This window comes from Gymnoscopelus microlampas (genome assembly GCF_963454915.1).
Source record: "Gymnoscopelus microlampas genome assembly, chromosome: 7".
Taxonomy (NCBI): Eukaryota; Metazoa; Chordata; class Actinopteri; order Myctophiformes; family Myctophidae; genus Gymnoscopelus; species Gymnoscopelus microlampas.
Genome location: NC_139944.1, coordinates 51,982,903 through 52,054,991, shown reverse-complemented (window position 1 = coordinate 52,054,991; position 72,089 = coordinate 51,982,903). Strand labels below are relative to the sequence as shown.

The following is a 72,089-nucleotide window of genomic DNA, read 5'->3' as shown; positions in this document are numbered from 1 at the left end:
AAATCATTAACAACCTGTTTGTTGACATTCGTAAATGATTACTAAAACCTTACAAATCATTTGTAAAGTATTAGTAAGTAGTGAACTATTCATGAATAAGCCATTTATATACATCTGTAAAAGATTATTAAATCATTCGTAACGACCCATTCTAAAGCATTTATAAACGTTTATAAGCAGTTTGTAGACTATTAACAAATCATTAACAACCTGTTTATTGACATTCGTAAATGATTACTAAAACCTTTATAACTACGGTTACAAATCATCTATAAAGGTATTAGTAACTATTCATGAATAAGCCATGTATAATACATCTGTAAATGATTATTAAATCATTTGTAACTGATGTTACATAATATATACAAGCTATTGGTAGCTTGTTCATGTTTAACATATGCTTTGTTAAACATTCCTAAAGTATCTATAAATCCTTAGTACATGTTATTATGTGCCCTATAGTAAAGTGAAGACAGTTCATCATTTACAACTGTCTGTTAATGTGTTTGTTCATGTTTAACATGCTTTGTAAAACATTCCTAAAATATCTATAAATCCTTTGTACATGTTATTATGTGCCCTACAGTAAAGTGAAGACAGTTCATCATTTATGACTGTCTGTTAATGTGGACTTTCTCCTTACCTGTTGCAAACTACCTGGCTTTCATGAATGCAGACACCAAACAATTACTAGAATTATCATTCATGTTCAGCAAATGATGCGTAAGACATTCGTAAAGAGTATGTAAACCATTTGTGGTGTTAGGGACCAAAAAAGTCACTACAAAGTACTACCAATCAACTCTAAATTGCCTGAAACGTACTCCTAACAGGTTTTTGGGGGGACGATTTTGGCCTCCACACTTAGTGATTATTTCGGATTTAACTTTCGTTTCGGTGGTGACCAACTTTCGTTTCGGTAGTTTGATTACAAAATGTAAGTTGTGTAAAAAAGAATCTGACTATACTAAGTTGTTATTTGTTTGTTTAAGTCAGGCTATACTCTACTCAGAGTCATAAGTTTACAAAATGTACAGTGAACGTCTGTGCGGTTTGTCTTCATCACTGAAAATAACGTACATGTAAACTGATAGCATGTGCAGTTGGGGTGAAGAAACACAACCATTTCACTCCTAATAATACCTATTTGATTTGACATCCTGACTTGCTGCTGTAGCTGAGGCTTGAACCTGCTACCTGCGGCTCACTAGTCAGTCACTCTATCCATTCACCTACAGATGTTTCCTTGGAATCTGTGGTTCTGAAACGTTTTGTTGTCAACCCCCCAAATTGACATGTATTTGGGCAGTGGACCCCAATGTGAAAAGATGTAGTGTCAGGGCCCCCCATGAAAAAGATTTATATTTATGCTGTAACACATTTTTTTAAAGTTATTTGTCTTGTTTGTTGTTCAAGTCAAAGCACCAGGAAGGCTGTACTTGTCAGCCATCTGTTAGCTCAATGGGTTGAGACGCAGTATTCATGATCCAGAGGCCATGAGTTCAAATCCCATTGATGTCTTTCCTATGATTCTTTCCTTTGCAGACTGGCTTCCAGAAGATCAACTGAAAACTACCAGGAAGGCTATATTTGTCATCCAACTGTTAGCTCAATGGGTTGAGACGCAGTATACATGATCCAGAGGCCATGAGTTCAAATCCCATTGATGTCTTTCCTATGATTCTTTCCTTTGCAGACTGGCTTCCAGAAGATCAATTGAAAACTACCAGGAAGGCTGTACTTGTCAGCCATCTGTTAGCTCAATGGGTTGAGACGCAGTATACATGATCCAGAGGCCATGAGTTCAAATCCCACTGGTGTCTTTACTGTGATGCTTTCCTTTGCAGACTAACTTCTAGAAAAACAAGTTAAAACCACCAGGAAACCTGTAACTCTCAGCCAACAGCTTAGCTCAACTGGTAGAGCGTCTGTCCAATAACATGACTTGACTTGAGTGGGTTCGATTCCCACTCGAGTCAAGTGTCCCCGGTAACTTGAGGTAATGGATAAATTGACTGATATCCTTAGTGATGCTTCCCTTTGCAGACTAACTTCTAGAAAAACAAGTTAAAACCACCAGGAAACCTGTAACTCTCAGCCAACAGCTTAGCTCAGCTGGTAGAGCGTCTGTCCAATAACATGACTTGACTTGACTTGAGTGGGTTCGATTCCCACTCGAGTCAAGTGTCCCCGGTAACTTGAGGTAATGGATAAATTGACTGATATCCTTAGTGATGCTTCCCTTTGCAGACTAACTTCTAGAAAAACAAGTTAAAACCACCAGGAAACCTGTAACTCTCAGCCAACAGCTTAGCTCAATTGGTAGAGCGTCTGTCCAATAACATGACTTGACCTGACTTGAGTGGGTTCGATTCCCACTCCGAGTCATGTGTCCCCGATATCAGTCAATTTATCCGTTGCCCCAAGTTACCTGGGACACTTGACTCGAGTGGGAATCGAACCCACTCAAGTCAAGTCATGTTATTGGACAGACGCTCTACCAGTCGAGCTATGCTGTTGGCTGAGATTTACAGATTTCCTGGTGGTTTTAACTTGTTTTCTAGAAGTTAGTCTGCAAAGGGAAGCATCACTAAGGATATCAGTCAATTTATCCGTTGCCCCAAGATACCGGGGACACTTGACTCGAGTGGGAATCGAACCCACTCAAGTCAAGTCATGTTATTGGACAGACGCTCTACCAGTTGAGCTAACCTGTTGGCTGAGAGTTACAGGTTTCCTGGTGGTTTTAACTTGTTTTTCTAGAAGTTAGTCTGCAAAGGAAAGCATCACAGTAAAGACACCAGTGGGATTTGGCCTCTGGATCATGTATACTGCGTCTCAACCCATTGAGCTAACAGATGGCTGACAAGTACAGCCTTCCTGGTAGTTTTCAATTGATCTTCTGGAAGCCAGTCTGCAAAGGAAAGAATCATAGGAAAGACATCAATGGGATTTGAACTCATGGCCTCTGGATCATCAATACTGCGTCTCAACCCATTGAGCTAACAGATGGCTGACAAGTACAGCCTTTCTGGTAGTTTTCAGTTGATCTTCTGGAAGCCAGTCTGCAAAGGAAAGAATCATAGGAAAGACATCAATGGGATTTGAACTCATGGCCTCTGGATCATGACTACTGCGTCTCAACCCATTGAGCTAACAGATGGCTAACATGTACAGCCTTCCTGGTAGTTTTCAGTTGATCTTCTGGAAGCCAGTCTGCAAAGGAAAGAATCATAGGAAAGACATCAATGGGATTTGAACTCATGGCCTCTGGATCATGTATACTGCGTCTCAACCCATTGAGCTAACAGTTGGATGACAAATATAGCCTTCTTGGTAGTTTTCAGTTGATCTTCTGGAAGCCAGTCTGCAAAGGAAAGAATCATAGGAAAGACATCAATGGGATTTGAACTCATGGCCTCTGGATCATGAATACTGCGTCTCAACCCATTGAGCTAACAGATGGCTGACAAGTACAGCCTTCCTGGTGCTTTGACTTGAACAACAAACAAGACAAATAACTTTAAAAAAATGTGTTACAGCATAAATATAAATCTTTTTCATGGGGGGCCCTGACACTACATCTTTTCACATTGGGGTCCACTGCCCAAATACATGTCAATTTGGGGGGTTGACAACAAAACGTTTCAGAACCACAGATTCCAAGGAAACATCTGTAGGTGAATGGATAGAGTGACTGACTAGTGAGCCGCAGGTAGCAGGTTCAAGCCTCAGCTACAGCAGCAAGTCAGGATGTCAAATCAAATAGGTATTATTAGGAGTGAAATGGTTGTGTTTCTTCACCCCAACTGCACATGCTATCAGTTTACATGTACGTTATTTTCAGTGATGAAGACAAACCGCACAGACGTTCACTGTACATTTTGTAAACTTATGACTCTGAGTAGAGTATAGCCTGACTTAAACAAACAAATAACAACTTAGTATAGTCAGATTCTTTTTTACACAACTTACATTTTGTAATCAAACTACCGAAACGAAAGTTGGTCACCACCGAAACGAAAGTTAAATCCGAAATAATCACTAAGTGTGGAGGCCAAAATCGTCCCCCCAAAAACCTGTTAGGAGTACGTTTCAGGCAATTTAGAGTTGATTGGTAGTACTTTGTAGTGACTTTTTTGGTCCCTAACACCACAAATGGTTTACATACTCTTTACGAATGTCTTACGCATCATTTGCTTAACATGAATGATAATTCTAGTAATTGTTTGGTGTCTGCATTCATGAAAGCCAGGTAGTTTGCAACAGGTAAGGAGAAAGTCCACATTAACAGACAGTCATAAATGATGAACTGTCTTCACTTTACTGTAGGGCACATAATAACATGTACAAAGGATTTATAGATATTTTAGGAATGTTTTACAAAGCATGTTAAACATGAACAAACACATTAACAGACAGTTGTAAATGATGAACTGTCTTCACTTTACTATAGGGCACATAATAACATGTACTAAGGATTTATAGATACTTTAGGAATGTTTAACAAAGCATATCTTAAACATGAACAAGCTACCAATAGCTTGTATAATATGTAACATCAGTTACAAATGATTTAATAATCATTTACAGATGTATTATACATGGCTTATTCATGAATAGTGTTACGGAGATGTCCCTATACGGGCACCTCCTGAATAGAATTATATGGATGACGAATGAAACGGTTATGCCCTAGGGCCGTCCTTATATGGCGAGGACAAACCGCCACTATATAAGGCTGAGCCCATGACGGATAAGGGAGTCCAGACATATTTCAGTTCAGTAAGAATACTATTGGACAGGTAATTGGCCTTACAACCCAATTACCCATAGTAATAAGACTCAATACCGACATAGGTTACTAGGGCCCCCTGGCAGAGGATAGCCGAGCTCCTCGCGAAGACCCCCACTCGAGGATACCGCCCTGATCAGCCGAGCCCTGGACATTCTGCTACCAGCTCTCCAAACCCTTTGAACTAGTCACAACAAACTTAGTTCCCCCCAACAAATAGTTACTAATACCTTTATAGATGATTTGTAACCGTAGTTATAAAGGTTTTAGTAATCATTTACGAATGTCAATAAACAGGTTGTTAATGATTTGTTAATAGTCTACAAACTGCTTATAAACGTTTATAAATGCTTTAGAATGGGTCGTTACAAATGATTTAATAATCTTTTACAGATGTATGTAAATGGCTTATTCATGAATAGTTCACTACTTACTAATACTTTACAAATGATTTGTAACTGTAGTTATAAAGGTTTTAGTAATCATTTACGAATGTCAACAAACAGGTTGTTAATGATTTGTTAATAGTCTACAAACTACTTATAAACGTTTATAAATGCTTTATAACGGGTCATTATTGTAAAGTGCTACCAATTATTTCAATGTAAGGACCTAAATTAATTAAAAAACCCAACAGCTAATATGTTTGATTAGAACATATCCTAAATAACAATAATTTTTTTCAAAATTTGGAAAAAACCCTGCTGGACTTGAACCAAGAATCTTTCGGTTACCAGCCCTGTATCTTAACCATTGCACTACAGTGGTTTATGCTGAAACTGTTCTCTTGCATGTTAAGTCAAAGATTAGAGGTACAGGTACGAGAGCCGGGTACAAAATTGGAAAATATTATTGCTGGATTTGAACTAGAAACCTTCTGTTCGTTAGTCCTGTATCTTCACCATCGCACCACTGTGGTTCTTCCTTGCTTTGTTCTCTTCAGTCAAAGATTAGATAGAGGTGCAAGAGTCAGGTAAAAGTTGGAAAAATATCTTTGCTGGTTTTGAACAAGCAACCTTTCAGGCAATTTAAAGTTGATTGGTAGTGACTTTTTTTTTGGTCCCTAACATTCATCGAGCTCTGGACTTAGTAATTTTTTTTCCGTTTCGGTAGTGACACTACCGAAACGAAAAAAAAAATGTTCCCCCAAAAACCTGTTAGGAGTACGTTTCAGGCAATTTAAAGTTGATTGGTAGTGACTTTTTTTTTGGTCCCTAACATTCATCGAGCTCTGGACTTAGTAAAAATGTTTCCGTTTCGGTAGTGACACTACCGAAACGAAAAAAAAAAAAAATCCCCCAAAAACCTGTTATGAGTACGTTTCAGGCAATTTAAAGTTGATTGGTAGTGACTTTTTTTTTGGTCCCTAACATTCATCGAGCTCTGGACTTAGTAATTTTTTTTCCGTTTCGGTAGTGACACTACCGAAACGAAAAAAAAAATTGTTCCCCCAAAAACCTGTTAGGAGTACGTTTCAGGCAATTTAAAGTTGATTGGTAGTGACTTTTTTGTGATTTTTTTTTTCCGTTTCGGTAGTGACGAAAAGTGACGAGTGACGAAAACAGAAAAAAAAATGTTCCCCCAAAAACCTGTTAGGAGCACGTTTCAGGCAATTTAAAGCTGATTGGTAGTGATTTTTTTGTGAATTTTTTTTTCCGTTTCGGTAGTGACGAAAAGTGACGAGTGACGAAAACAGAAAAAAAAATGTTCCCCCAAAAGCCCGTTAGGAGCACGTTTCAGGCAATTTAAAGCTGATTGGTAGTGATTTTTTTGTGATTTTTTTTTCCCGTTTCGGTAGTGACGAAAAGTGACGAGTGACGAAAACAGAAAAAAAATTGTTCCCCCAAAAACCCGTTAGGAGCACGTTTCAGGCAATTTAAAGCTGATTGGTAGTGATTTTTTTGTGATTTTTTTTTTCCGTTTCGGTAGTGACGAAAAGTGACGAGTGACGAAAACAGAAAAAAAATTGTTCCCCCAAAAACCTGTTAGGAGCACGTTTCAGGCAATTTAAAGCTGATTGGTAGTGATTTTTTTGTGAATTTGTTTTCACGTTTCGGTAGTGACGAAAAGTGACGAGTGACGAAAACAGAAAAAAAATTGTTCCCCCAAAAACCTGTTAGGAGCACGTTTCAGGCAATTTAAAGCTGATTGGTAGTGATTTTTTTGTGATTTTTTTTTTCCTTTTCGGTAGTGACGAAAAGTGACGAGTGACGAAAACAGAAAAAAAAATGTTCCCCCAAAAACCTGTTAGGAGCACGTTTCAGGCAATTTAAAGCTGATTGGTAGTGATTTTTTTGTGAATTTTTTTTTTCCGTTTCGGTAGTGACGAAAAGTGACGAGTGACGAAAACAGAAAAAAAATTGTTCCCCCAAAAACCTGTTAGGAGCACGTTTCAGGCAATTTAAAGCTGATTGGTAGTGATTTTTCTGTGAATTTTTTTTTCCGTTTCGGTAGTGACGAAAAGTGACGAGTGACGAAAACAGAAAAAAAATGTTCCCCCAAAAACCTGTTAGGAGCACGTTTCAGGCAATTTAAAGCTGATTGGTAGTGATTTTTTTGTGATTTTTTTTCCCGTTTCGGTAGTGACGAAAAGTAACGAGTGACGAAAACAGAAAAAAAAGTGTTCCCCCAAAAACCTGTTAGGAGCACGTTTCAGGCAATTTAAAGCTGATTGGTAGTGATTTTTTTGTGATTTTTTTTTCCGTTTCGGTAGTGACGAAAAGTGACGAGTGACGAAAACAGAAAAAAAATTGTTCCCCCAAAAACCTGTTAGGAGCACGTTTCAGGCAATTTAAAGCTGATTGGTAGTGATTTTTTTGTGATTTTTTTTTTCCGTTTCGGTAGTGACAAAAAGTGACGAGTGACGAAAACAGAAACAAAATTGTTCCCCCAAAAACCTGTTAGGAGCACGTTTCAGGCAATTTAAAGCTGATTGACGAAAACAGAAACAAAATTGTTAGGAGCACGTTTCAGGCAATTTAAAGCTGATTGGTAGTGATTTTTTTGTGAATTTTTTTTTCCGTTTCGGTAGTGACAAAGTGACGAGTGACGAAAACAGAAACAAAATTGTTCCCCCAAAAACCTGTTAGGAGCACGTTTCAGGCAATTTAAAGCTGATTGGTAGTGATTTTTTTGTGATTTTTTTTTCCGTTTCGGTAGTGACGAAAAGTGACGAGTGACGAAAACAGAAAAAAAATTGTTCCCCCAAAAACCTGTTAGGAGCACGTTTCAGGCAATTTAAAGCTGATTGGTAGTGATTTTTTTGTGAATTTTTTTTTCCGTTTCGGTAGTGACGAAAAGTGACGAGTGACGAAAACAAAAAAAAAATTGTTCCCCCAAAAACCTGTTAGGAGTACGTTTCAGGCAATTTAAAGTTGATTGGTAGTGACTTTTTTTTTGGTCCCTAACATTCATCGAGCTCTGGACTTAGTAATTTTTTTTCCGTTTCGGTAGTGACACTACCGAAACGAAAAAAAAAAATGTTCCCCCAAAAACCTGTTAGCAGTACGTTTCAGGCAATTTAAAGTTGATTGGTAGTGACTTTTTTTTTGGTCCCTAACATTCATCCAGCTCTGGACTTAGTAATTTTTTTTCCGTTTCGGTAGTGACACTACCGAAATGAAAAAAAATGTTTTCCCCCAAAAACCTGTTAGGCGTACGTTTCAGGCAATTTAAAGTTGATTGGTAGTGACTTTTTTGTGAATTTTTTTTTCCGTTTCGGTAGTGACGAAAAGTGACGAGTGACGAAAACAGAAACAAAATTGTTCCCCCAAAAACCTGTTAGGAGCACGTTTCAGGCAATTTAAAGCTGATTGGTAGTGATTTTTTTGTGAATTTTTTTTCCCGTTTCGGTAGTGACGAAAAGTGACGAGTGACGAAAACAGAAAAAAAAATGTTCCCCCAAAAACCTGTTAGGAGCACGTTTCAGGCAATTTAAAGCTGATTGGTAGTGATTTTTTTGTGAATTTTTTTTTCCGTTTCGGTAGTGACGAAAAGTGACGAGTGACGAAAACAAAAAAAGAAATGTTCCCCCAAAAACCTGTTAGGAGCACGTTTCAGGCAATTTAAAGCTGATTGGTAGTGATTTTTTTGTGATTTTTTTTTTTCGTTTCGGTAGTGACGAAAACGGTAGTGACGAAATGTGACGAGTGACGAAAACAGGAAAAAAATTGTTCCCCCAAAAACCTGTTAGGAGCACGTTTCAGGCAATTTAAAGCTGATTGGTAGTGATTTTTTTGTGAATTTTTTTTCCCGTTTCGGTAGTGACGAAAAGTGACGAGTGACGAAAACAGAAAAAAAATTGTTCCCCCAAAAACCTGTTAGGCGTACGTTTCAGGCAATTTAAAGTTGATTGGTAGTGACTTTTTTGTGATTTTTTTTTTTCGTTTCGGTAGTGACGAAAAGTGACGAGTGACGAAAACAGAAAAAAAAATTGTTCCCCCAAAAACCTGTTAGGAGCACGTTTCAGGCAATTTAAAGCTGATTGGTAGTGATTTTTTTGTGAATTTTTTTTCCCGTTTCGGTAGTGACGAAAAGTGACGAGTGACGAAAACAGAAACAAAATTGTTCCCCCAAAAACCTGTTAGGAGCACGTTTCAGGCAATTTAAAGCTGATTGGTAGTGATTTTTTTGTGAATTTTTTTTCCCGTTTCGGTAGTGACGAAAAGTGACGAGTGACGAAAACAAAAAAAAAAATGTTCCCCCAAAAACCTGTTAGGAGCACGTTTCAGGCAATTTAAAGCTGATTGGTAGTGATTTTTTTGTGATTTTTTTTTTTCGTTTCGGTAGTGACGAAAACGGTATTGACGAAATGTGACGAGTGACGAAAACAGGAAAAAAATTGTTCCCCCAAAAACCTGTTAGGAGCACGTTTCAGGCAATTTAAAGCTGATTGGTAGTGATTTTTTTGTGAATTTTTTTTCCCGTTTCGGTAGTGACGAAAAGTGACGAGTGACGAAAACAGAAAAAAAATTGTTCCCCCAAAAACCTGTTAGGCGTACGTTTCAGGCAATTTAAAGTTGATTGGTAGTGACTTTTTTGTGAATTTTTTTTTTCGTTTCGGTAGTGACGAAAAGTGACGAGTGACGAAAACAGAAAAAAAATTGTTCCCCCAAAAACCTGTTAGGAGCACGTTTCAGGCAATTTAAAGCTGATTGGTAGTGATTTTTTTGTGAATTTTTTTTCCCGTTTCGGTAGTGACGAAAAGTGACGAGTGACGAAAACAGAAACAAAATTGTTCCCCCAAAAACCTGTTAGGAGCACGTTTCAGGCAATTTAAAGCTGATTGGTAGTGATTTTTTTGTGAATTTTTTTTTCCGTTTCGGTAGTGACGAAAAGTGACGAGTGACGAAAACAAAAAAAAAAATGTTCCCCCAAAAACCTGTTAGGAGCACGTTTCAGGCAATTTAAAGCTGATTGGTAGTGATTTTTTTGTGATTTTTTTTTTTCGTTTCGGTAGTGACGAAAACGGTAGTGACGAAATGTGACGAGTGACGAAAACAGGAAAAAAATTGTTCCCCCAAAAACCTGTTAGGAGCACGTTTCAGGCAATTTAAAGCTGATTGGTAGTGATTTTTTTGTGAATTTTTTCCCCGTTTCGGTAGTGACGAAAAGTGACGAGTGACGAAAACAGGAAAAAAAATGTTCCCCCAAAAACCTGTTAGGAGCACGTTTCAGGCAATTTAAAGCTGATTGGTAGTGATTTTTTTGTGATTTTTTTTTCCCGTTTCGGTGGTGACGAAAAGTGACGAGTGACGAAAACAGAAAAAAAAATGTTCCCCCAAAAACCTGTTAGGAGCACGTTTCAGGCAATTTAAAGCTGATTGGTAGTGATTTTTTTGTGAATTTTTTTTTCCGTTTCGGTAGTGACGAAAAGTGACGAGTGACGAAAACAAAAAAAAAATTGTTCCCCCAAAAACCTGTTAGGAGCACGTTTCAGGCAATTTAAAGCTGATTGGTAGTGATTTTTTTGTGATTTTTTTTTTTCGTTTCGGTAGTGACGAAAACGGTAGTGACGAAATGTGACGAGTGACGAAAACAGGAAAAAAATTGTTCCCCCAAAAACCTGTTAGGAGCACGTTTCAGGCAATTTAAAGCTGATTGGTAGTGATTTTTTTGTGAATTTTTTCCCCGTTTCGGTAGTGACGAAAAGTGACGAGTGACGAAAACAGGAAAAAAATTGTTCCCCCAAAAACCTGTTAGGAGCACGTTTCAGGCAATTTAAAGCTGATTGGTAGTGATTTTTTTGTGATTTTTTTTTCCCGTTTCGGTGGTGACGAAAAGTGACGAGTGACGAAAACAGAAAAAAAAATGTTCCCCCAAAAACCTGTTAGGAGCACGTTTCAGGCAATTTAAAGCTGATTGGTAGTGATTTTTTTGTGAATTTTTTTTTTCCGTTTCGGTAGTGACGAAAAGTGACGAATGACGAAAACAGAAAAAAAAATGTTCCCCCAAAAACCTGTTAGGAGCACGTTTCAGGCAATTTAAAGTTGATTGGTAGTGACTTTTTTTTTGGTCCCTAACATTCATCGAGCTCTGGACTTAGTAATTTTTTTTCCGTTTCGGTAGTGACACTACCGAAACGAAAAAAAATATTGTTCCCCCAAAAACCTGTTAGGAGTACGTTTCAGGCAATTTAAAGTTGATTGGTAGTGACTATTTTTTTGGTCCCTAACATTCATCGAGCTCTGGACTAGGTAATTTTTTTTCCGTTTCGGTAGTGACACTACCGAAACGAAAAAAAAAATTGTTCCCCCAAAAACCTGCAATTTAAAGCTGATTGGTAGTGATTTTTTTGTGATTTTTATTTCCCGTTTCGGTAGTGACGAAAAGTGACGAGTGACGAAAACAGAAAAAAAAATGTTCCCCCAAAAACCTGTTAGGAGCACGTTTCAGGCAATTTAAAGCTGATTGGTAGTGATTTTTTTGTGATTTTTTTTTTCCGTTTCGGTAGTGACAAAAAGTGACGAGTGACGAAAACAGAAACAAAATTGTTCCCCCAAAAACCTGTTAGGAGCACGTTTCAGAAGATTTAAAGCTGAAATTTAAACCCAAAAACCTGTTAGGAGTACGTTTCAGGCAATTTAAAGTTGATTGGTAGTGACTTTTTTTTTGGTCCCTAACATTCATCGAGCTCTGGACTTAGTAATTTTTTTTCCGTTTCGGTAGTGACACTACCGAAACGAAAAAAAATATTGTTCCCCCAAAAACCTGTTAGGAGTACGTTTCAGGCAATTTAAAGTTGATTGGTAGTGACTTTTTTTTTGGTCCCTAACATTCATCGAGCTCTGGACTTAGTAATTTTTTTTCCGTTTCGGTAGTGACACTACCGAAACGGAAAAAAAAAAAATCCCCCAAAAACCTGTTAGGAGTACGTTTCAGGCAATTTAAAGTTGATTGGTAGTGACTTTTTTTTTGGTCCCTAACATTCATCGAGCTCTGGACTTAGTACATTTTTTTTTTTTTTTTTTTTTTGTTTTGGTAGTGACACTACCGAAACGAAAAAAAAAAAAAATCCCCCAAAAACCTGTTAGGAGTTCGTTTCAGGCAATTTAAAGTTGATTGGTAGTGACTTTTTTTTTGGTCCCTAACATTCATCGAGCTCTGGACTTAGTAAAAATGTTTCCGTTTCGGTAGTGACACTACCGAAACGAAAAAAAAAAAAAATCCCCCAAAAACCTGTTATGAGTACGTTTCAGGCAATTTAAAGTTGATTGGTAGTGACTTTTTTTTTGGTCCCTAACATTCATCGAGCTCTGGACTTAGTAATTTTTTTTCCGTTTCGGTAGTGACACTACCGAAACGAAAAAAAAAATTGTTCCCCCAAAAACCTGTTAGGAGTACGTTTCAGGCAATTTAAAGTTGATTGGTAGTGACTTTTTTGTGATTTTTTTTTTCCGTTTCGGTAGTGACGAAAAGTGACGAGTGACGAAAACAGAAAAAAAAAATCCCCCAAAAACCTGTTATGAGTACGTTTCAGGCAATTTAAAGTTGATTGGTAGTGACTTTTTTTTTGGTCCCTAACATTCATCGAGCTCTGGACTTAGTAATTTTTTTTCCGTTTCGGTAGTGACACTACCGAAACGAAAAAAAAAATTGTTCCCCCAAAAACCTGTTAGGAGTACGTTTCAGGCAATTTAAAGTTGATTGGTAGTGACTTTTTTTTTGGTCCCTAACATTCATCGAGCTCTGGACTTACAGATGTGCCACTTCAAAACTTCACATGTCCTGCCATCGCCAAGACAGTAAATTTTCAGGGGATTCCCAGGGCAATAAGAGGGACAAAGAAGGGCATTTAAAATGCTGAATTATTTTGATGATCACTGCTTTTATGATGCTAATTAATTTGAGCAACTGGTCAAATCACCTTTCGCCTCATAATGAGTCTGACACCTTCTTAAACACACATTCTTTTGTTCTCATGTATATGGATGTCTGTTGAAGGGAAAAACGGGGGTGTGTAGTGACAACTTCTTTTCAGGGGCAAAACAGTGCATTTTAAGGGCAGAAAAGGGAGGAAAAAAATGCATTTTCAGGGGACTTTCAGGGAAAGAACAGTAACGCGTGAAGTTTTGAAGTGGCACATCTGTAGTAATTTTTTTTCCGTTTCGGTAGTGACACTACCGAAACGAAAAAAAAAAAGTTCCCCCAAAAACCTGTTAGGAGTACGTTTCAGGCAATTTAAAGTTGATTGGTACTGACTTTTTTTTTGGTCCCTAACATTCATCAAGCTCTGGACTTACACATTTTTTTCCCCAAAAACCTGTTAGGAGTACGTTTCAGGCAATTTAAAGTTGATTGGTAGTGACTTTTTTTTTGGTCCCTAACATTCATCGAGCTCTGGACTTAGTAATTTTTTTTCCGTTTCGGTAGTGACACTACCGAAACGAAAAAAAATATTGTTCCCCCAAAAACCTGTTAGGAGTACGTTTCAGGCAATTTAAAGTTGATTGGTAGTGACTTTTTTTTTGGTCCCTAACATTCATCGAGCTCTGGACTTAGTAATTTTTTTCCCGTTTCGGTAGTGACACTACCGAAACGAAAAAAAAAAAATTCCCCCAAAAACCTGTTAGGAGTACGTTTCAGGCAATTTAAAGTTGATTGGTAGTGACTTTTTTTTTGGTCCCTAACATTCATCGAGCTCTGGACTTAGTAATTTTTTTTCCGTTTCGGTAGTGACACTACCGAAACGAAAAAAAAAAAATCCCCCAAAAACCTGTTAGGAGTTCGTTTCAGGCAATTTAGAGTTAAATGGTAGTACTTTGTAGTGACTTTTTTTTTCGTCCCTAACATTCATCGAGCTCTGGACTTAGTAAATTTTCTTTTTACCGAAACGATTTTCTTTTTACTGAAACGAAAGTTTCGGTAAATTGTCCCCCCAAAAACCTGTTAGGAGTACGTTTCAGGCAATTTAGAGTTTATTGGTAGTAACAGGACTAACGAACAGAAGGTTTCTAGTTCAAATCCAGCAATTATATTTTCCAATTTTGTATCCGGCTCTCGTACCTGTACCTCTAATCTTTAACGTGCAATAGAACAGTATCAGCATAAACCATTGTAGTGCAATGGTTAAAATACAGGGCTTGTGACCGGAAAGTTGCTAGTTCAAATCCAGCAAGGTGTTTTTCCAACTTTTACCTGACTCTTGAACCTGTACCTCAAGTCTTTCACTTAACAAACAAGAGAACAGATTAAGCATGAACCACTGTGGTGCAATGGTTAAGATATACGCCTCGGAGTGCAAAGACTGGTGAGTTCAAACCTCACCGAAGGTCAAAGAGAAACCCCGAAAGATGGTAAAAGAGAAACTCCAAAAGATGGTAAAAGAGAAACCCCGAAAGATGGTAAAAGAGAAACCCCGAAAGATGGTAAAAGAGAAACTCCGAAAGATGGTAATAGAGAAACCCCGAAAGATGGTAAAAGAAAAACCCCGAAAGATAGTAAAAGAGAAATCTCTGAAAGATGGTGAAAGGAGGATTCCGGAAAGATGGTAAATGGAGACAAGTGACAGAGATGACATCGGAATGGAGCACCTCGATACGAACGAGATTCCCAAAGCAACATCTCAAACTGCCGGAGATGAAAGAAGGCAGAGAATTGAGTAGGAAAAAGGGGAAAAAAGCATTTCTTTAAAAAAAAAGTTTTTATTTAATTTTAAGCCCCTCCCTCTAAAACCTGAGGAAGGCGGGCTAAATCCATCCTCCTCCTCTTATGAACAAAAAAACTGGCATAGCTATAGCCAGGATTCAAACCCCTGACCTTCCGCATATAAGTCTTAGATGTCTTTTACACTATAGATGTTGTCTATGTCCTATGTATTTAAGACTGAGAAAGCTCTGAGCAAAATAATTTTCATTGTATTTATACTCTGTATCTATACATATGACAAATAAACCTGAACTTGAACTTGAACTTGAACTTGAAGTCCTGTGCTTTACCTACACGCCACCAGGCCTTTCACATTAAATATATGTTTTAGGTCATATTTGAAGCTGGCAGGTCAAACTATACAAATATTCAAATGTTTAAATATTTGCATAGTAATATTCGATGTATTAATGTGGTGTTTCGTTTTTTTCATCATATTTAATGGTTGATAATGATAATTCATTTGATTATTATTTTTAGATAATTATTGTTATTTAGGATATGTTCTAATCAAACATATTAGCTGTTGGGTTTTTTAATTAATTTAGGTCTTTACATTAAAATAATTAGTGTCTATAAGGTTGTCAGTCAGTACATCCATACGTAAACTTCTCTCTGATTATCTGGAATGAGTTTCACTGAAAAATATATATCAATCATGGCATAAAGCATATCACATTCATGAACAATTATAAGCTGAGAACAAATAGTTATCAACTACATTCAGTTTGTTTTAACTGATATTACACAGTTTGACTTTGACTGAAATTTATATTGAATTGATGCCAACCACTTCCATTCAATGTCTTTGTTACAACATAAAAACCTCATGTCATACTATGCTATGTTCAATATAACCATCAATATAGTAAAAGAAATACCTCACTACATAGTATCCCATGACAACATACTGTAATATAATACTGTCAAAAAACATGAAAAGATGGGTTTTGATTTCAAGACATCTTTATTGACACAAATGCATATGAACATCTGTCAAAAAGATTTCTATTGTGGTCCTTTTTTGTAGTGTGTGTGTGTGTGTGTGTGTGTGTGTGTGTGTGTGTGTGTGTGTGTGTGTGTGTGTGTGTGTGTGTGTGTGTGTGTGTGTGTGTGTGTGTGTGTGTGTGTGTGTGTGTGTGTGTGTGTGTGTGTGTGTCTCTGTTGGGAGGAGAGCAGATATACTTATTACAGAAAAACAAAATCAATGATAAATTAATTAATACAATTTCCAATTAACCATAAAACTAAAATAACATTAAACGCAGGCTAAGTGATATGTTTTGGGCATGTCTTAGTTTTTGTTAAAAAGGTCAAAGTACTATATTCTGATAGTAATCATTGTTACAGAGCTCCAGCTCTTTAGTAAACAGTACATTTTCAGGTAGGTGACAAAACTTGAGGAGAGAGCACTGAAAATGCATTTTCTGTTTAATAAAGAGCTGGAGAGACATGGGAGACTCCTTTTTCAGAACAAAAACTCTATAGCAATGAGTACTATCAGAATATAGAGCTATTTAACACTTATTTTAACCAAAGTAAATCACTTACCCTACCTTTAACAATATACCTGTTTTTAATCTCAAATAGTGTTGTTTTGTGGTGTCTTGTCCTTTGATAACTCAGGCAGGGTGTGGTGTTAGGGTTAAAGTCTTACCCTCTGGTAACATTCTGGCAGGGTGTGGTGTTAGGGTAGCCTGGAATTGGCTAGACTGATAACGTGGATTCACTCTAACGTTCCTCCCCGGTATCAGTCTGAACTTCGGCCCATAGGGAGCGAGTAAGAGAAATCAGAAAATGATTTTGATGCTTTTCACTGTTGTACGGACAGCAGAAACGCAGTCACTGATTGGCCCGATCATTTTCTGATTTCTCATACTCGCTCCCGAAGTCCAGACTGATGCAGGGAGGAACGTGAGAGTGAATCCACGTTATCAGTCTGGCCAATGCCAGGCTAGTGTTAGGGTGGTGTCAGGGTATATATTCTTGTGGTGCTAGGGTTAAATTCTTACCCTCTGGTAGCATTCAACCAGGGTGTGCATGGTCTATAGAAGGTGGAGTTCCCTGCATCAGGATCCTGATCCACTCCCTCAACAATGGATCCACACTGAGGTCAAACACAAAGGTCATAGGTCACAATCCGATGCACACAGCGATATTTATAATCCATTAATTTCACTGTTGCTCTTTTACAACAGTAGAATAATGATCAGATCCTACAGACATAGACATAGCAGCCAGAACGGTCACACTGGGGCCTGTGGGGAAGGTTATTGTAGTTTAGCGCCCACCTGTGGTATGTCGGGTCAACTACGGCCCTTTGTGAGTGATTCAGATTGCACCTCTTATGTACAACTGTGTTCAAAGAAGTTAACAGAGGTGGAAAGTAACTAAGTACTTCAGTACTGTACTTAAGTAAAACGTTTAGGTATTTATTTTATTCTGGTGGAAACATTCGCCGTAAAACAGCCGATCTACAAGCTCACAACGCATCACAGAGATTTGGTGTAGAGGGAAAAATGAACAGAACCAAGTACAGAGCCAAAGGTCAAGTTTTCTACATATTGAGAGTTTAAGTGGTTAAATGTATGAAAATACAAATTAACATGACTGCAACACAACACTGATGAAAGTGCTGTCAAACAAGTCTATGAAGCTATCTGTGGAATCTATGAGAAAGTTTGATCTGCGACACAATGTTATCTGTACATTGAAACTATAGGATACCAGGTAAACAATGAACCTAGTATCTGTCTAAATAACATGCTATCTAAATTACATTTTTAACATTGTGGTCAAGAAAAAACAAGCCTAAGTAACAAACACATGAGAACAAATGACCAGGGTGTGTCTGCATGGTCGTCATATCTATGTCAGTCACTATACTGTAGCATCAATGGAGCAGAATGTGAAGGGTCTCACGCTCTCTTCTCCTCCAGGCTAGTGTGTTAGTCCAGTGGTTCTCAACCTTTTCAGGCCGTGACCCCCCAAAATAATCATATTTCTGGGGACCCCCACCCTGATAAGCATTTGGAATTGTAGGAGTTGCTTCTTTCTTATATTATCTGACAATTTGACCAGTTTTTATAGCATAGTTTGTTGATGTCTTTTCTTTCCTTTCTTTCTTCTTTTTGGTAGGTATTAAACTAGATGGGACCCCCCCCCCCCCCCAAATCCTGTGGGGACCCACAGTTTGAGTACCACTGTCTCAGTCGACCAGCCACAGCCCACTTTGTAGTTACTAATGGTTACTAATGTAAGCTGGTTATGGTGGAAATAATGAGTGAAGGAGCATGGGGAGAGTGAAGTGCTAAGGGCTGAGGCTCAGTCTGAAGAGGTGAGTCTTCAGATTATGACGGAACATTGGGAGTGAGTCTGCAGTTCTAACTGCAATGGGGAGTTCATTCCACAGCTTGGGAGCCAGAAGGGAGAAGAGTCTGGGACGTGTGGAGCGTTGTCCCGGATGTTTAAGAGAAGGTTCTGACAGCTTCCCTGTGTTAGCTGATCTGAGTGAGCAGGGAGGGGTTGGATCTGGGAGCCAATCGAGGGAGCTGAAAAGGGGGGAGACCTGAAAACTAGTTAGCTAGTTGAAGACCAGGCATGCTTTATTTGATGGGGCTTAAGTCCACATGCCGGGAGGCCAGTAAGGAGCGAGTTACAGTAGTCAAGTTTTGATATGACTGAAGGAGCTGGGCTGACTCCTGGGTGAGGAAGGGTCTTATCCTTCCAATGTTGAGTGTAAACCTACAGGATCTAGTGACCGGTGCAATGTGTGCCTTGAACGAGAGCTGACTGTCAACAGGACAACACCAACAGAAGCCACTAGGGAGTTGTCTATGGCATGGGTTTTCAACGTTTTTCAAGCCAACGACCCCTAAATTGATATACATTTGGCCAAGGACCCCCATCTGAAAATGTTTTGTGCCAGGGACCCCCAGAAGCAAAGATTTGAATGAAAAATTTTCAAGATTTTTCAAAAATAGCAGATCTACAAGCTCATAGCGGGGCACTCTGTGCCTGCTATTTTTGAATAGCCAACGCTAAGTGGTTAAAATGATTGTGATGCTATGTTAAGACATTTTTTGGGGACCCCCTGGTACCACCCCCCCCCCCCCAAGGACTACTGGTTGAGAACCACTGGTCTATGGAAATAGTGAGATCCTGCATGGGGCAGGACTTACCTGGGAAGAAGAGAAGCTCTGTCTTGTCTGGATTCAGCTTAAGGTGGCGAGAAGACTAGACATCCACTGTGAGATGTCAGCCAGACATGCAGCGAGGCTCTTCAACCTGGGTGGCAGAGAGTGGAGAGAGAAACAGAGTGTTTACAACTGTTACAATCAACCAATAGTAAGGAGTATAAGGATCAGATCCTAGATCAGAGACTAAGGCTGTCATGATCATGAAATTCCACTTGACCATTAATTGTCTTACAAATAATTGAGATTAACAATTTTATTGTCTTTTTGCTGTGAACATTGGAATATATAAATTACATTTATGTTTAGCTTTTAGGCTTTGTAAACACAAATTGCATATGGCAAATATTTTAAATATAAGAAGAAATGAATGATACCAATAATCCCCAAAAAATAATTTACTATGGCCGATAGAAGGTGGAGTTCTCTGCATCAGGATCCTGATCCACTCCCTCAAAATGGATCCACACTGAGGTCAAACACAAAGGTCATAGGTCACAAACCGATGCACACAGTAATATTTATAATCCATTCTTTTCACTGTCTGTTGCTCTTTTACAACAGTAGAATAATGATCAGATCCTACAGACATAGACAGAGCAGCCAGAGTGGTCACACTGGGGCTTGTGGGGTGGTGGGGAAGATTATTATAGTTTTAGCGCCCACCTACCTGTGGTATGTTGGGTCAACTACGGCCCTTTGTGGGTGATTCAGATTGCACCTCTAATGTACAACTGTGTTCAAAGAAGTTAACAACTAACATTGTGTGCGCGCGCACACACACACACACACAAACACACCCTGCACTGGGGCCGTAACGCTACGCTAAAAATGCCTTCTAAATCCTAACCTACATTTTCAGAAAATCTTCAATTATTTTTCCAAAAATAAAACAAACATCTAAAATGACACAATGCTTTCACGGTTTCAATGGGTTAACCACTTGAACCCTATTTAGCATCCCTATTCTGGTGGAAACATTAGCCGTAAAACAGCCGACCTACAAGCTCACAACACATCCCAGACATTTGGTGTAGAGGGAAAAATGAACAGAACCAAGTACAGAGCCAAAGGTCAAGTTTTCTAAGTATTGAGAGTTTAAGTGGTTAAATGTATGAAAATACACATTAACATGAATGCAACACAACACTGATAACAAGTCTATGAAGCTATCTGTGAAATCTATGAGAAAGTTTGATCTGCGACACAATGTTATCTGTACATTGAAACTATAGGATACCAGGTTAAACACTGAACCTAGTATCTGTCTAAATAACATGCTATCTAAATTAACATTTTTTAACATTGTGGTCAAGAAAAAACAGCCCAAGTAACAAACACATGAGAACAAATGACCAGGGTGTGTCTGCATGGTCGTCATATCTATGTCAGTCACTATACTGTAGCATCAATGGAGCAGAATGTGAAGGGTCTCAAACACTCTCTTCTCCTCCAGGCTAGTGTGTTAGTCCAGTGGTTCTCAACCTTTTCAGGCCGTGACCCCCCAAAATAATCATATTTGAACTGGGGACCCCCAAAATAATCATATTTGAACTGGGCACCCCCCACACTGACGAGCACTTAGTTGAGACATTCAATTTAGTTTGACTCGGTTCCAAGGCCAAATATTGTGAATATAGCAGATCTACAAGCTCACAACGTGAGGCGCTGTGAGCTTGGCTATTTTCAAAATGTTTGCTTTCTTATATTATTTGACAATTTGACCAGTTTTTATATAGTTGTTGATTCATTTTGATGGAGTAATGGTTTCTTTTCTTTCTTTCATTTTTTTGTAGGTAATAAACTACAGCTGGGGACCCCCCCAAAATCATGTGGGGAGCCACAGTTTGAGAACCACTGTCTCAGTCGACCAGCCACGGCCCACTTTGTAGTTACTAATATCAGCTGGTTAAGGTGGAAATACTGAGTGAAGTATGGGGAGAGTGAAGTGCTAAGGGCTGAGGTTCAGTCTGAAGAGGTGAGTCTTCAGATTATGACAGAACATTGGAAGTGAGTCTGCAGTTCTAACTGCAATGGAGAGTTCATTCCAGTTTGGGAGCCAGAAGGGAGAAGAGTCTGGGACGTTTTAGGGAAGGTTCTGACAGCTTCCCTGTGTTAGCTGATCTGAGTGAGCAGGGAGGGGTTGTAGGGTTGGATCAGGCTTTATGAAGGTATGGGGGACTATGACTTTGGTTGCTTTGTAGGCCAGCATCAGTGTTTTGTACTCGGTACGGGCAGCAACTGGGAGCCAATGGAGGGAGCTGAAAAGGGGGGAGACCTGAAAACTAGTTAGCTCTTTGAAGACCAGGCATGTTTTATTTGATGGGGCTTTAAGTCCACATGCCGGGAGGCCAGTAAGGAGCGAGTTACAGTAGTCAAGTTTTGATATGACTGAAGCCAGGATAAGGAGCTGGGCTGACTCCTGGGTGATCGGGTCTGATCCTTCGTATGTTATAGAGTGTAAACCTACAGGATCGAGTGGACGCTGCATGTGTGCCTTGAATGAGAGCTGACTGTCAACAGGACAACACCAAGGTTCTGAATGAGAGCTGACTGTCAACAGGACAACACCAAGGTTCTGAATGAGAGCTGACTGTCAACAGGACAACACCAACAGAAGCCACTAGGGAGTTGTCTATGGCATGGGTTTTCAACGTTTTTCAAGCCAACGACCCCTAAATTGATATACATTTGGCCAAGGACCCCCATCTGAAAATGTTTTGTGCCAGGGACCCCCAGAAGCAAAGATTTGAATGAAAAATGTTCAAGATTTTTCAAAAATAGCAGATCTACAAGCTCATAGCGGGGCACTCTGTGCGTGCTATTTTTGAATAGCCAACGCTAAGTGGTTAAAATGATTGTGATGCTATGTTAAGACATTTTTTGGGGACCCCCTGGTATAGGATACCAGGTAAACACTGAACCTAGTATCTGTCTAAATATCATGCTATCTAAATTACATTTTTAACATTGTGGTCAAGAAAAAACAAGCCTAAGTAACAAACACATGAGAACAAATGACCAGGTGTGTCTGCATGGTCGTCATATCTAGGTCAGTTGCTAGCATCAATGGAGCAGAATGTGGAAGGGTCTCAAACACTCTCTTCACCTCCAGGCAGGTGTTAGACCAGTGGTTCTCAACCTTTTAAGGCTGTGACCTCCCAAAATACTGATATTTGATCTGGGGACCCCCCAAAATAATCATATTTGAACTGGGGACCCCCGAAAATAATCATATTTGAACTGGGTACCCCCCAAAATAATCATATTTGAACTGAGGACCTGACAAAATAATCATATTTGAACTGAGGACCCGACAAAATAATCATATTTGAACTGGGGACCCCCCAAAATAATAATAATAAAAAATTCAAGGGCTGAGGTTCTGGAAAATCTCACCTGCCCTAAATGTAAATCCTGGGGACGCCACTGGTAAGGAGGGAGTTACAGTGTCACGTTTTGATATGACTGAGATCTGGATAAGTAGCTGTGCTGACTCCTGGGTGAGGAATGTTATAGAGTGTAAACCTACAGGATCGAGTGGCCGCTGCAATGTGTGCCTTGAATGAGAGCTGACTGTCCAGGACAACACCAAGGTTCTGAATGAACGAGATCTGACTGTCCAGGACAACTCCAAGGTTCTGAATGAACGAGATCTGACTGTCCAGGACAACTCCAAGGTTCTGAATGAACGATTTCTGACTGTCCAGGACAACACCAAGGTTCTGAATTAATGAGAGCTGACTGTCCAGGACAACACCAAGGTTCTGAATGAATGAGATCTGACTGTTTAATCTGAAACACAATTTTATACAATATAGAGGGGGTCCCTGCTTCATCTCTCTCTCAGCTAGGGGGTCCCTGGCCTGAAAAGGTTGAAGACCCCTGGTCCAGGACAACACCAACGGAAACCACCAGGGAGTTGTCTTTGGAAACAGTGAGATCCTGCATGGAGCAGGACTTACCTGGGAAGAAGAGAAGCTCACAGTCTGGTCTGGGTTCAGCTTGAGGTGGTGAGAAGACAAAGACATCCACTGTGAGATGTCAGCCTGTCATGCAGCGATGCTCTCTTCAACCTGAGTGGCAGGAGGTGGAGAGAGAAAAACAGTTGAGTGTTTACAACTGTTACAATCAACCAATAGTAAGGAGCAGAGCCATATAAGGAGAGTTGCGTCACCTCCGTTCACTTCATCGGGCCAGTCTTCTACAGAGCCTTCTATTGGCGAATAGTGACAAAGTCCTGAACCGGACGTTTATGGAATGCACTGGAGGCTATGAGCGTTTGTCACTATTCCAGTTTACATGAACCACGTGACCAGTGCTGTTTCTACCTCATGATGATTTCACTTGACAATGAATTGTCATACAAATAATTTCACAATTGAACAATTGGTATCAGTCAATGTCAGTCATGTCTTTGTCATTTTGTGTATTTTAGTTTATAAAGCCTAAAAGCTAAACAGAAATATAATTTATATACTGTATGCCAATGTTCAAAGGAAAAAGACAATTAAATTAATGTAATTGTCTTTTTCCTTTGAACATATAAGTAACACAATATAAATGACATTTCCGTTTAACTTTTAGGCTTTGTAGACATTGCATAATGGCAAATAACTTAAATATACACAGAAATGACTGACACCAATAATCAAAATAAATAATATACTATGGCCAAAATAGGCGATTATGTAATAATTGTGACAGGCCTATACAGTCACATCAGTGACTGTGGTGTAAAGTAACTAAGTACATCTTGGTCTACAAGATACACACAACATTGGGATACCTGTACCTGTCAAAATACTTCAAAAACATGAATGAAGTCCACAGTCACAACACCAGAGGCAGCTCCACTGATTATGTCCAACACCCCTCCTCGAACTGTTTATTGTACATGTTTCTTATTTTTCATACCAGTAACCTGTAAGCTGATTGTATGATGTTTTACATTATTACATAGTAGTGTTTACCTGTCTGTTTTCTTATGTCATCATGATTTGAGTGCGTGGGGATCTCATTTTAAACAAGCCGTCATGCTTTTATGAGCGATCCAGTTTAGAGGACCTTGTATTGTTAACTGTACTTCCATGTACTTTTCCCATGTCTCTCTAAATAAAGTACTTCATTCATTCACTTAATTCATTCATTCACATTTACGCAAGGACTGTACTTAAGTACAATTATGAGGTATTTTGGAGTATTTCCAATTTTCTATATTTTTACTTCTACTCCCCTACATCTCAGAGGCAAATATTATACTTTTACTCCACTACAATTATTTGAAAACTTTAGTTAGTATGTAGATTTGAATTATTATTACAAAACATACATTAACCACTTCAGTCCTATTTAAACTTTGGCTATTTGAAAATATCAGATCTACAAGGTCACAACGTGTCGCATTGCAACGCATTGTGAGCTTGTAGATCTGCCATTTTCAAAAGATTTTCATATCCTATCCTTCAACTATAAATCTCCATGTCATTACAGTTCTCAGATGTTGAAATGAAAATATGTTGAAATGTCTCACACACTCTCTTCTCCGACCAGCCACAGTCCATCTTGTAGTTATTAATGTCAGCTCAGTCAGCTGGCCTGGTTATGGTAGAAATACTGAGTGAAAACCCATCTCCAAACACACACACATGATGATACTGTATATACACACTGATATTAATCCCCAGGTCTTTCATTTGGTGACATTAACCAGATTATTAAATGTATACACATCTCTGTTTTCACCTGTTTCTTTCTCTTACTTCCTGCTTTTTTAGTCCCACCCCCTGTCAGAACCTGTTATGGTGACTAGAGTTGACTGACACCTGGATAACCAATGACATTTCTTCCATGAGCTTGGTATTCGGTTCTTAAGTCTGACGTAATTTTGTAGTCCGATGCCGTCCACTCTTCATTGTAAACAACATGTTGGAACCCGTAAATCTTTTTACAATAACCTCCTTTTTCAGAAATGAACCATTGAGGGTTAATAAGGGTCTTAATGCTAATATCATAGAAGTACAAAGTATTTATTTATTATTATGATTTAACATTATTATTATTAACATTAAAACACTTGGACCCGGAAGTTATTCTAGCGGGGCGCAATGTCACGTCTTAACAATCGAATACAATAACGTATATCTGACCAAGTAGGTCCATGTCTGCTGCCCCCTAGTGGACCTCGTGCTTTAGACAACTGGTTAGTGCAGCTGCCAGTGAAATGACAAACCTGGGTTCAAATCTCCTTCTTGACACTTTGTCTTTGATGTTTAATGCTCTCAAGGTTTGAGTTCAAACTACATTTGAAAAATGAAACAAGTGAATGTGTGAAATGTAGCTTGTCGATCGGCTAGGTTTGAAATTGTTTTTAAAATATGGAAAAATCTTCACTGGCACAACATATTTTCTGATGAGGATTCGTGGCCAAATACACATTCATTTGGGGATTTTAACCCCTTGATGCTGAGTGGCAAGAAGGGAAACACGGGGTGCCCTTCATAAAGTCTTTGGTACGACCCAGTCGGGGAATCAAACCCCAACCTTCAAATCTAAGGACAAATACCTCAACCATAAAGCCACTGAAACTGACAAACAATCAGAACAAGACATCAGTTCTGGATCAGAATGAAGATTACTCACTGATGTACCTTCTATGTTGAGGACAGTATTCCATCCTATAACATTGTTCCAATATCTCAGTCGTGTCTTAGTGAACCCTGATCATCAGGTGTATCTGGTACAGGGGTCTTCAACGTTTTCAGGCCAAGGACCCCCTAGCTGAGAGAGAGATAAGCAGGGACCCCCTCTATATTGTTTACAATTGTGTTTCAGATTCAACTTTTTTGTTTTTTTCCCCTCTACACCTCTTTGCCAAAAATAGCCGATCTACAAGCTCACAACGCCTTGCAGCGCGAGGCGTTGTGAGCTTGTAGATCTGCTAATTTTGGCTAAAGTTCTCAAGTGGTCAAGGTAAAACAAATAATCATATCACACAAAAATTTGGCGGACCCTCTGTAGTAACTCTGAGGACCCCCTATGGGTCCCGGACCCCTTGTTGAAGACCATTGATTTAGTAGATTCAGTGATGTTTGCTGTGGATCTTCATCTTTTGACCTGCGGCCACCTCTCCAACCTCCAACCTCAAATATGATCTTAAACATCTCATCAGTGTGGAAGGCCTTGTGGTACAAGAGTAAAAGGTGAAGTTACAGAAGCTGAAGGGTGGGATGTTTGAGTCTTCGTCCTGATGAATCTTTGACCAATACTCAAATCCCCTCCCTGAGGTAGGAGGAGATGTATTTTTTAACCATTGGTGTCAACGTGTCAAAGTGAATCAATGAGTGTCTGTCATTACTAAAGTCAGTTATATCTTGACATCTGTAAAGACCAGGAGAAAGATATAAAAATAGAGATAACAGTGGAGAGAGTGAAACCTATGATCTGATTAGACACACATTCTTATACATTCTCTTATTGGAGATTATATTATTATTATATTAAACAGCTACTTGCAAACAAAAATCAATCATTTGACACAAAATATTGATTTGAAAATGATTTTATTGCCTTCCACAGCAAGGTAGACAAAGGCGGAACAGAATCTGTTGATTAACCAATTGTTATGATGTAATGCCATTTTAGTCCCCCCACCACCACTCCCTAATGTATTAGATTCACAATTGACTAATAATGTCCCTATCAACAAAGAGCTACTATATCTTTGATAGTCTCGCATAGCCAGACAATTATTCCATATTCTCCGAATGACGGAATCATTTGAACATTGTGGGAGAAAACAGTCTGTCTCACGAGACTATATCTTTGATAATGAGCTGATGTGTTACTGTAGTCCAGAGCAACTTACAATGAGTGCAGCATTGAAACAAACCAAGTCAAAACATCACTGAGCAAAGAAATTAAGGGTGCTGTAAGTGATATTTGTTGTTAAAACAAAGATTATTAAAAATGTAAAGCTCTATGTTCCAATAATATAACTTTTGTAGATAATAATCATTCTATGTACTAATCATGCTATATAGAGTGTTTGTTCAGTAACAGCTCTCTCCAGCTTCTTATGAATAGTAACATTTTCAGGTGGGTTCAAATCAAGAGAGAGAACCCTGCAAAGATAATTCGTCAATTTGTGTTTCAGTTACAATGTTGCTGCTAATATATTTGTTTCATCACTTTAAATTTCACTTGTTTATCCTGTATGAGTTCTCTCTTGGTCGTATGAAGTCGGTATCCCGACCTGAAAATGTATTTTATATATATTAAAGAGCTGGAGAGATGGGGAGATCCCTGCTACTGAACAAACACTCTATAGACAAACACTCTATAGCAATCAGAATATAGAATTATTACTATTATTTTTAAATCACTTACAGCTGCTTTTATCATCGAAAATAATGTAAATAATTATAAACATATACAATGCTATGCATGTTATTTGTGCTGTCTATGCACCTAAGAAATCTAGTCTTTAACTGATACTCTACCTCCCTAACATACAATAAACTAAATTAGAGTATAATTGTATTATTATAGTATTATTTCAACAAACATTGTTATGATCACACTCAGATTTTTCCCAGTAAAGAGTCAAATGCAATGCTAAATCCTCATTAACCACTTAAAGGAGTAATTCACCCAAAAAAGTACTTATTTTCTATCAATTACACACCCCATGAAGCCTTGAATTCATGTAGATTTTTTTAGCTTTTCTCGCTTTCTTAAGCCAATAATTTGATGACCAGAGAGGAGACTCCACCAGACATCAAATTATTGGATCAGGAATGCGACATAAACAAACAAATCTCCATGAATTCAAGACTTCATGGGGTGTGTAATTGATAGAAAATAAGTACATGTTTGGGTGGGCTACTCCTTTAAGCACTATATGAAGTATAATACTTCATATAGCTAAAATAGCAGATCTACAAGGTTACAATATGTTGCGACACGATGCATTGTGACCTTGTAGATCTGCTATTTTAATAAGAAAAAGTGGGAGATTTTTCGGCAAGTCCAAAACAGGGACACCAGGATGAAAGTGGTAATTATTTGAAGCCTTTTGCCTTCAGCTCGGCCCTCACTCTGCTCAAGTAGTTGTCGTCAGGATAACCATCCCTGTGGGAACAACACAACAAAATGGCTGAGTATCCATTTAATGTCACATGACATCACAGACAGTAGATCTACAGGAACACTTCACAAAAACAATGTTTAACAGACGTACTGTACCTTAGTCCTCCACGTACGCTGGTCTTGTGGGGAATGTCATTCCAGATCACCTTGTCTCCCCTCACGGTGAAGATTAGCTTCCGGTCAAATGCTTTCTGCAACAGGCTGACCACCTCGTAGCCCTCTTTGTTTCTCGGTAGAAAAGCTCTTGTATGAATGCCATTATAGTTCTTTCCAGGGTTGGGATGATCCTCCTGTACAGGATGAGTGTTTAAAATGCATTAACAGTGGTGGGAAAAGTACTAAAATGTTGTACTTTAATAAAAGTATTAAAACCACAATGTAGAAAAACTCTGTTACAAGTAAAGGTCTGGTAAACGAAATGTACTTGAGAAAAAAAACAAAAACATAAATGTGTTTTTTTTAAGTGCATAATCCTATTTATAGGACTGCACATGTGTCATGTGTATCTCTAGCCAATCACAGTGCTGAATAGAGTAAGCCAATAGAGTCAGCCAATCACAGTGCAGCTAGTGGTCATCACAGTGATGTAAGCTCACTTAAAGAAAAGTATAGATTTGCATTGAATGTGTAGGGGTTAGGGGTGTACAATGGTGGCCAATCACGGTGCAGCAAATGTCGATGTCCCAAGGCTCACTTATAGGGGAGGTTACACCGCCCAAAAATCGAGGACAGTGGTTCTCAAAGTGGGGTCCAGGGACCCTCGGGTCCTTGAGGGGGTTCCAAATGGATCCTTACATGTGTGTAACTCTGAGAGTGTACAAATGGAACCAAATGGACCCTTATGGGTCCATTTGGTTCCATCTGTACACTCAGAGTTATGGGGGTCTTTGAAATGAAAAGAAATATAGAACCACTGATCTAAGAATTACAACAAAAAAATCCATTAATAATAGTTAAATTGCAGCTCCATGTTAAAATAATAATGTAAATTGTACAGAATATAAAACAGTAGTGCAACATCACTTCAAAATATGACTGTAAATGAAATACTCACCGATACCAGTATTTTAGGCAGTATATCGGCAGCTTTTCCGATACTGGTATCGGAACAACTCTAACTAAAGTACCAAAAGTAAAAGTACTCATTATGCAGAGTGTCCCGTTTCACAAGTTACCATATGTCTAAAATGTATACAAAATCATAGCAGATCTACAAGCCCATCTTCAAGCTCACAACATTTCGCGATGCAACGTGTTGTGAGCTTGTAGATGGGCTGTTTTCAAATAGCCAATCTTTAAAATAGGGCTGAAGTGCATGGTTAATGTACAGTATGTTGTGTTTTGTAATAATAATTCAAATCTAAAAGTAACTGGTAACTAAAGTTTTCAAATAATTTTAGTGGAGTAAAAGTGCAATATTTGCCTGGACTAGAAGTAAAAGTATAGAAAATGGGAAATACTTCAGTTAAAGGGGAAGACCACTCATTTTCAACATTGAACTATGTCTTTAATACACCTTAGAGCTCTTGTGTGGAAATAAGAAAAAAGTCCCCCCCCCCCCCTTCTATGTTGCCTAGAAAAGGATAATTGATTGAGGTCATGTGATCAGTATATACGCACGGTGTACTTTTGGCTCCGCCCCCTCAGCCAAAAGTACTGAGGGGGCGGAGCCAAAACTACACCGTGCGTATGTCACTGATCACATGACCTCAATCAATTATCCTTTTCTAGGCAACATAGAAGGGGGGGCGACTTTTTTCTTATTTCCACACAACAGCTCTAAGGTGTATTAAAGACATAGTTTAATGTTGAAAATGAGTGGTCTTCCCCTTTAAGTAAAAGTGAGTAAATGTCCTTAGTTACTTTACACCAGTGATGTTGCTAGGTTTTCAATGCAATGGGTCCTGGGATGCAAGGGTGGTCTTTTAGATGGGTCCCAGGGACATTTTATGGGTCCCACAAAAATGCACAGCGTTTAACTCGTGTTTCATCTTATATGGTTATATTCATGTAGAACATGTATCTGAAAGAAAAGTACACAATTCCAAATCCGACAACTAGTACTTGTAGTACTTGTAGTACTTGATTTTTTTTTTTACATTAACCACTTGAATCCTAGTATCCCTTTTCTGAGGAGAACTTTAGCCAAAAATAGCAGATCTACAAGCTCACACTTGTGAGCTTGTAGATCGGCTATTTTTGGAGTTATAGGTGTGTAAAGGGAAAAAAGAGCAGCAAAAGTTTATCTGAAACAGAGACGCAGGACGCGAGACGCAGGACAGAGACGCAGGACGCAGGCCTATGAGCATCTCTGCCAGAGATGCTCATAGGCCTGCGTCCTGCGTCTCTGACGCACCATATTGAAAAAGGACGCATTCACGGCACCCTCGTTGCGTCCATGGGACGCACTACAATTTAGCGGAAATTACCGCGGATTTGAAGGCCATCCGTGGATTTCAAAGCCGTCCGCGGATTACAAGGCATAGTGCAGAAAACAAGAAAAATCTCGGTAAAACACCGCCGTATGGAGAAGTATTCTCTCTCTGTCTCAGGGCATTGCGAGCTGCTGCTAGAGGGAGAGAGTGAAAGTGCTGCGCAACTTACAGCCCAACTTCAGAGCAAGTTAACGATGGCTCGTTGACCCCAATTTGACCACTAGGCAATCAACACTGAACAGCACTAATTAATGGCAGCTGTGATTCTTGTGTCTTTCCGTGCAGCCAGATATCAAATAATTCCCTGTAGAGCAGGGGTCTTCAGTGTTTTCAGGCCAAGGACCCCCTAGTTGAGAGAGAGATGAAGCAGGGACCCCCTCTATATTGTATAAAATTGTGTTTCAGATAAACTTTTGCTGCTCTTTTTTCCCTTTACACACCTATAACTCCAAAAATAGCAGATCTACAAGCTCACAAGTGTGAGCTTGTAGATCTGCTATTTTTGGCTAAAGTTCTCCTCAGAAAAGGGATACTAGGATTCAAGTGGTTAATGTAAAAAAAAAAAATCAAGTACTACAAGTACTAGTTGTCGGATTTGGAATTGTGTACTTTTCTTTCAGATACATGTTCTACATGAATATAACCATATAAGATGAAACACGAGTTAAACGCTGTGCATTTTTGTGGGACCCATAAAATGTCCCTGGGACCCATCTAAAAGACCACCCTTGCATCCCAGGACCCATTGCATTGAAAACCTAGCAACATCACCACTGTCCATTAATATACTCACAATTAACATACAACAGACAGTATGATATCATTTTCTTAACTACAGGTTGTTACCGTCTGTATTCCATCTGGAATGTCATAGTCGATTTCTATTCTGCCACAGTCAGGGAATCCATCCAGACGAGTTCCCCAAGTTTTCCATGTCATGGTTCCATGAGGCTGATCTCCCTCTATCTTCCCAAAGACATCTTTACACAAAGGACAGACGAGCATCATGGTTTCCACTAGCCGTGTCTTACATTCCTTACAAAGCTCATGGCCGCATTGTAGTTTTTCCATTTTTTTCCACGATTCAAGACATCTTGGACAATCATGTTCGGTTTCTCCTAATGTAGCTCCATCCACCATGGCTGTTCCAGCACACTGCTTCTCCATCTCTTTACCGAGTGTCTTCTTCAGCTGAGTCACAGCTGTTCTCACAGTCCCCACGTATGAAGATGCATGGACACTGACCTTTGTCCAGTCCTTGGTGGGTGGAGGAGGGGTGATGATGGATGTAAAGTTCTGGAGAAGTTGGAGGTGGTCTTCAGTATGTGAGAGCTGTTTCAGCTCAGAGCTTCTCTTCTCTAACTGAGTGATTTCCTCTTGCAGCTCTTCAATGAAGAATTCAGCCTGTTTCTCTGTTGTTTTCTGCTTCTCTTCAATCACATTCATGAGCTCAGCCTGGCTTCTCTCAACACAGCTGATCAGAGCAGTGAAGACCTTCACACTGTCTGCTATCTCTCTGTCTGCATCTTTCTTGCTGAGCTCTACTGAGTGTTTGACCTCGTGAATCTTCACTCGTCTCTCCTGGATCATCTGCAGAACTTCAGCCTCTGTCTTTCCCAGCTCAGCCTTCTTTCCGTCATATGCCTCTTTCAGAGATACAATTTGATGTAACTTGTGGTCTGCCTCGGTGCAGAACTGACAAACACACGTGTGGTCAGTCTTACAGAACAGCTCCAGAGGTATGTTATGTTTCTTACACAAAATGTCTTCCAGGTTCTTTACAGGGTCGATTAGTTTGTGTCGTTTAAACGCTGTTCCTCTCTGATGAGGCTCCAGGTGAGTCTCACAGTAGGAGGCCAGACACACCAGACAGGACTTCACAGCCTTGAGCTTTGGTTCAGTACAGAAGTCACAGGAGACTTCATCTGGTTCAGCAGGTTCTTGGTTTGTGCTGGAAGTTTGTTTCAGCTGCTTTGAATTCCTGAACTGATCAGCCATCTCAGAGAGGACTTTATTAACAGATAATTTTGGTCTGTCATTGAAGTTTTCTTTACATAGAGGACACTGACACACAACACTGCTATCCCAGTAATGTGTGATACAGGTTTTGCAGTAGTTGTGTCCACATGGAGTGGTGATTGGATCAGTGAACACATCCAGACAGATGGAACACAGAAACTGCTCTTCAGACAGGAGACTGCTGGCAGATGCCATTTCTACACAATGAGAATAAAAACAAAAGTTTTTGAATGATACTTCATTTATACAAAAACTTCGTCTTCATGTATACAAAAACCTTCATTCATGCAATATAGTATACAATATGTTTTTGTATTGACTAAAATACTTCACTAAAATATTTCATTCTGATAAATAGAAATGTATCATGGACTTAAAATCGACTTATCATGGACCCAACTCACCCGTCTGTCTTAACATGTTCTGTTTATGAGAAAATCCTGTGGATCTGATATTTTAGTGGGGAATATTAGCTCTGCTGTTAAATTACTGTGGGTCTGAAGTACTGGTACTTTTTTATTTTATTTATTAACTTAAGCGTAGGCAGATACACGCTTTATGAATAATATTCAAAGAACCTATCACTGATCAGCAGCCACATAGTCAGGGTATAAACTGAATGTTTGATGATTAAATGTCATTGAGCTTCATGGATTACAGTCTCATACTGAGGAGGTGTTTGTTCAGCCTCTTCTTAATTTGGCGTCGAATTCTGCCAAGGCGCAGCCTGCCAACGACGAGTTTGGACGAGTTTTGTGTTTTCAGTTGTTTTCCACCAGATGACCAGATGGCGCTGTTGTCTACCCTATGAATGATGCTTTCACTGCCTGAGGACGACAGACCCGGAATTGACGTAAATTAAAAAATAAATAAAAGCTTGTTTACTTCCTGTTTATTTCCTGTGGGGAAATGGCTATATCTCTGCTATATCTCCATTCCTCTTGCTTTACGACAAAAACAAGCCTAATTCAAATGGCCACAGCTGTGCAATTGATCACCGCGAGCGGATACATTTTCTTTCCCTACACTATGACACCCCCGTGTGTGTAATGAGCCGATATCCGTGAGGACGGAGGTCACGGAGAATATTTCATGATTTTTTTAAGGTCAGTAAAATCGGCCATTTTAGCTGGCAGCAGTGGCACACTATTAGGCCTACACTATTACTCTGGCAGTTAAAGAGTTAATAAAGGCAGGAATACTACTTGATGTAATGTCTCCAACAACCACAGGGGCAAGGCTGTTCGTCATGTTATAGCATAGTGGAGAAAGCTCCTATCCTTATCATCAGCAACCACATTTTTTATCCACCTGCTTTATAACTGATTTCTGTACAGTAGATCACATATTGTATATGCAATACACTATTTAAAATAAAATAATATAGTGAAGTGACATCGTGTGTAGCTTGGTGAAGCTGGAATTTTTCACAATAAGGGAAACGTTTATACGGGAAACGTTTATTTGCTTATCAAGTAAATAAGCAAATATCAGATATTGTGTTCTGTTTGCATGTTATTAAGGGAAAGGTTTTGGAGTTTGTCTCAGTTCATTCTCTCTCTGACAGGAAAAAAAAGACCAAAATGTAATACCGCTGGCACTTGGTATGGCGTCAAGTGAATGAATGAACGGCTGTCATCACAGTCTCTCTTATATCTTGACATCTGTAATAACCTGTTGAACAACTTAATAAGGCCAACTTTAGATACATTTATATCACAAACTGGAATTCAGATATTTAAACTGAATTTCATTATTCAAATTGTTTTATTATTCTTATATAGCTAATATTGTTATTGAAAAGAATAATGTCAAAACTCATGCATGTGTGTTTATTTTATTTCATTAAAATGAATTGTTTCCAGTTGTCATCCCTGAGAGTTGTAGCTAAACACACTGTGGAGACATCATGAAACAGATGCTTCAGTGAGAAGAGGCAATAGGATATGGCCTGATAAAATGTTATAAACAGTGGTGGTAAAGGTAATAACATTTCTTACTTAAATAAAAGTATCAATACTCTGTTAAAAGTAAACGTTCCAAATTCAAAATTGACTTGAGTAAAAGTACAAATGTATTGGCTTCAAAATGTACTTAGAGCACTAAATAAACAAACTAATAGAACAATAAACTAAACTAAACTAAACTAAACTAAAGTGTACCAAAAGTAAAAGTACCTAATATGCAGAATGTCCCATTTCACAGATTTCAAATGTATAAAAATCTTTTGAAAATAGCAGATCTACAAGCTCACAATGCATGACGATGTGACGGATTGTGAGCTTGTATCGGCTATTTTCAAATAGCCAAAGTTTAAATATAGCTGAAGTGATTAATGTATGTTTTGTAATAATAATCCAAATCGACAAAGTAACTTTTAACTAAAGTTTTCTGAAAATTGTAGTGGAGTAAAAAGTATAATATTTGTCTCTGAGATACTCTAGTGGAGTAGAGTACATTTGTGGAGTGGAGTAAATTGGAAATAGGCCTACTCCAGTAAAGCAAAAGTACCTCAAAATTTGACTTACAGTATTTCAGTACAGTACTTAAGTAAATGTACTTAGTTACTTTCCACCACTGGTTATAAATTCTAGTTTTGTACATACATACACAACTCGCTCAACTACTTTCATGATTTTAACCAAATTCTAATGATATTTTAATCTGACGTTTGTCCCGTCTATAGTTTCGTCTATAGTCTGAAAATATCTATTTGAGTATTTAGCAGTGATGGAAGAAGTACTTACATGTTTTACTTAAGTAAAAGTATTAATTATGCAATGTAGATACTCTGTTACAAATAAGTCCCGTATTCAAAATGTGCTTGAGTAAAAGTACAAAAGTATTGGCATCAAAATACACTTAAAGTACCAAAAGTAAAAGTACTCATTGCGCAGAATGTCCCATTTCACAAGTTCAAAATGCATAATAAATCTTTGGAAAATAGCCAATCAACAAGCTCACGATGCGTCGCATTGCGACACATTGTGAACTTGTAGATCTGCTATTTTCAAATGACCGAAATATATAGGGTTGGTTGGTATGTTTTGTAATAATAATTAAAATCTACAAAGTAACTAACAAAGGTTTTCGTATAATTGTAGTGGAGTAAAAGTACAATATTTTACTGTAAAAGTAAAAAGTATTGAAAATTGTAAATACTGAAGAAAGTAAAAATACCTCAAAATTGCACTTAATACATTTACTTTACACCACTGTGTCTGTCCCATCTATAGTTCCGTCTATAGTCTTAAAATATCTAATTGAGTATTTATATTGTAAATGAAACGTAGGAGACTCACTCACTCTGTTGTCTGTTTGTGCCTCGTGGTGTTCCAGGTAAATGAGAGTGAAAGTATCATAGACTCAACACTCACTCTAAAAACACTAGAGTACAGGCACGTGCAGACACACAGCCAAACGCCACCGAGTCCATTCACTTTTAGTGAATCGCCCCTCGCACATAGGAATGCAAATGTATGGCTTTGTCTTCATGGGGCCATCACCCCATGAGTACCTGCTGGCAGGTACTCACTCAGGGGTGAAAGTGGGTCGGAACGGGCCGGTACGGCGTTCAGGTCCGCTGTACCCGGGAAGAAGAGGGGCTGTCAAAAGCCCATATTATGGGCATATTATTATTATATGCCATGAATGTCCAACGATAAAACACATGTACTAACGTTAAATCAACATAAGTGTTAGATTTCTTATAAAGTGCTTCTAAATCGCTCCAGTGTGTTTGTGTGAACGTAATCCGTGTAGTTTGTGGTGTTTAATTACTCCACGGAGAGGATCTGCAAGTGCTCATATATCTAGGTGATCGTATATCTACAGTAGATGTGCCCTGGGATCTTTTGGCTATATGCCAGGTATGCCTTGGCACCAAAAAGGTTGGGAAACACTGTGCTAATAGCTGCCTCAATTCTGTTAAAATACCAAAATGTGTTTTAAAAAAAGGTAATATTGTCACATAGGCCTAGCTCTAAATAGATAATACTGGACTCCTGATGGACATATTGTCTACTCTATTCCAGGGCGTTACACATTTTTAAACAAGCCACTTATCAAATAAATAAATGAAATATTATTATTTTTGGGGGGGGGGGGCAATCTACAAGCTCACAACACATCACAGCATGTTGTGAGCTTGTAGAATCAGTTTCTTATCTTTTTAGACTATAATGCCCAAAATTGTATGTCAGGGTTAAAGTGGTAGCTATACTTTTGAAAACCTGGAGACTGGGAAGTTATCCATTGTATTCTGGCAGGTGGCAGTCCTGAGACCGGCATTAAATGTGGCATGGTCCAAGTATATTCCATGTCAATAATTGTACAATCGGTACATCATCAATAATTGTAAATCAGTACAGACAGTGCTTTCATCTTAGATTGCAGGAGCAAAAGGGCCATACTTGAGGACAGGAAGAGATTAGGAAGAGACCCTAACCCTAACCCTAACCGCAAGCGGAGCTAATACCATTAGACGGCTAGACTAGTGGTATCGGCCCAAGGAACCATCACGCCAGAAGGAAATGTTTGGATCGGGGCGGTGCACCGGATCTGGCGCAGCGCTCAGGTCCTGGACCTGGTGAGACGAAGGAGGAGCCCGGCCAGGAGACAACCCACAGAGCCTAGTCCCTCCATGTGCCAGAGCCTCCCCGAGTCCCGGCAGGCAGAGTACTTCCGGAGAAGCGGACTGCCCTGTCTTGCCCTATAGGACTGACCGTGGGTGCTACTGGGACGTAAGTCGGGGCTTGATCAACCCTGGCTGGGTCACCTGGGCGAGGGTGTATGTTGTATGTTGCGAGACCCGAAACACCCTATGACCCCAGGCTACAACACTGATGATACGTCCCAGTTGCATCCATGTGATGTTTTTCTTTATCAATAGCAACCTGAAAATAGCAAAATGTGTGTTTAATCCTTTGTTGGAGAAACCTTTTATGTTTTAAGACAATGGATTAATATGTGGTGTGGTCAGACAATTAAACTATGAAAAGATAGATCTGTTCAGAAGGATCCATTTGCTACAAAAGTAAAGGAGGGCAGAACCGGACAAGTAAAGCTTGTTGAAAAAGATTTTCACCATTGAGAGAAAGTGTTTCAAAGTGTCCAAAAATAACAATATATAACTATAATAACACTCCACAATCATAAGCAGTGGAAACCCTTGATCCACAGCCTGGGGTCCACAATCACAATCTCTCAACATGTCATGATGTATTGTGTTGTGAGCTTGTAGATTGGCTTTTAAAACAATGGCTTATATTTCTTTGTTATTCAGTGGTTAATGCAGATATACTATCATTGTAAAATGTCTAGCACATTGGCATATACAATAGGGCACATTATGAGTTCATTATGTATTTCTGGTAAAAAACAAACAAAACAATATTGATCACTTATTTTGTATGTCTGTGGCAAAAATAGTATATCGATAAAAATGTCCATCACAAGCTTGCATGGTGATGACCCCTGACCCTAACATATTGCTGGCTTACTAACAACATACATGCATGCACACTGATCAACGTGTTTGTGCACTGAACACGTGTGTGCTGCTAATAAATACAACAGCGAAACCAAATAATATTACTTTTAATTAAGAACGTGTACCATTAAAGCCAGGATTATGTTCTTAATTGGGGTTGACTTTGAAGGGGAAAGAAATCTACTGCTGGTAGCGACAGAGTAACCTAAAAAAGTGTGCTCCTCGGAGCTCAGATCCCCTCCAGGCCGGATTGCCTAGCCTTTCATCACATGACTCCGATCCAGAGATACTACAGTATGTACCAATTTGTGTGACTTTTGAACAATATTTGAAAGGAGGACTAGCAAAAAGTGTATTTGGAAGAAAACGTGAAATGGGGAAAATCTAGCCTGGCACAAATGGCCAGGGCCTACACTGTATATAGTTGCATAATAATCCAAGGCATCCATAGATTTTGATTGTATGACCTACGGTTCAAGAGCTATTGATGCCTTTGTGTGTTTTTAAACTTAAAACTTTGTATTAGTTGTGTCCTGGGGAGGGGGGGGGTCTCTTAGTTTGATCATTGTTACCTTTTTCTTGACTTTTTATGCCATGTAGCACTTTGAAATTTGTGTCAAATATAAAGTGCATTACAAATAAAATGTATTATTATTATTATTATTATTATTATTATTATTATTATTATTATTATTATAATAATTATTATTATTTTATAAAAAATGTATTAAGAGTTATAGGCCAAAACCTGAAGCAGGCTGTTATAGCGCCACCATGAGGCCGATTTGAAAGTAGTGCAGAGGTTCTTCCTTGGCCTACTGAGAGTGTGTATACAGTTTCATGCTGATCAGTCCAACGGTGCCGGAGATTAGCTGTTTACAGACGGACATAACAATGTGTCCTTGCATAGATTGACTTTTCAAAGTTAAGGAGGCAAAATGGAATGAGTCTTTCCCAACAAAACATGGACGAACCTGGACCAGTGAGCCAATGACTTGATCAAGTCCTATCATGACTAGTTAGATCTGGCCCAGAATATCACCTTATTTCAACTAACATACGTTTCCACTGAAATCTCCTAGGCAGGGGATAACTAAATTGTTGTAATGGTAAAATCACGTATTTTAAAATCCTGGCCTGTTCTTATTCAAAGTCGGATTATTTGCCAGCTTTTGTGTGACACAATAAAATAATTTGCACAAGCTGATTTCATTGGAAGATTTTGTGGACATCATTTGTCGACTAGGATATCACAGCAGATATGGATATGGGGATGATCTTTGATCTTGATGTCATTTACAGGACGTCATCACCATGACAATTAATGTATGACGCCTTTTTACGGTCCTTCTCAACAGATGACATGCCTTCTGTTTTTGCTCTTTTCCTGCACAATTTTTCACTGTGGTCACTCACATTACTGTTGACTTTAATTGTTTCATTGTCTGACACACCTCATACACTCCATTAATCCATTGTCTTAAAAATTAAAAATACTAGTATCCCACAAAGGATTGAACAGATGTTTTGACATTTTCAGGTAATTTTGTTGTCTTGTTGTCCTCACATGATGCGATCATGTGCGGGTACAACATACCAATACCACACCATCTCCTCTAACATATTAATGAGAATGTCACCCCAACACTTTATGAGTCACCAAAATTATTCAAACAATTCTTTTTAAAGATTCAATTGTGTATTTTAGAATATGTTTTTACATTACAATGAAAATTATGTAGGCTATATATATTTTTCTTTAAAAACAAAAAGGAAAGAAAAAGTGCCACAGACATAGACAAGTCTTGCCACGGACATGTTTGTCCATGTACGGATATGTTGATGACCCCTGGTTCAGAAGGAGCTATTTGCTACCAAGGCAAAGGAGGGCAGAACTGGAAGTAAAGCTGGTTGTCGTTAGTTGAGAGACAGTGTCCAATAATGACAATAACGACTACAATAACACTCCACAATTATAATCCATGATAACCCTCCATCCACAGCTCCAACCTAAAAGTTAGCTCACGTCTGATCAAAGTTAGGTGCCTTCGCATTAAACTATTGTGACACTGCATTCAATTACAATCCTGTCATGCCCTTCATTAATCACTCATCATGTACTTATCTTTTATGTCTTTTTAGTTTCCTTGTTCCAGTGTTCCATTGGCATTTTAACCTTGACGTTTCCGTGAGAAGCATTTAACATGTAATTATCATGTCTAATAAATCAAAACAAATCAAGTGTAGCGTGTAGGGTGTGTCTTTTTCCATCGTTAAATGTGCATGCCTTGGACTTTCTCATCAACAGAGAATACCTGATCACCTTAATGGAATCCACTAGCTACTGCACCTTGACAAACCAAATGGTTTAGCTGGTAGAACTTGATCTCCTTCTGTCCTCAAGTAACACTGTCTTTTGAAAAGCCAGAAATCTCTCTAGTAGCCATATGATGTATATACACACCCACTCACCTTTGCAGCTAAATGGCCCTTTTGAGGTTGAAGCATTCTTTTGTATGGAACTGTACTTTCTGTGCTTTATTGCAAACTGTTAATCAATCAATATATACTTGACCATATTTTCAGGTTATTGGTAAAAACTGATCCAGGGACAAAAGATAATTCATTTATACATAAGTTGTAGTAAATTAAATGTAAATAAGTTCCATAAAATCAGAAACCATTTTGTGAGAATATATAAACGAATGTACGCTACAAGACGTCCTGTGAAAGAGGTTAGAACATTTAAAAGGATTAGCAGAAAGAAGGGTTTCTGTGATCTGTTTGTTGTTATTATGCCTTTTTGATTATCGCTTGGTCACGCCTGCAGACAGAGTAAGTACGAAAATGGAGATCAGTGTTGCCAGGTCTGCTTATTATAAGCGACTTTGGGCTTGTTTTTCTGTAAAGTAGCTTGTAATATCTACAACCTCACCTGTGAGCTTGTAGATCTGCTATTTTCAATGGCTGATGTATAAAAAGTTTAAAGTGCTCATGTAGCCAACTTCTTTTGGGGCTTGTTTTCATATACCTGGTTATTTGTTTCTCTGGTAAAATCTGGCAACACTGACGGAGTTCGACGTCTGTGTTATCCCTGAAACATGACTGTCATATCATGACTTTAACATAGCAAATATAAATTGCTTACCCTATGGTCACAAATGTTAAGATTATGTACGGGCCCCATACAAAATAATTTCACAATTGAACAATTGGTATCAGTCAATGTCAGTCATTTCTTTGTAAGTTATTTGCCATTTTTTTGCCATTTGCCTAAAAGCTAAACAGAAAATATAATTTATAATGTTCAAAGGAAAAAGACAAGTAAATTAATTTAATTGTCATTTTCCTTTGAACATATAAGTAACACAATATAAATTACATTTCCGTTTAACTTTTAGGCTTTGTAGACAGAAATTGCATAATGGCAAATAACTTAAAAATACACAGAAATGACTGACACCAATAATCAAAATAAATAATACTCTATGGCCAAAATAGGCGATTATGTAATAATTGTGACAGGCCTACACAGTCACATCAGTGACTGTGGTGTAAAGTAACTACATCTCGGTCTACAAGATACACCACAACATTGGGATACCCTGTACCTGTCAAAATACTTCAAAAACATGAATGAAGTCCGCAGTCACAACACCTGAGGCAGCTCCACTGATCATGTCCAACCCCCCTCCTCGAACTGTTTATCTACTTATATAATCGAGGATTGACTTCCGCCCCCCCCCGCTGACGCCATACCCACAGCTCTGTTGTCGAGTAAACACAACACCGACACACCACATCTCGCCACCACAGTAGCCACGGCGTGCGCGCTGAATTTACGGGTGGCGCAGGCCACCTATCATTGCTCACTACATATTTTCCACCTCGCAACATAATTCCACTCACCACATTACGGATAAAACGGAAGGGGAAAGACTTTCGTACCTTTTACCGTGCGCACCACCGACACCGAACGCCGACGGCTTTAGCCGAAACAACACGAAGCGGCCGCCATTGAAACTCCGCAGCTCTCTGTATCGCCAGCACAACAACACAAGCGCGTCCTTCACTTCATCTCCCCCCCTCTAGCTTACCTTTTTGATGACCCAGGCCGTTGCTTTCACTTCAGTCATGTCTGTATCACAATATGCCCGTCATTCACGTGCCATGTACATCCCAAACACAAAACAAAACACGTAGCCAACTTTGTCATCTCCCCACTTCCCACAACAACAACTGCGCCATCTGCGTTGCCACGTTTTCAGAAGATAAGCACAAAAGACAAGAAAATATCAGTGTTGCCACATTTGCGGCAGAAACAAGCAACCACCTTCATGGAAAAAAAAAAAACAGCCGAAGGGCTCCGCCATGTTCCACAGGGGTCCGCGGGGGTCCCAACACTCCCAGGGGGTCCGCGGACCCCCAGGGGGTCCAGGGACCCCCAGGAAAATAAACAAATATATATATTTTTTACATTTTTTTTCTTTTTGTTTGGAAATTTTTGGAAATTTTTATCCCACGATTTTGGTACCCCGTGCGCGGGGCCCCGCGGCTAGCGGGCCGGCCGCTCATGGGGCAGCCGGACCTCTAGTTGTACATATTTCTTATTTTTCATACCAGTAACCTGATTGTATGATGTTTTACATAATTACATAGTCGTGTATATCTGTCTGTTTTTTTATGTCATCATGATTTGAGTGCGTGGGGATCTCGTTTTACACAAGCCGTCGTACTTTTATGAGCGATACAGTTTAGAAGACCACGCGTATTGTTAACTGTACTTCCATGTACTTTTCCCATGTCTCTCTAAATAAAGTACTTTATTCATTCACTTAAAGGGGAAATCCACCCATTTTCAATATTTAACTATGTCATTAATATAGCATAAAGGAGTTGTGTGGAAATAAGAAAAAAGTTCCCCCCTTTCTGTGTTGCCTTGAACTGGAGGATTGATTGTGGGTTTAACATTGCAAATTACAACATGATGACTCATCATGTTGTAATTTGCAATGTTAAACCCAAAATCAATCCTCCAGTTCAAGGCAACACAGAAAGGGGGGAACTTTTTTCTTATTTCCACACAACTCCTTTATGCTATATTAATGACATAGTTAAATATTGAAAATGGGTGGATTTCCCCTTTAATTCATTCATTCACATTTACTCAAGGACTGTACTTAAGTACAATTATGAGGTATTTTGGAGTATGTCCAATTTTCTATATTTTTACTCGCCTACATCTCAGAGGCAAATATTATACTTTTACTCCACTACAATTATTTGAAGACTTCAGTTACTTTGTAGATTTGAATTATTATTACAAAACATACATTAACCACTTCAGTCCTATTTAAACTTTGGCTATTTGAAAATAGCAGATCTACAAGGTCACAACGCGTCGCAGTTCAACACATTGTGAGCTTGTAGATCTGCTATTTTCAAAAGATTTTTATATCCTATCCTTCAACTATAAATGTCCATGTCACTACAGTTCTCAGATATTTAAATGAAAAGATGTTGAAATGTCTCACACACTCTCTTCTCCTCCAGGCTAGTGTGTTAGTTGACCAGCCACAGTCCATCTTGTAGTTATTAATGTCAGCTCAGTCAGCTGGTTATGGTAGAAATACTGAGTGAAAACCCAGCTCCAAACACACACACACATGATGATACTGTATAAGTGTATATACACACTGATATTAATCCCCAGGTCTTTCATTTGGTGACATTTACCAGATTATTGAATTTATAAACATCTCTGTTTTCACCTGTTTCTCTCTCTTACTTCCTGCTTTTTTAGTCCCACCCCCTGTCAGGACCTGTTATGTTGACTAGAGTTGATTGACACCTGGATAACCAATGACATTGCTTCCATGAGCAATAATTGGTCCATTGGTATAAAATGTAACACATATCTGACCAAGTAGGTGCATGTCTGCTGCCCCCTAGTGGACCTGGTGCTTTAGACAACTGGTTAGTGCAGCTGCCAGTGAAATGACAAACCTGGGTTCAAATCTCCTTCTTGACACTTTGTCTTTGATGTTTAATGCTCTCAAGGTTTGAGTTCAAACTACATTTGAGATATAAAACAAGTGAATGTGTCAAATATAGCTTGTCGATCGGCTAGTTTTGAAATTGTAAAAATATGGAATAATCTTCACTGACACAAAATATTTTCAGATGAGGATTCGTGGCCAAATACACATTCATTTGGGGATTTTACCCCCTTGATGCTGAGTGGCAAGAAGGGAAACACTGGGTGCCCTTGATAAAGTCTCTGGTACGACCCAGCCACGGAATCAAACCCCAACCTTCAAATCTCAGGACAAATACCTCAACCATAAGGCCACTGAAACTGACAAACAACAAGAACAAGACATCATTTCTGGATCAGAATAGAGATTACTCACTGATTTACCTTCTATATTGAGGACAGTATTCCATCCTATAACATTGTTCCAACATCGCAGTCGTGTCTTAGTGAACCCTGATCATCAGGTGTATCTAGTACAGGGGTCTTCAACGTTTTCAGGCCAAGGACCCCCTAGCTGAGAGAGAGATTAAGCAGGGACCCCCTCTATATTGTTTACAATTGTGTTTCAGATTCAACTTTTTTTGTTTACTTGGCCTTTTTTTCCCTCTACACCTCTTTGCCAAAAATAGCCGATCTACAAGCTCACACCGCCTCGCAGCGGGAGGCGTTGTGAGCTTGTAGATCTGCTAATTTTGGCTAAAGTTCTCCCCAGAAAAGGGATGCTAGGGTTCAAGTGGTCAAGGTAAAACAAATAAGAAATAATCATATCACACAAAGATTTGGCGGACCCCCTGTAGTAACTCTGAGGACCCCCTAGTGGTTCCAGACCCCTTGTTGAAGACCATTGATCTAGTAGATTCAGTGCATGATGTTTGCTGTGGATCTTCATCTTTTGACCTGCTGCCACCTCTCCCTCCAACCTCAAATATGATCTAAAACATCTCATCAGTGTGGAAGGCCTTGTGGTACAAGAGTAAAGGTGAAGGGTGGGACGTTTGAGTCTTGGTCCTGATGAATCTTTGACCAAGACTCAGATCTCCTCCCTGAGGTAGGAGGAGATGTTTCTTTAACCATTGGTGTCAACGTGTCAAAGTGAATCAATGAGTGGCTGCCTGTCATTACTAAAGTATGTTCTATCTTGACACCTGTAAAGACCAGGAGAATAGAGATAACAGTGGAGAGAGTAAAACCTATGATCTGAATAGACAGACATTCTTATACATTCTCTAATTGGTCCTGCTCATTAAACAGCTACTTGTAAACAAAAATCTATCATTTGACACAAAATATTGATTTGAAAATGATTTTATTATCTTCCACAGCAAGGTAGACAAAGGCAGAACAGAATCTCTTGATTAACCAATTAGAATCAATAATTCAACAAAGCCATGTAATAGTCCAATATAATGAAGATAGTTGTGATGTCATTTTAGCCCCCCCCCCCCACTCCCTCGTATTATATTCACAAATATTGTCCCTATCAACAAAAAGCTACTATATGTTTGATAATGAGCTGATGTGATACTGTAGTCCAGAGCAATTTACAATGAGTGCAGCATTGAAACAAACCAAGTGAAAACATCAGTGAGAAAGAAAATGAAAGGTGTTGTAAAAGGTTAAAGCTCTATGTTCCAATAATATAGCTATTGTAGATAATAATCATGCTATGTAATAGCATGCTACAGTATATAGAGTGTTTGTTAACAGCTCTGTCCAGCTCTTATGAATAGTAACATAAATACATGTTCAGGTGGGTTCAAATCAGGAGACAGTTTGTGTTCCAGTTACAAGGTTTCTGATCATTTATATGTTTCATCACTTCTAATTTCACTTGTTTATCCTGTATCCTGTATGAGTTATGTATTGATTGTATGAAATTGGTGTCCCACCTGAACATGTATTTTTCGTTTATTAAAGAGCTGGTGAGATCCCTTGTTACTGCAGAAACACTTTATAGTAATCTGAATATAGAACTATTTAAAACATGACTTACAGCTGCTTTTATCTTACACAATATTGTAAAGATTATAAACATTTATACACTATATATTTGACTTACTAGTTACTATACTATGTATGTTATTTGTGCTGTCAATGCACCTAAGAAATCTACTCTTCTATTCAGTATCATAGTATTATTTCAACAAGGATTGTGATGATCACACAATTATTTCTTTCCCAGTACTGTAAATAGTAAAATGCCATGCTAAATCCTCATTAACCACTTAAGTACTAAGGTATGCAAGGTTACAATATGTCACAACACCATGCATTGTGACCTTGTAGATCGGCTATTCTCAAACATTTTACATTTTTCTGAAACTTTTCGGCATGTCCAAAATAGGGACACCAGGATGAAAGTAGTAATTATTCGATGCCTTTAGCCTTCAGCTCGGCCTTCACTCTGCTCAAGGCGTGGTCAGGATTTGAACGCCTGTGGGAACAACACAACAACATGGCCGAGTATCCATTTAATGACATCACAGTAGATCTACAGGAACATTTCACTAAAACAATGTTTAACAGAAGTACTGTACCATAGTATACCTCCAGTCATGAAGATCTTGTGGTGAATGTCATTCCAGATCACCTGGTCCTCCCTCACGGTGAAGAGTAGCTTCTGGTCAAATGCTTTCTTCAAAAGCCTGGCCACCTCTTGGCCCTCTGTGTTGTCCGGTAGATAAGCTGTTATTTGAATGCCTTTATAGTTCTTTCCAGGGTTGGGATGATTCTCCTGTACAGGATGAGTGTTTAAAATGCATTAACAGTGGTGAAAAAGTACTCACATTTTTTACTTAAATAAAAGTATTAAAACCACAATGTAGAAACACTCTGTTACAAGTAAAAGTCCGCTAAACAAAATTTGCTTAAGTAAAAGTACAAAATTATTGGCATCAAAATATACTTAAAGTAGAGATGTACCGATACCAATTTCTCCTTCCCGATATCGATTCAGATCACTTATACATCAGTTGATACAGAGTGCAGATCTGATACCATTGTATGATAAGAAAAATATCTAGGTCAGTGGTTCTCAAAGTGGGGTCCAGGGACCCTCAGGATTCCTTGAGGGGGTTCTAAATGGACCCTTACAGGTCTGTAACTCTGAGAGTGTACAAATGGAACCAAATTTACACTCTGAGAGTTATGGGGGTCCTTGATATGAAAAAGTTATAGAACCACTGATCTAGGAATTTAAAAATAATCCATTAATAATAGTTAAAGTGCAGCTCCATGTAATAATAATAATGTAAATTGTACAGTGAGAATATAAAACAGTAGTGCAACATCAATTCAAAATATGACTGTAAATGAAATCTCATGTGTAAAACATGGTTCACATGGTATCACATGGTATCACATGGTATTGGATCGGCACAGACTGACATACTCACTGATACCAGTATTTTAGGGAGTATCGGCAGCTTTTCCAACATTGGTATCGGTATCGGAACAACTCTAACTTAAAGTACCAAAAGTAAAAGTACTCATCATGCAGAGTATCCCGTTTCAAAAGTTAAAAGCAGATCTACAAGCCAATCTGCAAGGTCACAACATGTCACGATGCAACGTGTTGTGAGCTTGTAGATCGGCTATTTTCAAATAGCCAAAGTTTAAATAGGGCTGAAGTGGTTAATGTATGTTTTGTAATAATGATTCAAATCTACAAAGTAACTAGTAACTTAAGTTTTCAAATAATTGTAGTCGAGTAAAAGTACAATATTTGTCTCTAAAATGTAGTGAAGTAGACGTTAAAGTATAGAAAATGGGAAATACTTCAGTAAAGTAAAAGTACCTCAAAATTGTACAGTACTTCAGTAAATGTACTTAGTTACTTTCCACAACTGTGCATTAATGTAATCAAAATTAACATACAAAAGACATTATGATATGATTGTCTTAACTACAGGTTTTTACCGTCTGTGTTCCATCTGGAATGTTATAGTTGATGGTGATTCTGCCACAGTCAGGGAATCCAGGCAGGGAGTAATAGTTATAATTGTTAGAATAGTGAGTCATGGTTCCATGTGGCTGATCTCCCTCTATCTTCCCAAAGACATCTTTACACAAAGGACAGACGGGCCTCATGGTTTCCACTAGCCGTGTCTTACATTCCTTACAAAGCTCATGGCCGCATTTGAGTTTTTCCATGTTTTTCCATGATTCAAGACATCTTGGACAATCATGTTGGGTTTCTCCTGCTGTAGCTCCAGCCACCATGGCTGTTCCAGCACACTGCTTCTCCATCTCTTTACCGAGTGTCTTCTTCAGCTGAGTCACAGCTGTCCTCACAGTCCCCACGTATGAAGATGGATGGACACTGACCTTTGTCCAGTCCTTGGTGGGTGGAGGAGGGGTGATGATGGATGTAAAGTTCTGGAGAAGTTGGAGGTGGTCTTCAGTGTGTGAGAGCTGTTTCAGCTCAGAGCTTCTCTTCTCTAGCTGGGTGATTTCCTCTTGCAGCTCTTCAATGAAGAATTCAGCCTGTTTCTCTGTTGTTTTCTGCTTCTCTTCGATCACATTCATGAGCTCAGCCTGGCTTCTCTCAACACAGCTGATCAGAGCAGTGAAGACCTTCACACTGTCTGCTATCTCTCTGTCTGCATCTTTCTTGCTGAGCTCTACTGAGTGTTGGACCTTGTGAATCTTCACTTGTCTTTCCTGGATCATCTGCTGAACTTCAGCCTCTGTCTTTCCCAGCTCAGCCTTCTTTCCGTCATATGCCACTTTCAGAGATACAATTTGGTGTAACTTGTGGTCTGCCTCGGTGCAGAACTGACAAACACACGTGTGGTCAGTCTTACAGAACAGATCCAGAGGTCTGTCATGTTTCTTACACAAAATGTCTTCCAGGTTCTTTACAGGGTCGATTAGTTTGTGTCGTTTAAACACTGTTCCTCTCTGATGAGGCTCCAGATGAGTCTCACAGTAGGAGGCCAGACACACCAGGCAGGACTTCACGGCCTTGAGCTTTGGTTCAGTACAGAAGTCACAGGAGACTTCATCTGGTTCAGCAGGTTCTAGGTTTGTGCTGGAAATTTGTTTCAGCTGCTTTGAATTCCTGAACTGATCAGCCATCTCAGAGAGGACTTTATTAACAGAGGATTCTGGTCTCGTATAGAAGGTTTTGTTACATAGTGGACACTGACACACAACACTGCTGTCCCAGTAATGTGTGATACAGGTTTTGCAGTAGTTGTGTCCACATGGAGTGGTGATTGGATCAGTGAACACATCCAGACAGATGGAACACAGAAACTGCTCTTCAGACAGCAGACTGCTGGTAGACACCATTTCTACACAATGAGAATATAAACAAAAGTTAAGTTCTTGAATGATTCTTGTCTTAATTCATAAGAAAAACCTTAATTCATACAATATAGTACACACAATGCGTTTTGTATTGACTAAAATACTTTCTGATAAGTAGAAATGTATCATGGACTTAAAATGTGCGTTCTGTGTTGAATATCAACAATTATACCAAACTCACCCGTCTGTCTTAAACTTTTCTGTTTATGAGTAGATCTTGTTGATCTGATATTTTTGCGGGGAATATTAGCTCTGCTGTTAAATTGCTGTGGGTCTGAAGTACAGGTACTGTACTACTGGTTTTGATATGTCATCATTGAGATGCAATAATCATAGGTCACGCTTTGTGGAAGTTAACCCTTTGCTGGCCTCTTTCGTGCTGTGAACAGGTTGAAACGTTTAGAATAAAAGTGTGAATCCACTCCACATTTACATTTTTATTTCATGTAATTATATGGACTGAATATGATGTTGACTCTTCTGAGACAACATTATTTCCCCCCCTACAGTCATAGTACTTCTTCTTCTTGTTTTTCAGGGTTTTATCATCAACCACATTTTTGATCAAAGTCCACCTGCTTTATAACACACTTGTTGTTTTTTACTGGAGGGCGGAGGCTATAGTATATTATACAGTTTATTATACTGTATAGCTGGTTGACTTGGAAGAATCTAATTCAAGTCTTTCCAGGAATTACTGTATAAGAAATCAAAGAATATCCTATTTCCAACTTATTTCTGTACAGTAGATCACATATTGTATCTGCAATATACTATTTGAAATAAAATGATAAAGTGAAGTGACATTGTATTTAAGCCTGGTGAAGATAGCCGATACAAGCTTGCAACGCGTTGTGAGCTTGTAGATCTGCTAATTTCTAATTATTTCATACATTTTGAAAACAAGAAATGGAATATTTCTGCATATTGATAACTTTTACTTTTGGTACTTTAAGTACATTTCGATGCCAATACTTTTGTACTTTTACTTGAGTACATTCTGAATACCAGACTTATTAATACCAGAGTATTTCTGCATTGTAGTATTGATCATTTTACTTAAGTAAAAATTGTGAGTACTTCTTCCACCACTGATTTTAAACAAATTCGAATGACATTTTAATCTGACGTATTAATCTATACTATAGTCTGAAAATATCTATTTGAGTATTTATATGACTATTGTAATTAAACGTAGGAGACTCACTCACTGTGTTCGTGCCTTGTGGTGTTCCAGGTAAATGAGAGTGAAAGCAAAGAGTCACAACGCTCACTCTGGTAACCATTCACTTTGTTTGCATATCCGCTAGAGAGTGGATATGGATACAGTGTATGGAAATCTTCTGTCAATCAATAACAAACAGCTTTTGAACTTCCTCCAATACCCCATAAAAGGCTGGTAAACTTACAAGAAGAGTGGGCACTAAAGAAGAGAGGGCACCATATAATTGATATATCATGAATATAAAATGTGTTATTTTGTCCAAAATATGAAATATTTGAATAATGTAACAGTACATCATTATCAGACTGTATCCTTCAACTTCTTGTTTATGTCCAAAATGACATATACAGGATTTGAAGCAATTGTAGAAATATTATATAGTAATTTTCAATTGTTCGATCTTGTTATATCATGTATACTTACATTACTTAAGACTATTTCTCATTATTATTATTTTTTTATTGGACCAAATAGACAATTTTACAGTGAGGTGCCCACTCTTCCCTAGTGCCCACTCTTCCTGTTACCAAGGAGACGAGGCTGCTCATTGAGGTATGGATGACTATCCGTGCAGTAATGAATACAGTCCACTAGGGGGCACTATCACACAGGAGAAATAACACACAGTATGTAGAGCAGATATGAGCTCTGAACACAACAGTAAATAGAAAGCAGGCTTTCTACAGGTTGGCCTTCTGTGGAAAACCACCATGGTTACTACCAAGATAATTAATAGGTCTGATATCCTTTAAAACCACCAAGGTTACAACCAAGATAATCAATAGGTCTAATATCCTTTAAAACCACCAAGGTTACTACCAAGATAATCATTAGGTCTGATATCCTTTAAAACCACCAAGGTTACTACCAAGATAATCAATAGGTCTGATATCCTTTAAAACCACCAAGGTTACTACAATTTAAACAATAGGTCTGATATGTTGTTGTTGTTGTTGTTGTTGTTGTTGTTGTTGTTGTTATTGATTAGATTTAGAACATAATTCTACAACTGATACAAGTGGGGAGATAACAGTGGAGAGAGTGAAACCTAATGTGTCTTATAAACGAAAATCGATAATTTTACACAGAATATTGATTTGAAAATGATTTTATTGTCTTCCACAGCAAGGTAGACAAAGGCAGAACAGAATCCGTTGATTAACCAATTAGAATCAATAATTCAACAAAGCCATGTAATTGTCCAATATAATGAAGATAGTTGTGATGTAATGTCATTTTAGCCCCCCCCCCCACTCCCTCATTTATTAGATTCACAAATAATGTCCCTATCAACAAAGAGCTACTATATGTTTGATAATGAGCTGATGTGATACTGTAGTCCAGAGCAATTTACAATGAGTGCAGCATTGAAACAAACCAAGTGAAAACATCAGTGAGAAAGAAAATGAAAGGTGCTGTAAAAGGTTAAAGCTCTATGTTCCAATATTATAGCTATTGTAGATAATAATCATGCTATGTAATAGCATGCTACAGTATATAGAGTGTTTGTTAACATCTCTGTCCAGCTCTTATGAATAGTAACATAAATACATGTTCAGGTGGGTTCAAATCAGGAGACAGTTTGTGTTCCAGTTACAATGTTTCTGATCATTTATGTGTTTCATCACTTCTAATTTCACTTGTTTATCCTGTATCCTGTATGAGTTATGTTTTAATTGTATGTATGAAATTGGTGTCTCACCTGAAAATGTATTTTATGTTTACTAAAGAGCTGGTGAGATCCCTTGTTACTGCCCAAACACTTTATAGTAATCTGAATATAGAACTATTTAAAACATGACTTAGAGCTGCTTTTATCTTACACAATATTGTAAAGATTATAAGCATGTATTTGACTTACTAGTTACTGTATGTTATTTGTGCTGTCAATGCACCTAAGAAATCTACTCTTCTATTCAGTATTATTATAGTATTATTTCAACAAACATTGTGATGATCACACTCTGATTCTTTCCCAGTACTGTAAATAGTAAAATGCCATGCTAAATCCTCATTAACAGCTTAAGTACTACTGTATATACTTTGTCATATGACAAATAGCTAAAATAGCAGATCTGCAAGGTTACAATATGTCACAACACAATGTATTGTGGCCTTGTAGATCAGCTATTTTTAAACCTTTTTTTTGTGTGAAATTGTGCAATGTCCAAAATAGGGACACCAGGATGAAAGTAGTAATTATTCGATGCCTTTAGCCTTCAGCTCGGCCTTCACTCTGCTCAAGTAGTTGTGGTCAGGATATCTAACCCTGTGGGAACAACACAACAACATGGCTGAGTATCCATTTCAGGCCACATGACATCACAGATCTACAGGAACCCTTCACTAAAACAATGTTTAACAGAAGTACTGTACCATAGTGGTAGTCCTCCAGTCATGTAGATCTTGAGGTGAATGTCATTAAAGGTCACCTGGTCCTCCCTCACGGTGAAGAGTAGCTTCTGGTCAAATGCTTTCTTCAACAGTCTGACCACCTCTCTGCCCTCCTTGTTGTTTGGTAGATCAGCTAATGTTTGAGAGCCTTCATAGTTCTTTCCAGGGTTGGGATGATTCTCCTGTACAGGATGAGTGTTTAAAATGCTTTAACAGCGGTGGAAAAACTACTCAGTTTTGGAAATCTCAATCCCTCAGATCTAGGACAATGGTTCTCAAAGTGGACTCTCGGGGTTTGACCCTTACAGGTCTGTAACTCTGCATTAATATACTCACAACATACAACAGACAGTATGATATAATTGTCTTAACTACAGGTTTTTACCGTCTGTGTTCCATCTGGAATGTTATAGAAGATGGTTATTGTGCCACAGTCAGGGAATCCACGCATGAAGGAACGGCTATAATACTTCCATGTCATGGTTCCATTTGGCTGATCTCCCTCTATCTTCCCAAAGACATCTTTACACAAAGGACAGACGGGCCTCATGGTTTCCACTAGCCGTGTCTTACATTCCTTACAAAGCTCATGGCCGCATTTTAGTTTTTCCATGTTTTTCCATGATTCAAGACATCTTGGACAATCATGTTTGGTTTCTCCTGCTGTAGCTCCAGCCACCATGGCTGTTCCAGCACACTGCTTCTCCATCTCTTTACCGAGTGTCTTCTTCAGCTGAGTCACAGCTGTCCTCACAGTCCCAACGTATGAAGATGGATGGACACTGACCTTTGTCCAGTCCTTGGTGGGTGGAGGAGGGGTGATGATGGATGTAGAATTCTGGAGAAGTTGGAGGTGGTCTTCAGTGTGTGAGAGCTGTTTCAGCTCAGAGCTTCTCTTCTCTAACTGAGTGATTTCCTGTTGCAGCTCTTCAATGAAGCCTTCAGCCTTTTTCTCTGTTGTTTTCTGCTTCTCTTCAATCACATTCATGAGCTCAGCCTGGCTTCTCTCAACACAGCTGATCAGAGCAGTGAAGACCTTTACACTGTCTGCTATCTCTCTGTCTGCAAAAAAAGACTTCAAATGAATGTTGTGATGTTGCAATGTTGTGACTGCCTTGACTCTTAATTGACAATGACTGACACCTGGCATAGGTAACCCCTCAGCTCATCATAGAGATCTTGCACTTGTATGTGATTCATGGTGTGTGGGGAGTTCTGCGTGGGGAGTTCTGTTTGTGTGTGTCTGTGTGTGTGTGTGTGTGTGTGTGTGTGTGTGTGTGTGTGTGTGTGTGTGTGTGTGTGTGTGTGTGTGTGTGTGTGTGTGTGTGTGTGTGTGTGTGTGTGTGTGTGTGTTTCTATGGTTGTGAGATCTGGGGACCATTAGCAAACCATGACCTTGAAAAATGGGATAAACACCAAACCGAGACCCTACATACAGAACTCTGCAAATCCATTCTCCGTACCCAGCGAAAAACACCAAATAATGCATGCAGGGCAGAATTAGGACGATACCCACTCATAATCAAAATAAAAAAGAGAGCACTTAAGTTCTACAGCCACCTAAAAGAAAGCGACCTAGATGCACTCCATAACAAGGCGCTCACACACAGCGAAACTCTAGAGAGATGCCCCCTCAGCCAGCTGGCCCTGGAACTCCGGGCACAAACACAAACAGAGCCACGAGATAGAAAACCCATTGGACTAAACCAAATTATAAAACAGCAAAAGGAAAACTACCTGACACATTGGAAAGAAGCAACACAAAAGCAGAGTAAACTAGAATGCTATCTGGCCCTAAACAGAGAATACGCAGTGGCAGAATACCTGAGCACCGTGACCGACCCAAAACAAAGAAAAATCTTAACTAGGTACAGACTCAGTGAGCACAGTCTTGCGATCGAGAAAGGTCGTCACAGGCAGACCTGTATCCCGAGAGAAGACAGACTATGCACCCACTGCACACAAAATGAAGTGGAAACCGAGCTACACTTCCTAACCGTCTGTCCATTGTACTGTGGTATCTAGAGTCTGGCCTTGGAGAGGATGGTGGCTATGAAAATGAGCGAGTCAGTCAGGCAAAAGTGAGGTTACAATAAAGATAGGGTTTATTGAAGAAAAGGGTTACATGGTCCGTCTAACGGGCTGTCTCTCTCTAGTACATCGTAGCAAGGTTCTCGTGGTAAGGCTCTCTGGGGCTATTGTCCTGTCTGAGGTACTTATATGTTGGTTGTTCATGTGTGTGTATGTATGTGCTCTCACTGTCCACATGTGTGTGGGGTAAGATGTCTGTGCGTGAGGAAGAGGCGCATACATGTGCGAGTGAGTGTGTGTGTATTAGACAAACGTGCATGGATGGAGATAGCAGTATTTGTCCCTACAAGGCCTTGGAGTGAGCCTGTGCGTGCGTCCATGTGTCGTGCATGTATGTACTCTTAATGTAAATCATGTAGTGTTGTCTGCTTTATGGGTAAATGTGTGTATGTGTCCTAACTTATATAAGATACTGTATGTGTGTGTGTGTATATGTGGGTGCGTGATACGTGCGTGTGGGTGTGTGTGTATGTTAATGTTTGGGGGATCATCAATCTGTCTAGGCATGTGTGTGCTTGGGAGTGGGTCTGTGTGTGTGTGTGTGTGTGTATGTGAGGGGCCTGAAATGTCTGTGTGTGTGTGTGTGTGTGTGTGTGTGTGTGTGTGTGTGTGTGTGTGTGTGTGTGTGTGTGTGTGTGTGTGTGTGTGTGTGTGTGTGGGGCCTTGTGTGTGCCTGTGTGTATGTGTGTGTGTATGTGTCCGTATCTGTGTGACTATGCTGTATGTATGTGTCCTCAGATACGACATAGCCCCCCTTGAACGACACAGTCGTTCACAAAAACAGGTAACGTAATCCTCTATAAAATTCTACACAACCAATACCCTATCATGCTAAAATCCATACAATACACAAAACACAATTCAACCAAACACACATCAAACAAAGACAAAAACACAACAAAAAAAAGAAACAAAAAAAGATCAACTACGTATACCCTCAACGTGTGTATGTGTGTGTGTATGTGTCCGTATCTGTGTGACTATGCTGTATGTATGTGTCCTCAGATACGACATAGCCCCCCTTGAACGACACAGTCGTTCACAAAAATAGGTAACGTAATCGTCTATAAAATTCTACACAACCAATACCCTATCATGCTAAAATCCATACAATACACAAAACACAATTCAACCAAACACACATCAAACAAAGACAAAAACACAACAAAAAAAAGAAACAAAAAAAGATCAACTACGTATACCCTCAACGGGCAACCATTAGCATCACAAAATTCTTCTTTTTTCAGAATGGGCAAAACACAAAAACAATTAAAAAAAAACATCACCAACCTAGTAACACAAATTATCCGGGCAAAGTGCATGAGGAAGCACCCACCTGGTATCATCAATCCGTGCAATCAACGAGAGCATTGTAACAAACGCACAACAGTAACCGAACGTTGCCTGACTATAACCGGGAGTTACACAGGAAAACAAATGAATGGAAACAGAAATACAAAAATAAAATAACGACAGACTTATGCAAACAGAAACAGACATGAAACAAATAACCATCAACCGAAAAGGCAAACAAAACAAACAACTCAAATCAACCATGCATTCTGGAATTATCCATGCGCATTGGCCTGCAAAAGTAATAAAAAAAATCGCCTAAACTAAAAACGCGCAAATCTTCGCCAGCTGGCATACCTTACCATGTGGTGCATGGGGACTTGTGTGCTGTAGACAAGATAGAGCGGTGAGACAGGTGTGTGCATAGTGTAGACAAGATAGAGCAATGGACAGGTGTATGTGTGTATGGGGAGAACGGGGCAGGAAGGGTAAAGGTGGCATATTTGGGCAAAGTCCTTCCTACCACCCTAGGTCTGTGCTTCAGTCTCCCTTATCCAAAAGTATGTCATTATCCTCCCTTGTAGATACTTGGGCTTATTCACTGTCTCCTCCAATGTCATTAGTGGTTCCTCTCCAGGGTGCACTGTACAACTCTACCAATAGTGTTCAATGCTAAACTGCATATGTCTTCAATGGGGAATAAAGCGTAGGTGGGCAGTTGTACAGCCTTGATCAACAACCTACACTGTAACTGTAAATCAATACGAATGAGGTACTCAAATATAAATGACCATGTGTTACTCCTAAAAGGTGTCACTGAGACTACAAACTCACTGATGTCAAGACAACAACCTACTGTATTGAGGATCAGGGTAGGACAGGTGGTTTTGGCTGAGAGGCAGAATTGTTCTGTCAGTTCTAACCCTAATGCACAACCTTGGTTGAAGCGCCACCTCTCGGAGGTGGGGGCCAACTTAGACTCCACTAGTCCCCCCCAGCATTAGTTAGCTACCAGCGGATCTGTGCTCAGACCATGTGGGCGTGAGAGCGTCCTCTCCTGCCCCACAGTCCGCTGTGAGTCCCAGGGAGGGCGTGTCAGCCGTCGCCTCCACGTCCTCACATAACTCACAGTCACACATATAGGCCGGTGATTGTTTCAGTCCACACCAAATACCCTGTTCAACAAGCTGCTCCTTGCGATCACTTAAGACATCAGACTCAGAATACAATTACTACATTCAATTCACTATTTGTTTATTACTTCAGATGAGAACCTATAATATGGGTTTACCTCTTGTTCAATTTCACTTATTTCTGTGTATGTAATGACGGTTCCCTAGAGTATGCGTTCTCCAATCGTAATTCTATACAGGTGCCCGCTGAATCACTTAGGTGTTTGCTTTTGTACGCCTGGAAATGTATTATATAAATGTTTCACCATTCTCCGATGAACATTTTCTCTTATTAAGTTGTGTTGTCAGTATAATCAAATTATCAGCACAGTACGTATCTGTGACCTCACTCAATATAATATTATTCGGTTATTCTCCAGCACCTATATTTATTAATTTTATTTAACTGTTACATGGATGCAGATTATTGCGAGTGATCGGCAAACCCCTCACAAACAATAATCTGCACAATTTTATCCCTGTAGCTCGAACGTTGCTCACATTTGGCTTTACCTTTTTTATCAATAATAATAATACACTATGTTATTTGGACCTGTTACTCATTTTCTCTTAAGGTGGTCCCCCCTTGTAACTTTTACAAGCATCTCTTCCAAAAATAGTTTCCATTCAGTACTGCAGCTACTACTAAAAAGTTGGTTTGTATCAGTATCTCTATTATTCATTCACTCACCAAGCATACCCATGCATTCGCTCTTCCCTTACTTTCATACATGATGTAATCATACCTTCACTCATCCATGACTTCACACATACCGGCATGTAACCTCTTCATTGAACCCCATGGCTCTCTGCCTACCCCAAAACGTATACTGTCACTAACTCCTCCCTATGTCTTCAGGTTTCGACGGCCAGGCGAACATAGTTCTTCAAGGCACTCAAAACTCCAGAATGATTCTGATTCCTGGTAAAGTGCACCTAGCCATGTTCACCACTAAAACAAAAAGAGATCGCTTTACCTATTTCAATGAGTCGATTCCATGCCTACACAAACACACTCAAATGATCAATTTCAAACTACTACTGTTAGACAAATGGTTTTAGGGCCAAACTGATCTTATGTGATACAATGGACAGGCATCCCTCAGGTCATGGACTGCGTCTGCTTTTGTCCATCCAGACGAAAGGCCTCTGTGTGGTCTGTTTGGCCCGGGGGTCTTTGTATCAGGGAGATGGGTTTGGCTTTGATTTCCAGTGGTGTCATCCTCACTGGAAACTCCCTCACAGCACATGTATGATCAAACACAAAAGAACATAAACAATTTCATTAGCGTTAATTCTTCAATTCTTCACTCTTCACACCGTAATCACTACACTATATTAAAAGCAGAATAACTCATAACTCTCTCATTCATTCGCTCAAACTTGAAGAAGAGACACAAAATGCACTTGCACAGAAGAGGGAGAGACAGACAGTATGTATGTGCCAGAGAGTAAAGAAGGGTGGGGGCGATTGGCTGTGTGAAGGGAGAGCGTGTGTGCTCGCCGAGATGTGGGGGCTTGAGGGGATAGATTTGAAGAAACACAGGAAGACACAAAAAAGGGGAGAGAGGTCAGGTTTTTGCAGGCCCGAGCACTCGCACACACTTTGGAAGCAGTGTGAGGCAGATAGAGTAAACACAGACACGCACGGAACTCACACATTCACAAAATTAGATATCCCTTAGATTATTTATTCATTCATACACACAGACATATGACAGACATGAATCCTCCCACATACAGAGACAGACATATATTTCAACCTACAACTGATCTTGGAGTGTAATACTCCCAGTATTCAAAATCATATAGCGATAATTGAATAATTGTTATTCTAGTCCTCTGCACTATACTAACTAACCCATATGTCTGTAATAAGACAAGCAAATACATATGGCGTATTTATTCTCTCTTTAGTTCTATTTCCACAGATGAAGTGGAAGTGCATGTATGATTTAACTTCGCAGTTATCTTATTTCGACCTTATTCTGTGAACTGGCCTCTTCTTAAAAGTTTCTCTATTTCGTCTGACTTCTTTTTGCGTGCGCCGAGGCTCTATTGGAGAGTCTCTGTAACTTAATCTCTCCACTTAATTTGGTGTTGTCTCTATACGTAACTTCGACACTGATGATACCAAACCTAATCTAATTGGTGTTTTGTCATATCATCTGTTTTACTTTTAACTCAGCCAGCTATGGGCTCTAATGGTGCACATCTGGCGCTCCCACTGCTCAGAGGAATGGGACACTATGATTGGTTACATCAAAGCATCCTGGTTTCTGAGTTACTCAAGTAAAAATACTCCCGCACTCCTGCATCTCTCCTGCTACCCCCCTTGAAACATGAGCATCAGGTTTCAGAAACAGAGGAGAGCGGGCAGGAAAGAGAAGGAATAAAGAGAGAAGACCAGCAGACGAGTGAGAGAAAAGTACAACTTTAGGAACAATTATTGTCCGTAATCCTTATTATTAGTTCCTATACTCACTCCTGTCTCTACGCTAAACGGTTAACCTAATCAATCATTTTCATATCATTCAGACATAGACACACAGACTCCCAAACACACATTCTGGACAGTTTGCCACTCACAGACACAGACACCGAACAGGCAAAGCCAGATAAGACACATACCGTATAGGCACATTCACCGCTCACTGCCGCGTGCAGTCAGACACTCACAGATACTGACAGACAAACAAACAAATGGATCCATAGGCCTTATCATCTCATCATCTGTACACATGTATGGCTTTACATGCAGACAACATGTATGAAACAAAACTGCCCACAGACAGCACCCCATTCTGACTGAGAGTCAAAATACACCTATTATAAATACCTACACAGAATAAATCAGTGACTCATGACAAGCCTCCAATACATCACTGACCGGCTGACAAGCCTGAACGCTGCAATTTTCAGCGCTTTTCACACAACATTCTGGCAAAATAGTAAGTAACCATTTTACCTCTAAAATTTGCCAAAAATAACCATAGATCATAGACTATAGCTATGTTGCCCCACAATTTCGGCAAAGTAATTAAAGTAACACATCATCACATTTAAACGATCACCAGATCTGGACGCTAAGTCTGACACTCATACTGAAACATACTTATCAGACACCAGATCTGGAATCTAGGTCTGTCACTCACTCTGAGACATACTTAACAGACCTACACATCATCACATTTAAACGATCACCAGATCTGGACGCTAAATCTGACACTCCTACTGAGACATACTTATCAGACACCAGATCTGGAATATAGGTCTGTCACTCACTCTGAGACATACTTAACAGACCTATAGGCAGAACTTTTTCCCAGGAATATTAGAATAATGGATCTGTTACGAATCATGAATCAATATAGGTCTGTCACTCACTCTGAGACATACTTAACAGACCTACACAAACCATGGATTAGTCAAGCAATCTATCTAACATCCCCGCCTGACACATTATGGGGTAATTACTTCCATAAATCGATAGCCAGGATTCTGCACCTAACAACGCTGTGCCTTTTATTCTGTGACTCACAATGAGACAACACCACAGAAATTCGGCACAACTAGCCTACATTAATACTGCTCTCGTAATGCGGGGTGGAAACAAGAGAGATTTAGCGGTGAACGTGACGACTTAAATCCGATGCGTTAATTCGACTGACTGTGGACGGCAAATCACTAATCCAGAGCAATAAATCTTTAGCGTTCGTCCTACACCAGTATTAATAGGCCTACTACACATAACCGGCTTACATTTTAGCATTTAAATCTGTGACTCCCAATGAGACAACACCACAGACTTACAATTTGACTCACTAAACTCCATTAATACTGCTCTCGTAATGCGGGGTGGAAACGAGAGATTTAAAGGTGGACGTGACGACTTACATCCGATGCGTTAAATCGACTGACTGCGGACGGCAAATCACTAATCCAGAGCAATAAATCTTTAACGTTCGTCCTACACCAGTATTAATATCATACCTAACCTATGCCTATGCTCTGGCATTTTATTCTTATTTTAGGATGATTAGGGCAATTGACTCGATCCCCAATCGATCTGCTAAGCAATGAACTAATGAATAGACAGATCCCTTTATTTTGTATATTATATGAAGAGCATAAGTTATATATTCTGCAGCATCATTTTAAGGTTGGGCCAAGCTATTGACGTTCTCAGCGCCGATTTGTGTAGGCAATTGACGTTCCTTTTAACAAATCCTTTATTTTGTTTTATTCCTCATGTAATGGACTGTGTTTGCAAACATCTTGTGTGCAGCTAAAAGTGCACACTTGACCTATTATGGTCACTTTGATGACTTTGCCAATGTACTCTATAATAATATAAACCCACTTTGGCCCACCCACCAAATCATTTGCCACCAAAGAATAGGGAGAAAAAAAAATATTTTTTAAATTAGACTCCCCTCCAAGACCAAACTCAACCACTAGTTTTTTGATAGTAACCCAATGAAAACAGTCTCCTCTCCCACAAAAGCAATTCACAAACATATGGATGAATATAATCAACTCACCCGCTTGCAGATCACTTCACAGGAAAAAAAGACTGCTCTCAAAAAGTTTTAAACTACCCTGCTTCGCAGCGCCATGTTATGTGGTATCTAGAGTCTGGCCTTGGAGAGGATGGTGGCTATGAAAATGAGCGAGTCAGTCAGGCAAAAGTGAGGTTACAATAAAGATAGGGTTTATTGAAGAAAAGGGTTACATGGTCCGTCTAACGGGCTGTCTCTCTCTAGTACATCGTAGCAAGGTTCTCGTGGTAAGGCTCTCTGGGGCTATTGTCCTGTCTGAGGTACTTATATGTTGGTTGTTCATGTGTGTGTATGTATGTGCTCTCACTGTCCACATGTGTGTGGGGTAAGATGTCTGTGCGTGAGGAAGAGGCGCATACATGTGCGAGTGAGTGTGTGTGTATTAGACAAACGTGCATGGATGGAGATAGCAGTATTTGTCCCTACAAGGCCTTGGAGTGAGCCTGTGCGTGCGTCCATGTGTCGTGCATGTATGTACTCTTAATGTAAATCATGTAGTGTTGTCTGCTTTATGGGTAAATGTGTGTATGTGTCCTAACTTATATAAGATACTGTATGTGTGTGTGTGTATATGTGGGTGCGTGATACGTGCGTGTGGGTGTGTGTGTATGTTAATGTTTGGGGGATCATCAATCTGTCTAGGCATGTGTGTGCTTGGGAGTGGGTCTGTGTGTGTGTGTGTGTGTGTATGTGAGGGGCCTGAAATGTCTGTGTGTGTGTGTGTGTGTGTGTGTGTGTGTGTGTGTGTGTGTGTGTGTGTGTGTGTGTGTGTGTGTGTGTGTGTGTGTGTGTGTGTGTGTGTGTGTGGGGCCTTGTGTGTGCCTGTGTGTATGTGTGTGTGTATGTGTCCGTATCTGTGTGACTATGCTGTATGTATGTGTCCTCAGATACGACAGTACCAAGACATCAGAGACACATACTTCCCACAGATTGCAACCACACACACAGATTTTGAAAACCAATGACCAATGACAAAAAATTCCCATATCTGCTGGGCGAAGTAAACAATGTGCAAACACAGCAGCAAGATTCGTGAGTTGCTGTGATAGGAGAAGGATATCAAACGGAACACAACCACCCTAAAGACTAATCATTGTGTATATTCCTGCACTATACCTGCACCCAGTGATCTTGGTACATAGAAATTGATCTATTGAAGATTCTGACTTTCAAATGTACAAATTCCTTGTTTTGATTGTATTGCTGTATTGTTGTATTGTGCTTTCTGCTTTGGCAATGTAAACGTATGTTTTCTCATGCCAATAAAGCCCTTTGAATTGAATTGAATTGAATTGTGTGTGTGTGTGTGTGTGTGTGTGTGTGTGTGTGTGTGTGTGTGTGTGTGTGTGTGTGTGTGTGCGCGTGCGTGCGTGCGTGCGTGCGTGCGTGCGTGTGTGTGCACATGAGTAGGTGTGCATGCGCACATGTGCAGTCCTGGCTTGCACGTGTGCAGTGCACGTGTGCAGCGCCTCGCAGGTCTGCATGTTACATGTGTGTGTGCGCGCACGCACGTGTGCAGTCCTGGATTGCACCTGTGCAGTGCACGTGTGCATGTTATGTGTGTGTGTGTGTGTGTGTGTGTGTGTGTGTGTGTGTGTGTGTGTGTGTGTGTGTGTGTGTGTGTGTGTGTGTGTGTGTGTGTGTGCACACACATGCGCGCATGTGCAGTGGTGGAAAGCTCATTCACTCTCTTTCGTGCTGTGAACAGGTTGAAAAGTTTAGAATAAAAATGTGAATTCACTCCACATTTACATTTTTATTTCATTTAATTCTATGGACTGAATATGATGTTGACTCTTCTGAGACAACATCATTTCCCCCCCAACAGTCATAGTACACAGAATGAAGTGTTGTTTTTCAGGGTGTTATCAGCAACCACATTTTTGATCAGTCCACCTGCAATCAGTCCACCTGCTTTATCTATTTTACTGGTGGGCGGAGGCTATAATATAGTATATTATACAGTTTATTATACTGTATAGCTGGTTGACTTGGAAGAATCAAATTCAAGTCTTTCCAGGAATTACTGTACAAGAAATCAAAGAATATCCTATTTCCAACTGATTTCTGTACAGTAGATTACATATTGTATATGCAATATACTATTTGAAATAAAATCACACCCAGTGTGAAGTAAGCAGTGCCTTTGATGAGTTTATTTAATTAAGCTATATATGATGTGTAAATTCATTTCAAGGGTACTGTATTGAAGCAAATCACACTTAGGTGTTGGTGCAGGTATATAGCAGTGGGGCCAAATGCATTCCAAGGTGAGTGGAAAAAAAGACTTCAAATGAATGTTGTGATGTTGCAATGTTGTGACTGCCTTGACTCTTAATTGACAATGACTGACACCTGGCATAGGTAACCCCTCAGCTCATCATAGAGATCTTGCACTTGTATTGTATTTTATACATTTTGAAAACATGAAATGGAAGATTTCTGCATATTGAGAACTTTTACTTTTGGTACTTTAAGTACATTTCGATGCCAATACTTTTGTACTTATACTTGAGTAAATTCTGAATACCAGGTCGTATTAATACCAGAGTATTTTCTGCATTGTAGTATTGATAATTTTACTAAAGTAAAAATTGTGAGTACTTCTTCCACCACTGATTTTAAACAAATTCTAATGACATTTTAATCTGACGTATTACTCTATACTATAGTCTGAAAATATCATTTGAGTATTTATATGACTATTGTAATTAAACGTAGGAGACTCACTCACTGTGTTCGTGCCTCGTGGTGTTCCAGGTAAATGAGAGTGAAAGCAAAAGTGTCACAACGCTCACTCTGGAACAGTGGGCACTAAAGAACAGTGGGAACTAAAGAATAGTGGGCACTAAAGAAGAGTGGGCACTAAAGAAGAGTGGGCACTAAAGAAGAGTGGGCACTTAAGAAGAGAGGGCACTAAAGAAGAGTGGGCACTAAAATAGCCGATCTACAAGCACACAACGCCTCGCAGCGCGAGGCGTTGTGAGCTTGTAGATCTGCTAATTTCGGCTAATGTTCCCCTCAGAATAGGGATTCTAGGGTTGAAGTGGTCAATGTAAAAACAAATCACTCAAGGATTTGGCGGCCTCCCTGTAGTAACTCTGAGGACCCCCTAGGGGTCCCGGACCCCCCCGTTGAAGACCCCTGCACTAAGCTATTTGGGAGACCAAAAGGTTGTTAGTTCGGGGGTCAGACTGTGGCTATCAGCTACAGTAGAGTTAATCACGTCTATAATCCTGTCTATTGATTTAGGTGTGACTTTAAACACCGCACCCGGCCGAGCTCTTTGTTCCCACAGAGTTGTAATATTATGCAAGAGTGCCTGTTGACACTACAACAGTTGCCCTTTTTAGTCAAGCCAACCAAGATAAGTAAAACATACAGGATTCATTATATAATGCTTACTAGGCTCTTCTAAATTCACAGATAGATAGGACTACGTTTTAGTAAAATAGAGCCAAGGGAAAACCCTTCAGTGGGATAATATGATCATTCTGTGTCTAAGTCCGAGGTTAATGACGACATCATTGATTGACGCTCTCTCCAGAGGGGAGGGGCTGAGCTCCGACAGCTGGAGAAGAGCGCGTTTTATTTTAAGTAACTTTAATTATCTTGACCATTCATACAACGTCGGACATGTCACTGTTTAGACTTATTTCGAAGCTAATAAAATGTTGTGTAATAATGTTATAATATGAGCATATGGGAAAGTACGGTTTTATAGATAGGGATAAAGAAAGATTTTATGTGTCATGAGTGAAGGAGGCAGATCGTTAATTCATTGCATGAGAAGGGGCTGGCCCAAGCCTATTGTTTCGACAGAGCTTGTTTGTGATTGACTGATACAGAAAGAAGGTAGTGTTATCTGTAATAAATGTTTTGGTATATAATGGCTTGTATTTGAAGCGAACATGGCTCCGTGATTGACAAGTAAGCTGATGCCACGTCCAACAGAATAAAATGCATTCTATGGACTAATTGCTCTATACGTTGATTTGACTTGAATGTATGGATTGCTAAAGAACTCTGACAATAAATTGAATTGTGAGAATGAAAACTATAGGTTACTGGACGAAACCCCGGCTTTACGATAATATGAGCGAGATGTCTCGCTATGGGAGAGCGCCCTCTGGCGTGATCACAGAAGGCAAGACAAGGCAAGGCAACTTTATTTATATAGCCCTTTTCATACACAGGGCAACCTTATCTCAAAACGTTCTGGGGTAACCCCTCAGTACTCAGATTCATCCCGTCATGGGGTGAGCCCAGAGAGTCAGATGTTCTGCAGCCACGAGCGGTCGTACAGGAGAGGAATTCGACTGACACCCAGTGACCCCATTCTGGGGCCACCAGTATCACCATCAGCCCCTGGTCCCTCACTCTCACGAGTGTGGGAGCTAACAGGGACAGCGGAGGAAAGCATAAAAAGAGTTCTGAGCCAGTCGTGCACTAGTGCATCTCGACCCAGAGGCACCGCACCCTCCACTGAGAAGAACAACGGACATCCCGTGTCTTCCAGTGAGGCAAAAAGATCCACCTGGGGACGATCAAACGATCCCAGATCTGTCCTGGTATCTCCGGGTGCAGAGACCATTCGTCTGAGAGGAATCACAGATTCCTCCAGCGACACAGTGCTGTCACACATTCCTCAACACACGACAGCAACTGCCTAATCGTATTAGCGATTTAGGTCTATCGATGTGAACCAGTCTCTCTGACGCACCATGCGGAGGAGAGACGGATTTGATAACATCCTGAATTTGAACACCTTTAGATACTGATTGAGGGCTCTTAGGTCCAGTATCGGACGCAGCCCCCCCCCCCCCCCCCCTTCTTTTTGACCAGGAAATAGCGCGAATAGAGCCCGCTATTCGCTTGGTCTCTGGGTATTTCTTGTACAGTTCATTTTCCTAACAGGGAGAATTGTCTTCCTGTACAATCTCGCCCGCCTGTCCCCTGCGTATGAAAAGATTGCTTTGCCTTGAAGTGTCCGTGAGACCCCTGTGGTAGCGAGCTTGTGTCCCTTATGTTCTGGTTTTGTCCTGTTTCATTTCTTTTTGCCGTGCCCCTGAAAATCAGGCTGCAACGGTTTGAATTTTTATTGGAGAAACAGGTAGAGAGGGTTCAATTTCTAATAACCACTCCGATGTCTTGCCAAAGGAGACATCTTGGTCATAGTATCAGCGAACCGGGGTTACAGTCGTAACCCATTGTTTACATTCACAACAACATTATCCACATAATGTATAGTGTGTAAAGTCATTCTCCTTTCCATCGGGCGGTGGAGCGCGTTCACCCCGCTCCGCCCGGTCTAGGACCACCAGAGAGAGAGGGGGAGGCGGTGTCCACCGTCTCCTCCTGACATAGTCCCAGCCATGTCCCTCTCCTTTCTTTATTTCGCTCTTGTAGAGTAGCTGCCCGAGGCCTGCCTCTGGCTGGCTAGGGTGCCCCTCCTGGCCTGTAAATTGCAAGCAGGAGCGCCTGCCGTTTAGGCGACGCGTGCTTTGCAATGGAGTTGGGCTCTCGTGTCAGAGCCGTGGCTTCTGACGTGAGGAGGTGTGTGGCAACCCCTTCTTCCACGGGTAGCGGGAAGAGTAGGGCTCAGCCCAGGACACGTCAACTGTTGTCCCAGTGCTGGTTGCCAACGGGAGCAGGCATTAAACCGTTCTCCCATACTGGCTGCGGCTGTGGCCATAGGCTACGCCGCTGGTAACTCGAGGTCGAGTATGAGTCACGGGGAGAGGCTCGTTTTACTGGCCAATCACCTGCTCAATAACCTGGTTATAGGGGACATATTCTGTACCCTGGAGTAGTTGGGCCTCGTCCGTGTCCTCTTCCTAACTTGGTGTAGAAGGGACGCGAGGTCTGCTATGCGGAATGGACCTTCCTCACACGGCCCTCGGGCTGCGTAGGTCAGTCCCAGGCAAATAACACATGAGTTGTGTCCGTCGTGACCTGACATTCTATTCCCGCAGACCCCGCATTCTTTCGAGGGACAGGGGTCCCTTCGTTGCTGGGCTGCAGCGGACATTGTTCACAACACTCGTGGAGCCTGTTTGTGGCAAGGTCTGTAAAACAGGGGAGTCGTGTATGGGAGAAAAACTTGCTAAGCTTTTACTGTCCCAGAGAAACAACACGATGTCGGTGTTAGCGTGTAGCTAACTGTAGCCTGCCAAGCTGGTAGTTTATGATGCTAGCTGGTGGCTTGCAGAGCTGTCCCAAAGAAAAACACTAAGAGCGGAAGACGCTGGTGTGTTTGCTCGGTTTTAGCTTATGGCTAAGAGGCCACCTTAGAGACAAAAACACGATGTGGAGCAGTGATGCTGTCGTGTTTTACTCGGTGATAGCACGCAGTGTGCAAAACGTGTTGCTAGTGGGAGCTCTAAGCCTACCGATGGTAACGTGCTAAGCAAGCTGGTAGCATATTATGCTAGTTGGTGGCGTGGAGGGCTGTCCCAGAGAAAAGACACACTAAGAGTGTAAAAACGCTGGTGTGTTTGTTCAGTGTTTTAGCTCTTGGCTAAGAATCACCTCGGAGAAAACCACGATGTAAAGCAGAGATGCTGTCGTGTTTGCTGTAGCCTGCCAAACGGGTTGTTAGTGGGAGTTTATTAAACTCACCGGTGACAACATGCTAAAAACTAGCTGGTATCCTATGATGCTAGTTGGTGGCGTGCAGAGCTGACCCGGAGAAAGCACACTAAGAGCGGACGACGCTGGTGTGTTTACTTGGTGTTAGCTTGTGGGTAAGAAGTCATCCTGGAGAACACCTGGAGAAAACACGATGTTAAGATGTCGTGTTTACTCTGTGTTAGCATGATAGCCTGCAAGAAGTGTCGCTAGTGGGAGCTTGTTAAGCTGGGTGCAGTACGTTAGTCCGACAGCGCATTCCTCCGACAGCGCAGCGCTCCGACGTTTCAATACTAAACCCGAACCAAACCCGCACCCTAACCCTAACCGCACGCGGATGCCACATAGTCGGAGAAAAGGTCTGTCGGATTAACGCATGCCTCCCGTTAAGCTGTCCTAGCTAGCTCGGGGCTAACTGTGGCTAGCAGCCCGTGGGGCTGAGGAGAGCTTATTAGGCTCATCCCCTGGCTCACGGCTACTAGGCTGAGAAGTAGCAGACTATACTACACGTTGGCAATTTAAGCTAGAAAAACTAGGGAACATGTTAAGTTCCTCTAACCCTAACCGCACGCGGATGCCACATAGTCGGAGAAAAGGTCTGTCGGATTAACGCATGCCTCCCTATGTGTTCAATTTTGTAGCAAATCGCACTTTCTGCGTTTGATGCAGCTAAGCTACAATCGCTAGACCCATTGAAAGGGTTCAAGAAGAGTGGAGAGAGTTGTAAGCACATTACTCATACCTGGTGTCTTTGATGGTTTTTTATTTACTATACAAACATTACAAACATAATCTAGTCTAAAACTTAGTTACCAGTTAGCAACGGTTAGCACTTTAGGCACCGGTAGTTAGTGGTTAGGTAATAAAACCTGAGAGAGAGAATAAGCACATAACACACAGAGTATTAAGGATATGACTTCACATCAGACGTACACATCACAAGTACAAAATTACAATGTTACTCACTATTGGTCTCTCACTCTCTTGTAGGATCTCGGTAAGTTACTTAAAACCCATATTTCAGGTAACCCACGGCACTGTTCCTTCCGAATCTAAAATCCTGTGCTCAGGCAGCCTATTATATCAACTTCACACATAAGGTCCGCCTTTAGGGCAGATCTTTAAGCAACAGGAAGTTCTGGTTACCCACAAGGCTTTGCGCTTGGTCCTGTCTCTTGTTACACATCACACAAGGGGAGGCTAGCTCTGGCCTTCTGCCCTGTCCACCTATTGTTTCTTATCTCACACCCTTCCCCCGCTGGTATGCAAGGAGAACCCTTTGAGGCAGCTTCCTTAGCAGGGGGTCTATTATGCTAAGCCACCACTAGACCAACTCACCACTTTCGCCAACAGGACATTTGAAACAAAGTACATTACTATCTCATTAATAATAATCCACAATTATCTTTCATAATAATAGATTATTTCCACACCTGCCACCTGTGTGTCTGATCTAGGATCCAGGACACACACAAAACATTCCTCGTGAGCTTTTTGGCTCTTTAGATAACGGCTCGGTAAAACAATTATTTAGTATGGCTCTCTGTAAACTGCTTTGATCCCATACTCATACAGGTTACATTTTCAACACACATTGTCTCTCAGTGGCTCCAAACCCATACACTGAAACAATTAACAGTTCAACTTAATGTTCAATTTGTTTGAAATACTTTTTGGACATTGTGGCTAATATTTGATCTCAAATTGACTTTACTTCACAGTAAATCATGACCAATTTAATTTAGCAACAATTATTTTGCACTAGTTTATCCCTGAGATTTTTCCTAAATCCCAGGACAAATTAACTTTAATTGTAGTTATTATCTATATTCAAGCATGAACCCTCCAAGGCCCATTTGTTTGACACCCACGTGCCTTGTCTTTTCTTCTCTCTTCCCACTAAGTCAATGTCCTATTTTAGGGCATGTTGCCATGGTAACTGACATTGTAATTAGGGCAAAAGGGTTAAAAGATTATTAAAATAGTTGATCTACAATTTCACCTCAAGAAATATTAACTTTAACCTCAAGCACACATACAAAAATGCTTCTTATACAATCAACAAATAATAATTCAAACGGGTCTGATTGCTCATACCATGAGTCAAACATCAGTAGAGAATAATTGTTGTTGTGCGGAAGAACCTCCCAACTTATGTTGCATTTTGAACTTAGTGGCATAGTTTTGGAAGTTACAAGTAGCTTAATACGTTTCATTATGCGTTAAGTTTTTCTTCTGTGGTATATTGCAAACCTAGAAATGATACTTTCATTTACAAAATATATTTCGAAATTCCTATGTAAACAGTCGCTCAAATAAGACATTTCGATTTTTTAGACACCGCGCTGGCATCTTTTCGCTTCTCGTCAGCACTGCCCCCTTACTCTGAGGGTGGCAGCGCAAGTGTCAGTTTGTTCGCCAGTGTCACGCTGCTGGCACCACCAGCCGCCAGTGGGACTGCTTTTTTTTTTTTAGCAGCTCCCTCCTGGGGCCTCTTCTCAGCTGTTGCCAAGAAAGAGCTGGTTGCCCCCTCCGCAGAGGGTGAGGAAGGCTCATCTTTTATCTTCACCTTCTTTTTTCTAATTATTCCAGCCCCACCAGGACGAAGCATTCTCTCTGCCTGGATCCTGGCGGTAAGAACTGAAGCGACCTGACGTAGCACCCTGCCTCTCTTTTCTCTCCGCAATTTCCTCATGACCCACCGGACTGGAGCGAAGAGGTCAGGAGGCTTGCATATTTCACACTCGCATTTTTTCAAGAGGTCAGGAGATTTGCAGTTCGCACATTCGCATAATTTTACCTCGACTGGCCTGCAAACCAAGGTTTGCCTCCTGCCACCGTTGTGAACTGGAGGCTCGGAGGAAACACCGCTTTCAGCTGGTAGCCTGCCACCGCATAATTTTACCTTGACTGGTCTGCAAACCAAGGTTTGCCTCCTGCCACCGTTGTGAACTGGAGGCTCAGAGGACACGCCGCTTTCAGCAGGTAGCCTGCCACCTTGGTTACCCCGAGGCTCCGTAGGACCACCCAGCTGGCTGGCCATGGCTCTCCGCCCTGGCGTAGTGGTGTGCTTCCCCTCCATCTTGGGTGGGCTGGTGTCGACGTTCGTCATAGCGGCGCCCTCTGGACGGTCCTCCATG

General features: G+C 40.0%; 3 protein-coding genes across 3 annotated transcripts; all 3 read right to left on the bottom strand.

Moving 5' to 3' along the window:
• Positions 1–28,199: 28,199 nt before the first annotated feature.
• On the bottom strand, positions 28,200–36,068 carry LOC311048641 (E3 ubiquitin-protein ligase TRIM47-like; the record flags this gene model as incomplete). Its single annotated transcript, XM_084061904.1, has 5 exons — positions 36,044–36,068; positions 31,814–32,938; positions 31,569–31,702; positions 28,384–28,577; positions 28,200–28,269 (listed from the first exon to the last, which is right to left on the bottom strand). Exons 2-5 carry the CDS (start codon positions 32,934–32,936, stop codon positions 28,200–28,202), a joined length of 1,521 nt encoding a protein of 506 aa, XP_083918030.1. The 5' UTR covers positions 32,937–32,938; positions 36,044–36,068.
• Positions 36,069–46,323: 10,255 nt separating this feature from the next.
• LOC311049225 (E3 ubiquitin-protein ligase DTX3L-like) lies at positions 46,324–53,949 on the bottom strand. The gene is made up of 4 exons (XM_084062722.1): positions 53,587–53,949; positions 53,184–53,383; positions 52,703–53,076; positions 46,324–46,357 (listed from the first exon to the last, which is right to left on the bottom strand). Exons 1-3 carry the CDS (start codon positions 53,908–53,910, stop codon positions 53,007–53,009), a joined length of 594 nt encoding a protein of 197 aa, XP_083918848.1. The 5' UTR covers positions 53,911–53,949; the 3' UTR covers positions 46,324–46,357; positions 52,703–53,006.
• On the bottom strand, positions 46,534–49,564 carry LOC311049435 (E3 ubiquitin-protein ligase TRIM47-like; the record flags this gene model as incomplete). The annotated part of the gene is made up of 3 exons (XM_084063005.1): positions 46,534–46,703; positions 46,807–47,003; positions 48,188–49,564. The coding sequence occupies 3 exons, from the start codon at positions 49,562–49,564 to the stop codon at positions 46,637–46,639; spliced, it is 1,641 nt and encodes a 546-aa protein (XP_083919131.1). The 3' UTR covers positions 46,534–46,636.
• Positions 53,950–72,089: the final 18,140 nt, after the last annotated feature.

Coding starts and splice junctions, on each gene's coding strand:
- LOC311049225 (XM_084062722.1), bottom strand. CDS start 53,910: ATGGAGAAGCAGTGTGCTGGAACAGCCATGGTGGCTGGAGCTACAGCA. Junction 53,384..53,586: donor TTCCAGATGGAACACAGACG/GTAAAAACCTGT, acceptor CATCCTGTACAG/GAGAATCATCCCAACCCTGG. Junction 53,077..53,183: donor ACTGGAGGACTACCACTATG/GTACAGTACTTC, acceptor TTGTTCCCACAG/GGTTAGATATCCTGACCACA.